General features: G+C 33.4%; 6 protein-coding genes across 9 annotated transcripts in view; 4 read left to right on the top strand and 2 right to left on the bottom strand.

Moving 5' to 3' along the window:
• LOC142609933 (two-component response regulator-like APRR7) overlaps positions 1-9392 on the top strand; it is an 11590-nt gene extending 2198 nt beyond the window's left edge. The window contains exons 3-9 of the mRNA XM_075781659.1: positions 383-544; positions 649-782; positions 1120-1281; positions 3499-3694; positions 3805-4222; positions 4357-5086; positions 8982-9392. Of these exons, the coding sequence (XP_075637774.1) occupies positions 383-544; positions 649-782; positions 1120-1281; positions 3499-3694; positions 3805-4222; positions 4357-5086; positions 8982-9020 (1841 nt within the window). The 3' untranslated portion in view covers positions 9021-9392. The remainder of the gene's footprint in view (positions 1-382; positions 545-648; positions 783-1119; positions 1282-3498; positions 3695-3804; positions 4223-4356; positions 5087-8981) is intronic.
• A 5946-nt stretch (positions 9393-15338) lies between these two features.
• On the bottom strand, positions 15339-15999 carry LOC142610487 (uncharacterized). Its single transcript, XM_075782300.1, has 2 exons — positions 15679-15999; positions 15339-15350 (listed from the first exon to the last, which is right to left on the bottom strand). Exons 1-2 carry the CDS (start codon positions 15997-15999, stop codon positions 15339-15341), a joined length of 333 nt encoding a protein of 110 aa, XP_075638415.1.
• Positions 16000-32431: 16432 nt separating this feature from the next.
• On the top strand, positions 32432-39796 carry LOC142610227 (WRKY transcription factor 44). 4 transcript variants are annotated; one of them, XM_075781985.1, is made up of 7 exons: positions 32432-32838; positions 32926-33011; positions 35416-35885; positions 35965-36096; positions 36307-37043; positions 37485-37643; positions 39227-39796. In XM_075781985.1, the coding sequence occupies exons 3-7, from the start codon at positions 35667-35669 to the stop codon at positions 39411-39413; spliced, it is 1434 nt and encodes a 477-aa protein (XP_075638100.1). In that variant the 5' UTR covers positions 32432-32838; positions 32926-33011; positions 35416-35666; the 3' UTR covers positions 39414-39796. The 4 variants fall into 4 exon arrangements, with proteins under 4 accessions (XP_075638100.1, XP_075638099.1, XP_075638098.1 ...); XM_075781984.1 differs by having other exon boundaries at positions 32515-32753; XM_075781983.1 differs by having other exon boundaries at positions 32518-32753; positions 32905-33011.
• Positions 39797-46334: 6538 nt separating this feature from the next.
• LOC142610577 (putative serine/threonine-protein kinase PBL7) lies at positions 46335-49821 on the top strand. Its single transcript, XM_075782419.1, has 5 exons — positions 46335-46884; positions 47630-47817; positions 48057-48246; positions 48356-48747; positions 49245-49821. Exons 1-5 carry the CDS (start codon positions 46761-46763, stop codon positions 49548-49550), a joined length of 1200 nt encoding a protein of 399 aa, XP_075638534.1. The 5' UTR covers positions 46335-46760; the 3' UTR covers positions 49551-49821.
• Positions 49822-51866: 2045 nt separating this feature from the next.
• Positions 51867-54580, top strand: LOC142610576 (SNW/SKI-interacting protein A). The gene is made up of 2 exons (XM_075782418.1): positions 51867-52006; positions 52572-54580. The coding sequence occupies exon 2, from the start codon at positions 52610-52612 to the stop codon at positions 54431-54433; it is 1824 nt and encodes a 607-aa protein (XP_075638533.1). The 5' UTR covers positions 51867-52006; positions 52572-52609; the 3' UTR covers positions 54434-54580.
• A 1451-nt stretch (positions 54581-56031) lies between these two features.
• Positions 56032-69615, bottom strand: LOC142610575 (uncharacterized). Its single transcript, XM_075782417.1, has 18 exons — positions 69379-69615; positions 68770-68839; positions 67321-67905; positions 67088-67234; positions 66859-66972; positions 64214-64272; positions 63652-63718; positions 63458-63509; positions 63257-63349; positions 63077-63160; positions 62566-62984; positions 60734-60795; positions 60186-60255; positions 58970-59050; positions 58775-58876; positions 57612-57736; positions 56837-56915; positions 56032-56458 (listed from the first exon to the last, which is right to left on the bottom strand). Exons 1-18 carry the CDS (start codon positions 69423-69425, stop codon positions 56351-56353), a joined length of 2364 nt encoding a protein of 787 aa, XP_075638532.1. The 5' UTR covers positions 69426-69615; the 3' UTR covers positions 56032-56350.
• Positions 69616-71716: the final 2101 nt, after the last annotated feature.

The following is a 71716-nucleotide window of genomic DNA, read 5'->3' as shown; positions in this document are numbered from 1 at the left end:
AGCTCTATTAAAAGCTTTACTGCTTGCCTTCTGCCAATTATACATTGTTATGAACAAGGAACTGGTTTCAAGTGATCATGATTATCAACCTCTCAAATTTTCATGTTTTGTGTTGTGGATAACCTGGACTCGGCTTAGGCTGATAGACGTAATATGGACAGCTTCAAGCCACATTCTTGAGCCTAACATCAAGCCACGCCTGCCCTGGCCTGCAATAATACTTGTGGCTAAAATATTTCTTTGAATATTCAAAATAATAATGCTATGTGTTCATTGCATCAAGATATTTGACATCGTTGGGAACTTCTCTGTGATGTCTTCTGAATACATGTATCACTTATCCTTTTTCTTTTTTTCCCAATTTTCATTTGGGTATTATCAGTTATAGAGGCAGCAGATGTATTACAAGCATGGAAGATACTAGAAGATTTAAGAAATCATATTGATCTTGTCTTAACTGAGGTAGTCATGCCTTACTTATCTGGCATTGGTCTTTTATGCAAGATTATGAGCCACAAAACACGCCCGAACTTACCTGTGATTAGTAAGTAGATTTAGTGGCTAATTTTATTAAAGTATAGTTGAATTCGTTATGACATCTATTCGATATATACTTTAACTGTGGTGGCTGATGAGATTTATGTGCAGTGATGTCATCCTATGCTTCAATGAGTTTAGTGTTTAAGTGCTTGTCCAAGGGTGCTGTTGACTTTCTAGTCAAGCCTATACGAAAGAATGAGCTTAAGAACCTTTGGCAGCATGTTTGGAGGAGATGTCAAAGTGTAAGTTGTTATAACTTTCCATTTCAGATACCAAACTTTCTGCCATGAACCAATTTAGGTGTGCTACCCTGTTTGTAGACATACAAGATAAATTCTTTTGCTTTACTAATCTGTCTCCATGTCCAATCACATGTAGGCAAGAACATTTTTCTTTTCATGGTTGATGTCATGTAGCACTAATTTCAGTTGGGATATTATATTTCTATGATATTCAGTGTCTTATTTCAATTTCTTAGAAAACAATCTCAGATTACAATCTAAATTTTCACTATATTGATCAATGAATAATATCTAAACTAATTCAATCTGAGATCTCATATTCATTGCTTCTTCCCAGTCTAGTGGCAGTGGGAGTGAGAGTGGCTCACAGATTCAAAGTACTGGAAAATCACGAAGTGTTGAAAAGTGCGAAAACAACTCTTGCTGCAATGATGAGGATGATAGTGAGAGTATTGGTTTAGATGTTGGAGCTGGAAGTGACATTGGGAGTGGCACTCAGGTATTGCTGATTCTTTATAATTAGGTTCCAAGATTTTGTGTGGTGCATAACCTGTTAATAAAATTTATTGCAAATGAAACTCCAGAAGATGATAATACTCCTTGCAAGCTGTAAATGGGCTTAAAAATAAAATTCATTAATTTGACTTTATGCATTAGGCGTGACTGGAGAATATTAGCAGGAATTTTAGTTAATTTTTCCTTAATTGCAGTTACTGCTGTTTTATATTTTCATGAATTTGTGAAAGGATTGGGTAGCTTACAAAATCACTTGTACTCCCCCACTTTCTAGTGACTTGATTTTGGGGAATCTTTTTAGCTATTAACAACTATGCTAATCTTTATTAACTCTTTATACATGCTTAGTACGAAAAACTGTGATTTGCAATAAGTTGAAGAGTAAGATTTCAGGGGTTATTTGTAAGCTGGATATTGAGAAAGCCTATGATCATGTGAATTGGGAGGCTTTTCTAGATTTGCTGAAGAGAATGGGATTCGGGGTGAAGTGGTGCAGGTGGTCTCTAGCTGATATTTTTGGAAGCTTGAGGGGACTGAGATGGTGGATCATCTACTACTTCGTTGTGGAAAGGCTTATTGGTTGTGGAGTTTGGTTTTTAGATCTTTTGGGATTTCATGGGTCTTGCCAAAATTGGTTACATATACTCTTTTTGGTTGGCGGAATTGGTTTGGAAAGCGCTCGTCTAGCATTTGGAATTTAGTTCCACTGTGCTTAATGTGGTGTATTTGGAGGGAACGAAATTGACGGACGTTTGACGACATGGAAAGCTCCAACGACCAGCTGCTTGCTTCTTTTAGCGGCTCCCTTTTTGGCTGATCTAGGGCTTGGAAACTCACCTCTAGTGATTATCTCCTTGTGTTCCGTAGTTCTCTCCTTTGTAATTAGTACTTTCTTTGTTTTTTTTTTAATCCTCTTTCTGTAATCTTTGATCTGCCTTATGCCTTTTTGCATGAGGTAGCTTTTTGTTTATAGATCTTTATTACTTATCAAAAAAAAAACTGTGATTCAAGCAAACCAACAAAGCATAAATTTGTTCCGGCATATAAATAATTTATCCCTACCTTGTAAATCTCCTAGTTATCTGCTTCTTTTGTTCTTCAGAGAGCCAAATCAAGTTTTGGTAAAAGTTGTCACATATTCCCAGTACTTAAAAATCCTTTTTTTTTGATAGATGAAGAAATCATCAGCAAAAACTTAAAAAAAAAAAAAAAACACTTAAAAATCCTAAAATCGAGTCCTCTGGTAATTATGTTTACCAAATAGGAGATAAGACTAAGGTTGCCTAACAGGCACCTCTCCTAGATATGCAGAAGCAGGAGCCTTGTTCATTGAGTACAACCTTTAATTATACTCTCTCTATCTTAGTTTAAATGTCTTAATATTGTTTTGGAAATATCCCAAAATACATGTTCACTTTTTAAATATAAAGTTCTTGCCTTTTCAATCTCCTATATTACCCTCACCATTTTCTCAAAAAGCAAAAAAAAATTATTATTTATTATAATTTATGCAACCTCTGACATAAAATTAAAAATAGTTTAGGAAGATTACTATATTTTTATCTTGTTATTAATAATCATGCTATTTCAAACTAAGATGTATAAATTGGGATAGAGGGAGTAAAATATAAACAACTTTACATATGATGTGACTGTGCTATTTCAAGCTTACTGTTCCACTTATAAATTTGCATGTTTAAGTTAACGTTGATGATGCAACTCCTTTCCTGATCTTGTGTTCCATTAACCGCCAGTCAAAAGTTATTATACATGGAAGTTATTACAATGATTCTTAGTTTTAATATTTTCCAAACAATCAATCTCTAATGGCCTTTTGGATAAGTTCATACTCTTGCTGATATCTTTGTCACTGGATTGTGTTCATCACAAATTAAATGAACTTCAACATAGCACCAATTATGAGCCAAAGCCAAAACTGAACTCTGAACCAACTGTGTGCCTATTAAAGAAGTCATATCCAGTCAACATCAAGAGGACTGTCCTATTTTTAACTGCTATATTCATATTGTTTTGGTACTGAAATCTAAATATTATGCATATGCATTTAATTACATCTACAGAAACATTTATACACCGAGCATGTCTATGTGACAGACTAAAGCTATGCAAAGATGCATCTAGGAAGACCTGGACTCCTAGATATGTACAAGAATAGTATCATTCTGTTATTATTTTGTAGAGCTCTTGGACAAAACGAGCTGTAGAAGTTGACAGTCCTCAACCAGATTCTCCATATGATCAAATGGTGGAGTGTCCTGATAGTACTTGTGCCCAAGATGTCCGCTCAAATGCTGAAACATCTGGTAACAAATTGGTTCCTGCGGCCAAAACAAGGAAGCTCCAAAAAAAGAAGGAAGAATGTGGTATACCTGAAGGTATTCTAGATCTCTAATCCTCTTAAGGCTTTGTTGAGAGGTGTTTAGTAAATATATCTTCCTCTTTTCTTCCTTGGTGAAACAAATTGTATCTCCTTTTCTTATTTCAGACAATGCTCCAACTGGTAACAGCTTGGAAATGGGTGTGCCTAGAAATCTAGGTATACAACTTGAGTTCCTGAGGAATGGTCTGCTTGAGATAAGCTCTAGTAAATTGACCGAGCAAATTAGTAAGGAACAGCTAAACCTCAATTGTGAGAGTCCATCCATCAAGCTAAAGAACGAACATGCTACTCTGACAGGTGATGTTGCCATTACTACTCAGTCTCAGATGAACAGCATGGAGTTTGAAGCTCCAAATAGAAATTCCAAGATCTCAGACATTAACAATAAAGCCAGTAATGATACAGAAGAACTTCCATCTCTTGAGCTCAGTTTAAAGAGACCTCGAGTAGTTAAAGACACAGGGACAGAAGTTCCAGATGACCGATATATTTTGAGGCAGTCAGACCATTCAGCCTTCTCAAGGTATGAGGGAAACAGGAGAAAGTTTCCCATTGTTATAATGGAATATGAATAAATTATTTTTCCCTAAATCCTGAAGGATATCTTTTAATAGTTTCCGCAATTGATGTGTTGATGTGTTTCCTATGTCTATGCAGGTACAGAGCCGTGTCAAATACTAACAAGGCTCATCCTGGAAACGTTGGAAGCAGCTCTCCACGTGGTATTTGCTTAGATGTAACCATGAAAGAATCGTTGCATGATATTCAATTCCATTCAAGTGGCAATCCTCCCAATCAGTTCTCAAATGTGGGTAGCAATAACATTGATATGGGCTCTGCTATTAATACTGCTTTTGACAAGTCACTAATAGAAAAGTCATCTATATTAAGCTCGGTCAAACATTTGCACCCATCTGATTTCCATTCCATGAAAGAGGGCCCGATATATGCTCCTACAGCAGTGCTGGCTCAATCAAAAGGCACACACAAGGAGCTCCAACATGAGCACCTTTATCACCATAAGAATCACCACCGTCATCTTGTGCACAACATGCAACAACAGTGGCCACCTGACCACAATGACTTGTCCTTGAAGAAAATGGCTGCAGCTGCTCCACAGTGTGGCTCATCCAATTTGTTGGGTGGGCCTGAAGGTAACACTGCCAACTACAATGTTGATGGAAGTTCCTTAAGCAATGGACAAAATGGAAGCAGCTTAGCAGTTGAAGCTGAAGGGACAGACTTAGAAAGTGATGGTGGAATTTCTGGGAACAGGGGAGGTCCTAGCGGGAGTGGAAACACAGTAGGCCACAACAAATTTGAACAGAGAGAAGCTGCCTTGACTAAGTTTCATTGGAAGAGAAAAGAGAGATGTTTCCGGAAAAAGGTAATTGATGTTCTTGCATTTTTCTGAAGCTAGGTGTTGTTGACATTTCTTTTCTCTTTGCTTGTACTGAGTTCTTCTCTCTTTTTTGATCTCCCCCTTAAAAGGATGTTTTTTTGATAACCCGCCTTAATGGATGTGTTCCAATTTTTCTTTTCTTTTTATTTTTTGCTGAATGTTGAACTGAATTCTTTCTTCTTATTTTTTTGTATAAAGCATATTGATTGGGATTGGGGCACTCATTGGGTGCATTCTTTGGAGTTTAACATTTCTTGCACTATTGTGGTTTCTTTTGAAGGGTAAAAGTGGATGATGACAGTTCACAGAAAACAAATATGACTACAGAAGTGAGATTGAGAACCTATCAATAGTGCACTAATGTGTCTCAGCATAAGACTGAGATGTGCACAACTAGTACAACTAGATTGTGCCAAGAAAACCACGTACCACTTATCAGTGCAGTGCATAATTTCCTGGCCTATTGACTTTCACACCCTAGCTTTACTAAATCTAGGCACCCAGGATGTCGACACATACCAGATAAGGAAAGCAAAATAGGAAATAGAAACAGGGGAGAAACAAGATGTTCATCCACACTTGAAGCATCTTATTTATGCACAGGATCATAAATAAAAAATGAGAAAAAACTTCAAATATATATATAATGGATTATAATTGTCACATCTACTTCATAACTAGAAAGAAAACTTCAAATATTGGGAGTTCTTTTTATTGTTATAAACTGAATTATGATTGTTGCATCCAATCCATAAGGATTTCTTTCTTTGTTTGATTTGCTTCATATTGCTGATTATATTGAGAGTAGAGAACCCGCACATAAAATAGTTGGCGCCTGGGGGTGAGTCCTAAGGATTCCACAATTGGGTTCCTATGGGAGTGCCCTGCCTGTAGATATGTGCATGCATGTTCACAAGTCTGATTTGGAATGTTGTAATATGGTACACTTGTTTTATTTACGTTTGTAACTTTTGAACTTTCATAATGATGGATATGGGATGGGGTGATGGTTGGGGGGAGGGGGGAAGCAAAATTGTATAAATTTATATATTTCACATTTTTATAGACACCAATTTGGATCTATTAATGTTGATTGACTTTGTTGGACATATATGATCATAATTAATGCTGGATGTTGAGACTTTTTAGGATTTGATTCTCTTTTATTTTTTCAATGTAATTGATGACAAATTATTTCCATTTCTAGTTAGGTTAGAAATTTTTTTCCTTACCTTCAGTGATGTAGTCTGAGAGTCTTATTTCAAGGCCCCAAATGCAATATTGTAATAAATTGATGATGGGTTAATGAAATTTAGGTTGGAAGTTTTCTTCCAATGCTTGGTGGTGATTCTTGGGCTCATATTTTTATTTCATGCTGGGTGGTGATTGTAAGCAACACTATGTAATGATTCCAAGTCAATCCTAGGCGGTGATTCCAAGGTCTTATCCTTTTATTTTGTTCTTCTTTTGTTTCCCAAACACAAGTCCCCCTCTTAGAGTTTGTCGTCCTGTATCAAATTTTTCATTGGAGCAAACCTTGATCTAATCTAAGAAAGCCACCATAACCACTACCCTTCTTAATGAACGACTCCCATCCTCACTAGCACAGCCTATCATGGCACCTCCAAAACCTCAAATCAGCCCTAAAGCCAGCTCAAAATCAAAATTCCCAACAATTCATAAAAAAGAGAGGGTAAAATACCCCCATCTTAGACAACCTAATCTCATTGCTACTAACAACACGATGGAAAGACCCATCCAAAACCCAACCCAAATACCCAAACCAAGACCCTATTGGACACAAACCCCCGGTCTAGATTCCCTCTAGTCGCGAACCAAAAAGCCAGGCTGAATCCTCTACCAACCTAAATTTATCCTACCATCAATAAAAGCCTCAATTGAACCCTGACTAAGGCCGAAACCCATCCAAACCACCACAATTGAGCCCACTACTCCTGAAACACCAAATCATTGAAAGCCTGGCTGTAAAATGCGTCTTTGCATCACCTCTGACCACCACAATTCCCATAGTCATCAAAACTCCCTTCTCAATTCCTCCTTGACTTCTTTACAGGTCCCACCTAAATCACGCATAGAGAATTGAGATAGGCCTTGTAGCCCTAAATGCTATTGCCTTTACACCACACCTCCCATGCCACCACCACAAGTTTGCCAGAGAACTTGCCTCACTGCCAAAGTCGACCTGTGCTGGCCTTTGATTTTGAAGTTGATGGAAACTTCATTGTTAAACTGAAATAACTTGGGCCAACCTCAATGGGATTGTTTAGTCAACCCAACTAATTTCAAAACCCCAATTTGCATCACATCATGTCTATATGCAAAAAGAAACCCCAAAACTGGATCCAAACTAACTTAGAACACTTAGACTTTACTTGACACAACCAAAAACAAAACAAAATGTGACCCAGCTATTGCTGCCAGGATTTACACTCAATGGGCTCAAGCTTCTCCATCCTTGGGAGACTTGGTGCGGAAACCAAATTGGACCTATTAATGCTAATTGATTTCGTTGGGCATGATTGATCTTAATTAATGCTGATTGATGTTGAGGCTTTTAGTATTTTATTCTCTTTTTATTTTCACATTTAATGTAATTGATTACAAGTTATTCTTATTTGGTTAGAAATTGATTTCCTTTCCTTCAATGGTGTAATTTGGGAGTTATATTTAAAGGCCCCAAAATGCAGTATTATGAGCAGTTGTGATGGGTTATTTTGGGTTGGAAGTTTTCTTCCAGTGCTTGGTTGTGATTCCTAGGTTCTATTTTTCTACTTTCATCACTTGACCGTGATTCCAAGAAAATAATGGGTGGTGATTCCTACGTCCTCCCCCTTTATTTTGTTCTTCTTTTGTTTCCCAAACACAAGTTCTCCTCTTAAAGTTTTTCGTTGTTCATCATGCTTCTTTGATGTCTTCTAAGAATTATTATGGGTCTTAATTGATATCATGACTTGGACTTCATTCAATTTACACAAGGACTTGAACTTAGCCGACTTTTATTTCTGTTTTCAACATCAAATTAAAACTTTCTATTTCTACCTGGTTTTGATGTTCAAGAAGACAAAGGACTCCTAGCAGTCTACTAATAGTATTATGTTATTTGTGAAAGAGAGCTCTTTGGGTGTCTTTGGGGTTTTGGTTTTGTTAGTCTTCTATAATCTCTGTATTTTATAGTGAAATTTTCTCCTCATTTTTGCCTATGGACGGAGATTTCAGGCAAAATCTTGTTAGTCCTTGGTGTTTTCTCTTGTATGTGCTTGTGTCTATTTTTCTTTATAATTTTCATGATTCGTATTATTTTTTTGTGAGATCTTTCTCAAACCCATAATAATTTTCATAATCAATCTTGTTTGGGGAGTGCTTTGGGTGGCCCTTCTGTGCAACAATTGGATCAATTATAGATTGTGCACCTCTTTCTTTTCTTAATCAGTTGTAACAGCAAAAGGAGTTTGCTCTTGTTTTCGAGCCTGTGTTTCAAACCAATACCATTTCCCTCTCAGAAAAGGTTTGGTGTCTCCAAAATCCATCTCTTTTGGATCAATTGAACAAGCAAGATCATCATAGCTTTATGCAGGTCCTCATTCAATACATACCATATACTCCAGATCTTGGTATGCACACATCACACACACATGTTGGACAGTATTTAGATGGACGGAATTATTTCTTCTGGGGCAGTCTTCTGTGTCATGTACAGCCATCTGGCTTTCCTTAACTGGGAAAGGCAGTCATTCCTGTCCATAGAATTATACATTTAGAGTTTTTTTTTCTTCTTATTTTTAGTTACTCTTGCAGCTCCTTCATATATGAATATTTGCAGAGGAATTTGTTTAACTTGATTCTGTGGTTGGTTTTTCAGGTTCAATACCAAAGCAGAAAGAGACATGCTGAACAGTGACCTCTCATTAAGAGAGAATTTGTGCAGAAACGGTGAATGAAAACACAAGCAAGACAACTAATGGTTAATTTAATGCTTTTCCTGTTTAGAAAAATAAAAATGGTTCTCCCATTATTGATTAACAATTAATTACAACTGTGACAAGCAGTCTGCACTCAAGGATGAGAGGTCATTTAGGTAAATCTTGACTTTTTTTTTTTTGGCTTATTGCTGTGGACATTAATTGCTACTTCTAGAAGAGTGCTCTTACTTGCCTTCTGCAGGGAAAAGAGTCTTCCTTTGTGTGGTTCTATTACGGTTTCAATTGGGTATTTGGAAAACTTTTTACCCTTCTACATTTCGTTTTTTTAAAGCTCTTCCTTGTTGACTGAATTATTGAGACTTCAGCCTGCCTCATTTCTTATGGAAAGTTAATTCCTTTGTCAAGTTCCACATCAAATACAGATATATCTCATACAAGGTTAGTGAACATAGGATCCAGTATATGCATTCAAGGAATGGAATGACACCAGCTCTTGAGCTATCGGCAGTGGCATGGTTGTCATTTCATTGGTTGCATGATATTATAAATGAGAGAGAAGAAACACTAGTTAACTTATTGGAATATTCATGTGTGAGTAAGTAGTGTAATTAATTAAGTAGTATAGTTTCTTTAGTTTAAACTTTTTTGGTTAAATAATGTCTTTGTTAAATCTTAAATGAGTCCCTCACAAAGTGAATTATTAATCTTCAAATGTTTTAAGAAGGGGGCTGCTTTGTAATTAAAAAAAGAAAAAACCTAGTTCTATTTCTTTTCAAACTTAAATGCTGTTCTTTCATTGGGCATTTTCCCTGACAGAAACGTGTTATAGTAGCATGGAATACCCACATCATGCTTGCTACCTACAGAGGGAAAACCACTTTGTTATGGACCCAATTGGTTTGTTGGTTGCTTTGAGGGAACGACATCTTCAAATTAATAAATGAACTACTGCGCGAGAGTTCCTCTAAAGTGAAAACTCATTCAACAATAATATTTTTCAGTAAGTTTTATTAATCAACATCAAGCATCCCCATACACGCACCCACATAGATGACTTTACATCAATATTCAAAAATAGAAATCTAATCTTTATCTACTATAAGTATTTAAAAATCTATGGGGAAATTGCACTTCACTACCTTATATTATATGCTCAATTATATTTTTCACCATAAACTATAATCACTGTTACACTTTGCACCTTTGATATCAAATTTGCTGTTAGTTTGGAGGAAAAGTATGGCACTATGTGAAAGGCCTAATTGCACATCTTCTTGATCTCTCATAAACAAATGAGAGATTACACTTCACTCCGTAAACTATATTTCTTGTTATACTTTGTACTGTAAATTTTGAATTCCATCCAAATTAATAGCAAATAACAAATCAAAGTGTAAAGTGTATCAAGGGTTATAATTTAGGATGCAAAGTGTAACAAGCAAGAATTATGGTTTATGGTACAAAATATGCATCTGAAAAGTTTAGGATGTAAAACATAATATTTGTATAGTTTAAGGTAATAAAGTGTAATTTTTTAAAAATTTATTCAAAGAATAATCTAACAATTTATTCTATCATTGTTCTAATAACTTATCCTTATTCTTATCTAATTTATTCGTGCTTACTACCTCCTAAGGGAAAACCACATTGTCATGGACCTAATTGGTTTGCTGGTTGCTTTGTGGCGGAATCAAAATCTCTTAATTGATAAATGTACTACTTCGATAAAAGTAACATTCAAATGGAAAAGCTTTACAACTCCATTAAAAAGACATTACGCATTTGATCATTGATGAAGCAGCCGGTGGGATCACCATATTCATGGTTTAAAAACTATTGACTGTAGTTGCCTCTACGTGTATGTGAGAGAGTGATTCTTATTTCTCGAGAAATCTGTGGACTTTTTAACTAGTACTATAAAGAACCTTATTTGAGGGAAATCAAGGCACCTACAACATGACATCTCTATCAACTAATACGGTGGGGCTATGGCTTGTTTTGGGCCATGCATACGGCTCAAGAATGGACCCATCTAAAGCTTCAAATTCGTACCCTTTATCCAGTCCTTGGGTGCCAATCCAGGTCAGCCAGAATAATATGTCCGATGATGGATTGGACATAATGCATTAATACTACAGAGCCCATTGTCTTCAATATTCGACCTCAATCACCATCTATTCTAGGTAGATGAATAGTTCAGCCTCGTGACTCCCACAACAAGCCGAACGCTCCAAAAAACTTGGTACAACATCAAAACAAATCTCTCGCTTTCATATTGAATGGATCTCCTCAAAACCAGAGCCAACCAAGCATTGTTGGCCGTTAATAACTCAAGCTTAGTAAAAAGTTTATTTGTATTCGTTTGTTTATAAAATAGTTAATCTCCAACTTGTTTAATATACAAGTCAAACTCAAAAAAGAAAAAAAAGAAAAAAAAAAAAAGAAAGGTTCTTGATCAGGTGAACAATATGACTCAATAAAAACAAGTCAAACTTAAGTAGGTTTATGAGTTTAGCAATATGCTCGATATGGGCTTCAAAAATAAACGCGTATCTTACTAAGTCTTTAATTAATTGAAAATTTGGAATGCAATTAGACTGGATAGATATGTTTAACATGAGCTCTTAATAATAATGTACTTGTATTGGATCTCGTACTCAAAAGCTTGTTACTAAATTTGAGTTTAAGCTTGATATTGAGGTCGAAATTGGCTTGACTAATGAATCAAGCCAAGCGAGCTCAAATTTTTAGACTTTTTGATGAGTTCAAACTCAAAAATAGTTTGTAGACTTGGTTTAAGTTCAAGCTAAGGCTAAGCATCTTATATTTGTTATCAATCCAAGCTTAAACATTCAATACTTGAAAAAGTTTGGCTCATTTATAGCTCTCACCAATTTTCAATCACGTTAAATGTAACTAGACTTATTCCCCATCTAAAACTCAAAACACACCATCCTAGAGCACATCCAATCAATCAACCTACGGGAGAAATTTATGGTATACTAGAAAGATCGATTTTGATGACAACAATTCTAATTATTCTTTGGAAACCTTATTATTTAACCAAATGTAAAGTAATCTAACAAGGATGCAACTAGGAAATCAAATGTTTGAATCATCTATATTCTCCCAAAAATAAATTAACAATCTAAAATTTTAGGAAAGTTAACTTTGATGATAATCCAAACTTCCATAAACCAAATGGCCCCATTTATAAACCTCTCGTAAATTATACTTCTTATTACACTTTATACCCTAAACTTTTTGAATTCATGTTTTGCATTCTAAACTATGATTTTTATTACACTTTGCAACTCAACATCAAATTTGTCATTAACTTGGATGGAAAAGTATGACATCATGTGAAAATACCTAATTGTCCATCTTCTCAATTCATTAAAAACAATGGAGAGATTATACTTTACCACCCTAAACGATACTTCTTATTACATATTGCACTCTAAACTTTGAATTTTCGTCCAAATTAATAGCAAACTTAACGTCAGGGTATAAAATATAACAATGTCATAGTTTAAAATACAACATATACATTCGAAAAGTTTAAAGTCTAAATAGTAAAATGGGGTATAGTTTTAGGGTGATAAATGTAATTTTTCCAAAATTTCTTCAAAGACTAACCCTACAATTTTTTCTATCCTTGTCTAATTATATAAAATAGAGATACGTAACACACTTCTCCCAATCTAAAGCATCAAGCTAAATGGTAAGATGTATATTGTCCCAACTTGTGGATCTAATCAAAGCTTGGTCTTTAGAGTTTAGAGTTTAGAGTAGGTAAATATGAGTTTTGTACAGTCAAGTGTTGTATTGATAGCGGGAACTCTTTGCTCTTCTATTCAAGTTTCATTAAAATGACATTATGCATTGATAATTTTGATCATTAAAATGAAGCAGCTGGTGGGATCACCATACATTCATGGTTTAAAAACTATCGACTGTTGTTGCCTCTAACTTGCATGTGAGAGTGATTTTTATTTCTTGAGAAATCTGTGACGATTTTTATTTGAGGGAAAAAAAGGCACCTACATGACATCTAGATCAACTAGTATGAAGGGGCAAGGATTTGGGAGTAATTCTTAGATATTTTTGGAACATGAAAAATGATGCTTTATTCTTTTACATTCATGGTAAGTTTCAATCATTAAATTTATGGTGAAGTTTATTGCAAATGTAAAAAAAAAACACTATTTTTTCATACTTCTAAAATATTTAAGAATTTTTGAGGACGAGACAAGCAAGGACTAGTTTTAGTTTAGGTCGCAGGATAGTATGTCCGATGATGGATTGCACGTAATACATTTGATACTAGTACAGTGCCCGATTCATTGTCTTCGATATTTGACCTCAATCACCATCTAGGTAGTTGAGTAGATCAGTCATGACCTCTTACAAATAAAACAAACCAGGCACTCATAAAAGAGAAATGATAATCCCACAAAAAGTTTTACAATTTTTTGCCACAATTTGTAGTAAAAGTTTGTTTGAGATCTGCTTATTTTGTTGAAATTGAAAACTTTTTGCTGAAAGTAATGTAGATAAAGGTAAAAGTTAACTGAAATAGTACAGTGAAATCCGTAAATAGTACTAAAAAGTGCAGTGAGACCCATGAATAGTATAAAAAATAAGCTGAATAGTATAAAAAATAAGCTGAATAGTAAAATAAGTTAGCAAAAATAATTTGTGCCAAACACTCACTAAGCGTGTGTTTGGATTGCGTTAGGATGAAAAAAATTTGCGTTTAGCTGAAAAAATGGTAGGTCCCACGGTACTGTTTATGCATTTTTTGGGTACTATTCATGGTCCTCACTGCACTTTTTGGTATTATTCATGAGCCCACTATACTATTTCAACTAATTTTTACATTATTCTACAGTACTTTCAGTAATAAGTTTTCAGTTTCAGCAAAATAAGCGGTATCCAAACATACCCTAGGTCCATGAGATCCATGTCTCCACCACTCATAACTCACTACATAATGAGTTATGGCAAAAGTTGTGAAACTATGTATAGTACTAGCATTTCTTATCTTAAAAACTTGGGTCAATATGAAAAAGAATCTCTCACATTTCGATTGAATGGATCTGCTTGAAACTAGAACCTACCAAGCACTGCTGGCTGACGATAAGCAACTCAAACTTAAATTAATAAAAAACTTCTTTATATTCATTTTTTTTTATAAAAGAGTCAATCTTAAGCCTTAGTTATAAGCTTGTTTAATAAACGAGTCAAGCCCAAGAAAAAAAATTGTTCATAAAAAATCTTGTGAACAATATGACTCAATAAAAAACAAGTCAAACTTAGGTTGATTTGTGTTTAGTAATAAGCTTGATATAGGCTTGAAAAATAAACTCATATCTTATTAAGCCTTAAATTAATTAGAAATTGGGAGCACAACTGGACTTGATAGATATGCTTAATATGGGCTCTTAATAATAATGTTCTTGTATTGGATCTCGTACTCAAAAGCTTAATATTAAACTTGTGTTTGAGCTTATTGAGCTCAAACTTGGCTTAACTAATGAATTAAGTCAAGCCAAGCCGAACTCAAGTTTTTGGAATTTTCGACAAGCTCAAACTCAAACTCAAACATAGTTAGACTTGGTTTAAGTTCAAGCTAAAGCCTAAAAATTTACAGTTAGACTTGGTTTAAGTTCAAGCTAAAGCCTAAAAATTTACATTTGTTATGGACTCGAGCTTAGACATTGAATACTCGAAAAAGCTTAACTCATTTACAGCCCTCACCAACTTTCAATCACATTAAATGTGCTTGGACTTATTCCCCCATCTACAACTCAAAACACGCCATCTTGGAGCATATCCAATCAATCAACCTAAGGAAGCAATTTCTGGTATACTAGAAAGACCAATTTTAAGGACAAAAATTTTAATTATTCTTTGGAAATCTTATAATTTAATCAATTTTAAAGTAATCTAAAAAAAATGCAACTAAAAAATCAAACGTTGGAATCATTTATATTCTCCCCCAAAAGAATAACAATCTAAAATTTTAGGAAAGTTAACTTTGATGATAATTCAAACTTCTACGAACCAAATGACCTAATCTATAACCCCCCGCCCCCCTCCCCCCTATTTATAAGTATTGTCAAAATCAATTTTATTAAAGTTCTTTTTAAAAAAAATTTATAAATAGTTATGCATTCAATATATTCTAATTTCCTTTCTCAAAAAAGAAATATATATATATATATATTCTAATTTCAAAGTTCTTATAATGTTTTTAATATTTTTATAAGGTGAAAGATGTGAAATCTAAATCATAATGGAACCTAATTATAGACACACTTGCAAACAATAATCAATTATTCTAGACCTTGGTGTTATTACTTTTTTGTCAAAAATGCAAAACTGACCCTCTAATTTTTAGTTTTTGTCATTTCAGTCTTCTCACTTTCAGTTTTGTTATTTCAATCCTCTAAGTTTCAATTTTTTTTCAATAAAGTATTATGTTAGGTTTCAGTTACTGCTACCATTAAGTTTTACCCTTTTTTAAAAATAATTTTTGTAATTAAACGAAAAAAAAAACTTGGAAAAAAAGAAAAAAGAAAAAGAAAACATGGAACTTTTTTTTTTCTCAGAAAAATCAGAGCAACAAACCTTAGATCTCGAGCTTTCAGTCGGTTTGGAAAGACAGCTTGACTCCTCAAAGCCATCGAGAGCGCCGCTGCTGGCAGAGGTGGCACCGCTCCATGACAGTAGCGTGGTAGGACTAGCTTGCGCAGGCTCAACCTTCTTCTTAATGGTGGAGTCACCGCGTTTGGGCGCCAACTTGGAACGATGCTGGCGGATAGTCCAACCGAGGTGGACAACAGCCTGAACAGGCTTTGACTGAGGAGGCTGAGCTTGGAAGAGCCTTAATAGAAAATCCACCACCGTGTCGTTGGTCATGGCCTCCTTGACCCACTCATCGTCGCTCATATTCTCACTGGAGCGTCGTTTCAGGGAGAGAAAAAGAAGAATGAAAATCTTGTTGGTGGTGTTGTATAGCATGTGTTTGTGTTAAATAATGGAGAGAGAGAGAGAGCAGAGAACAGGGAGGCTGAGGATGAAGACTGAAGGGGACCTTCCAATTCCATGTTTTTTTTTTTCAAGCTTCTTTTATTTTCTTTTAATTACAAATTTTTTTTATTTAAAAAAAAGGTCAAACTTAACGGTAGCAGTAACTGAAACCTAACAAAATACTACATTAACAAAAATTGAAATTTAGACGGCTGAAATGATAAAACTAAAAATTAGAGAACTAAAATAACAAAAGCTAAAAGTTAGAGGATCAATTTTACATTTTTACTTAACTTTTTTTTTAGACCTCAATAATGTGAAAAAAAAAAAAAAATCTGGCTCCTGTCCAGTGGCCAGTGGTACTGGCCACTGGCCGCTGGACAGAAACTGAACCCAAAATAGAAACACCATTTTTTTTTAACACTTCTAGAATATTTAAGAATTTTTGAGGACGAGACAAGCAAGGGCTAGTTTTGGTTTTGAGCCATGCATTAATTGGGCTCACGAGTGGACCCGTTTAAAGTTTAAAGTTTCAAGTTTGTACCCTTGTTCCAGTCCTTGAGTGCCTTTTTAGGCCGCAAGTCCGATGATGGATTGGACGTAATACATTTGATACTACTACAGTGCCCCATTCATTGTCTTCGATATCCGACCTCAATCACTATCTAGGTAGATGAGTAGATCAGCAATGACCTCTTACAAATAAAACAAACCAAGCACTCATAAAAGATAAATGATACTACCACGTAAAGTTTTATAATTTTTTGCTATAATTCGTAGCAAGGGTCTGTTTTGATCCGATTATTTTATTAAAATTAAAAAAATTTGCTAACAGTATAGTAAATAAAAGTAAAAATTAGTTAAAATAGTACAGTAAGACTTGTAAATAGTATCAAAAAGTATAATAAGACCTATAAATAGTATAAAAAATAAGCTAAATAGTAAAATAAGTTGACAAAAATAATTTATGCCAAACACACACTAAGCGTGCGTTTAGATTGCATTGGGATGAATTTTTTTTGCGTTTTGCTGAAAAAATAGTGAGTCCCACGGTACTATTCATGCATTTTTTATTACTATTCATGAGTCTCACTGCACTTTTTGTTACTATTCATGAGCCTATTGTACTATTTCAATTAACTTTTACCTTTATCTACAATACTTTCAGTAATAAGTTTTTAGTTTCGGCAAAATAATCAGTATTCAAACACACCTAAGTTATGGAGAAAAATTAGTAAGTCCATTAGATCCACATCTCCATCACTCACAACTCGCTACATGACGAGTCGTGATAAAAATTGTGAAACTATATAGAGCACTAACATATCTTATCTTAAAAACTTGGGTCAATATGAAAAAGAATCTCTCACAATCCGATTGAATGGATCTGCTTGAAACTAGAACCTACCTAGCACTGCTGGCTGACAGTAAACAACTCAAACTTAACAAAAAACTTTTTTACATTCATTGTTTATAAAAGAGTCCATCTTAAACCTTACTTCCAAACTTGTTTAATAAATGAGTCAAGCTCAAAAAAAAAAAAAGTTTAATAAATGAGTCAAGCTCAACAAAAAATTATATATGTGGTGTTTTATTTGTTCCCTAGAGAACACTAATTTATTAGATTTAAATCTTCTATACTTATAATTTTATTTAATAGAAACTTTGAAGACAGATGTCTTTTGTTATTTTGTTCTTTTTTAAAATTTCTTTCCCTACTTAAAAGGGTATTCATTAAAAATAAGTAAGCTAAACATTTTAGTTAAACTCATAAAATAAGATGATAAAAAATGAAGTATGAATAACAAAATCTTCATTGCAGATGGTTGCAAGTATTTAATTTGATGAAGATCTTCAAAAAAATTGTAGCATATATCATCATTCATTGCAAAAATTTGACATTGTGGAAAGATGATGATACTCATTATCATTCTTTGTAGCATTTTTTGGTGAGTAGATATTACATTTAGTAAATAGGTTCTAAGAAATTGTCATAGTAAATACTAAATAGATATTCAAATAGCTATTTTAAATTTTAGTACATGATTTCATACTTCTTCAACAAAAAAAAAAATTATATTAATTCTCTCACTAAAGGGGCAGCACGTGCCTTGCACGTGCAACCCACACTAGTGTTTATAAAAGAGTCAATTTTAAGCCTTAATTCTAAGCTTGTTTGATGAACGAGTCAAGCCCAAGAAAAAAAAAATTGTTCCGGAACAATATGACTCAATAAAAAACAAGTCAAACTTAGGTTGGTTTGTGTTTAGAAATAAACTCGATATAGGCTTGAAAAATAAACTCCTATCTTATTAAGCCTTAAATTAATTAGAAATTGGGAGCACAACTAGACTTGATAGATATGCTTAATATGGACTCTTAATAATAATGTTCTCGTATTGGGTCTCGTACTCAAAAGCTTAATATTAAACTTGAGTTTGAGTTTATTGAGCTCAAACTTGGCTTAACTAATGAATTAAGTCAAGCCAAGCCAAGCTCAAGTTTTTGGAATTTTTGACGAGCTCAAACTCAAAAATAGTTAGACTTGGTTTAAGTTTAAGCTAAAGCCTAAAAATTTACATTTGTTATGGACCCGAGCTTAAACATTGAATACTCGAAAAAGCTTAACTCGTTTACAACCCTCACCAACTTTCAATCACATTAAATGTGACTAGACTTATTCCCCCATCTACAACCCAAAACACGCCATCTTGGAGCACATCCAATCAATCAATCTAAGGAAGCAATTTCTGGTATACTAGAAAGACCAATTTTAAGGACAACAATTTTAATTATTCTTTGAAAACCTTATAATTTAATCAAATGTAAAGTAATTCAAAAAGAATGCAACTAAGAATCAAACGTTGGAATCATCTATATTTCCACAAAAAAAAAAAAAAATTAACAATCTAAAATTTTAGGAAAGTTAACTTTGATTGATGGTAATTACGTATGCATTCAATATATTCTAATTTCACACTTCTTATAATGTTTTCAATATTTTTATAAAGAGGAAGATGTGAAATCTAAATCATAATGGAACCTAATTATACGCACACTTGCAAACAATAATCAATTGACTAAATTCTATCAAAATTAAAAAATATATATATACTTAAGGGTTGTTGATGCGCCGAGCCGAATCGGACTAGCCCATTTTTTTTTGACCCATGGGCTCTGAGGGTGGAGTGGGGCCAGCCTGAAAGGCTGTTAAAATCTCCTTCCCCCACATATATTCGTGGACCCAATATCATATTCTCTCTCTCCATTCTAATTGATAATACACACAATTTCTCTATCCTTTCTTCTAGGAGACTTTCTTTTTATAATACTATTTTGTTTCTTAATGTGACTTCTAGAAATCTTGGTTATTAATAATTCTTTGAATTTACAAAAATGCTATCCTATTGGGGCAATGAAACTAGATGGGTGGCATATGGTAGGCCTTTTAAAACTTCCTCCAATGAATTCTAACAAAATCAACCTAAACATAAACCTAAACCTTTTTTTCTTTCATTGTTTAACTGGTAATTGAAGATATGCTACGTCCAAATCCAACCACCGACATTTACCATAATAAAAAATAAAGAAAAAGAAAAATTTTCCAAGCACTGAGGGATAAGAAAATGTATTTTTCATGGCCCCACTTTTCAAATAATTAAAGTTTGAATCGTTTAATTCCAACCCATTTGTAAAAAAGCACAATTATCCAGAATCTCTCGTGATCGGATTGAACGGATCTCAAAACTAGAGCCAACCAAGCAATGTCAACCATTCATAAACAACTCAAGTTTAATAAAAAAAAACATGCTTATATTCATTTATTTATAAAGAGTCAATCTTAATAAATGAGTCAAATTCAAGAAAAAATTTGTGTGTTCATGAACACGTAAACAATATGACTCAATGAAAAACAAGTCAAACTTAGGTGGGTTTATGAGCTTAGTAATAAGCTCAATATGGGCTAAAAAAAAACGTATATTTTACTAAGTCTTAAATTAATTGAAAATTATTGGGAGTGCAATTAGACTAGATAAATATCCTTAATATGAGCTTTTAATAATAATGTACTTGTATTGGGTCTTATATTCAAAAGCTTGACACTAAACTTGAGTTTGAGTATGACATTGAACTCGAAATTGGATTGACTAACGAATCAAGCCAAGCTAAGTTCAAATTTTTGGACTTTTTGACAAGCTCAAACTCAAAAATAGTTTGTAAACTTGGTTTAAGTTCAATCTAAGCCTAAACATTTTACACTTGTTATTGATTTTCAATCACATTAAATGTGACTGGACCTATTCCCCCATCTAAAACTCAAAACACGCCATCCTAGAGCACATCCAATCAATCAATCTAAGGGAGAAATTTCTGGTATACTAGAAAGACCAATTTTGAGGACAACAATTCTAATTATTCTTTGGAAACCTTTTAATTTAACCAAATGTAAAGTAGTCTAACAAGAATGCAACTAAGAAATCAATAATTGGAATCATCTATACTTTGTATTACACTGCACTCTAAACTTTGAATAATTAATATCAAACTTAATGATAGAGTGAGGAAATGAGAGAGATGTGGGAGACGGAGAGAGAACCAGAGAAATCAGAAAGGAGAGAGATGTGGGAGACAGAGAGACAGAGAGCTAGAGAGAGAATAAAGAAATTAATAACATATTATACAATCTTGCTACAGTGTGCTCTAAAAAATGAGAGTGCATTGTAGCAAGATTGCAAATTTAATAGCATATACACAGTTTGATAGAGTGGGTTTTTTGGGTTTCAGATGCTAAAAAATAGCATTTATATAGCATATACAAGTCTTGATAAGAATGCTCTAAAGGAGAAATGCCAGTGACATCAAAAGTTTCACATTTGTTATCATAACTGACTACGTGATGAGTTATAAGTGGTAAAAAAAAATTAGTCAGTCTATAGGGTCCACCTTTCCATCACTCATAACTTGGTATATGTTGAGTTGTAACAAAAATTGTGAAATTTTTTGTGGTATTAGTATTTCTCTTCATAAAAACTTGGATCAATAATAAAAAGAATATCTTGCGATTAGATTGAATAGATCTCCTCGAAACCAGAGCCTACTAAACACTGTGGGCTAACAATAAACAACTCAGGTTTGAAAGGAAGTATACCCTATTTCAGGTGTTTGCTTTCTCTCACTCACAACTAGTGAGTCCTACTAGAAGTAAGTGAGAGGAAACATACACCCAAAACATGGTATATTTTCTCCAGACTTTGCTTAATAAAAAGCTTATTTATATTCATTGGTTTATAAAATAATCAAACTTAAGCCTTAGTTCTAAGCTTGTTTAATAAACAAGTCAAACAAAAAAAAAAGTTCATGAACAGTCTTGTGAACAATATGACTCAATAAAAAAAAATGTCAAACTTAGGTTGGTTTATGAACTCAGTAATAAGCTTGATATAGGCTTGAAAAATTGGGAGCACAATTAGACTGGATAGATATGCTTAATATAGGCTCTTAATAATAATGTTATTGTATTGGATCTTGCACTTAAAATCTTGATACAAAACTTAAGTTTGAGCTTATTGAGCTCAAATTTGGTTTAACTAATGAATCAAGTTAAGTCAAATCAAACTCAAGTTTTTGGACTTTTTGATGAGCTTAAACTCAAACATAGTTAGATTTGATTTAAGTTCAAGTTTAAGCCTAAAATTTTTGCATTTATTATCAAGCCGAGTTTGACTCGTTTATTAAACAGATTCCAAACAAACCCTTAATACTCGAAAAAACTTGGCTCGTTTTCAGCCCTCACCAACTTTTAATCACATTAAATGTGATTGGAGTTATTCTCCTGTCTACACTCAAAACATGTTATCCTAGAGAACATCCAATCAATCAATCTAAGGGAGCAATTTTTGGCACACTAAAAAGACTGATTTTAAAAATAACAATTTCAATTATTCTTTGGAAACCTTATAATTTAATCAAATATAAAGTAATCCAACATGAATGCAACTAAGAAAATTAAGAAATCAAATGACGGTATCATCTATATTCCCAAAAAAAAAAAATAACAATCTAAAATTTTAGTAAAGTTAACTTTGATGGTAGTTTCTAAAAAAAAAAAAAAAATTGATGGTAATTCAAACTTACACGAACCAAATGACTCCATCTATATCCCCCCCCCCCCCCCCCCCCCCCCTTCTACTTATAAAGTATTATTAAAATTAATTTTATTAAAGTTCTCTTAATAGATATGCATTCAATATATTCTAACGGTAAATATGGATCGGACCGGTCCATATTTACTTGATCCATGAGCCTTGAGGGTGGGATAAGGCCAGCCTGGAAGGCTGCTAAACCTCCTCCTCCCACATAAATTCGTGTACCCAATATCATATTCTCTCTCTCTCTCTCTCTCTCTCTCTCTCCATTCAATATATTCATAATTGATAATACAAACACTATTTCTCTATCGGAAACTTTCTTTTTCATATATATATATATATATGCTATTTTGGTTTTGATGTGACTTCTAGAAATCTCAGTGGTCATTTATCAATAACTCTTTGAATTTAAAAGTTACGTGGTATCCTTGTGCATTCATCAAAAAAGGTGGTATCCTTGAGCTACTTACCAAAATGCTATCCTATTCCTGTGGTTGGGGCAATGAAACTAGGTGGGTGGCATATGATAGCCAGGCCTTTTACCTAGTAAACTTCCTACAATGAATTCTAACAATACTTACCAAAATGCTATCCTATTCATGTAGTTGGGGCAATGAAACTAGGTGGGAGGCATATGATAGGCCTTTTACCTCGTAAACTTCCTACAATGAATTCTAACAAAATCAACCTAAACCTTATTTCTTTCATTGTTTACCTAGTATTTGAAAATATGCTACGTCCAAATCCAACCACCGACATTGACCATAATAAAAAAAATAAAGAAAACGAAAAAATTTCCAAGCATTTAGAGATAAGAAAATGTATTTTTTTCATGGACCCACTTTTAAACGAATTAAAGTTTGAATCTTTTAATTCTAACCCATCTGCGAAAAACACAATTATCCAAAATCTTGTTCAACAAAATGTTTCGTACTGACAATTTTTTATTTGTAGGCTACAGTTATTTGTCGGACTTATCCAGTATGAGAGAGTAAATACGTGTAGTCCATTATAGATTTTTTTATTAAGATGTGGATTATAGTTAACTCAAATTGCTCAATTAGTTAAAATTTTTATTTTCAAATAAAGAACCTAAGTTTGAATTCTCTTTACACCAAAAATTAATTAAGTCAGATGGTAGTGAGCAATTATTATAGAACATACATTATAAGAAATTTTTTTATAATATTTATTTATTTTTTTTAAAAAAGAGAGAAGTATTAAGACAATTTTATCGCTGGGTGGCACCTAAGATCTAACTTTTTTCTTTCTTTCTTTCTTTATTTTTTATTTTATTTTATGTTATGTTTATTTTTATTTTTGGTCAGGTAAGGAGTGTGACATATAGTGATCTAACTCATACCTATTTCTTCGCACGGACTCGAGGGTTAGTTGGGGTTTGGCTCTCTAAAATCTTGATACTCGTTAAAAGTTGCAATAAAAATTTGCTTTAGTGGGACATTTAAAAACTAGATAGATATATAATTCACTAATAAGAAATTGCAAATAAATAATAATAGTAATAATAAAAAACAGCAAATTTGGACACTACTACTGGGCTAATCCAGGCAGTGATACTATTATGCTTATGAGTTATGACCACAAAAAAGAAGTATATCAACCAAAAAGACTATAGCTTTATGTAATTTTCCTTTCCAATGTATGTGTATATATATATATATATATATATATATATATATCTAATATCTCCATTTTTAATTTGCAATATATGAGCGAATTATTAAGAAAAGAAAATAGGTGGAAATGGTGACGTGCTATGCATATGTCAAAATCTTGTTTGCTGTGATTATATATATATATTTGTGTGTTAAATTAATTTGAGAATGAAAATAGAGAATGATGAATCTTACAAGCAATTATAGAGTCTAAAATTATTATTATTTAAAAAAAAAAGTGTCTAAACTATCATATATAGAGTTAGAAAAAAAAAACTCAGTTTCTAACCTTTTTTTTTCTTTTAAGAGTCCTTAGTTTCTAACTCTATGTACGATAGTTTAGACATTTTTTTTAATGATGATAGTTTTAGACACTTAGTGTCCGTTTGGCAAAGATTTTTTTTGCCAATTTATTTAATTATTTAGCTTATTTTTGTTACTATTTATGAGTCTTACTGCACTTTTTTGATACTTTTCATGGGTCTTATTGTATTATTTCAACAAATTTTTGCCTTTATCTACAATATTTTCAAATTTTTTTTTTCAATTTCAACAAAATAAGCAGATTCTAAACATACCCATAATTAAACACCATCTTTTTTTTTCTCCTCAAATTAACTTCACAAAAGAACTGTGATATACGTATTTTTCGCATTAAAAGAAGAAAAAAAAAGAAAAGAAAAAAGAAAAGTTTGTGAGATATTGCTCCCCTTGGAGTTGGCACGTGCGGGTGCATAGTGCACAGCCCAACGACCAGTCAGTCACAGAGTTAGAACAGCAGCTTGGATTTTGGTAGTTGGATGACACTGTCCCACGTGTCCCAACTAACATTCCACGGTCGAACCTCAACTAATCCTCAAGACTTTGCTACTTGACAAACCTATGTGGACAATTTTTTTTTTTTTCTTTTTTGGGTTCATTATTTTCATCATTTGTATTTTTGTACTTCAAGAACTATTAAAAACTGTACCTGTAAATGCCGTTGGGTCCTAAATTATTAGGACACTTTTTTAGATAGAGAGCTTATATTTAGGGTTGTGTTAATCAGTACCGCAAATGCCTTGTGCCCCGTTAACAATAACTTTTTTGAAATTTTTTTCACAATTTTATTTATTTATTTAGAGTTTTATCTCATTTTTTCAACTTTATAAGTGTCGCTTAGTGACTTAAAAAAAAAAAAAGGCTTTTTTGCACCTTAAAATTTTCCATTTATATATGTAGGGTTTGTTAGATTAAGACATTGATAACTCAACAATAAGTCAAATTTATTAATTTCTCCATGCTATTTTGGAAGACATTACTCCACTATTTATGCATATATATATATATATATATATATATATAAGAGAGAGAGAGAGAGAGAGAGAGAGAGAGAGAGAGATCCATATTCAATAACATAGAATACAAAATTGATAAATCTCCTTTCCCTTCTCATTTAGGTTACCTACCAATTTGTGTTAATTAAGTTCGTTAGCTATGATTAGCCTCCTCTCATACGCATTGCGCGCGTGCTTAGAAACTTTTTATTTTCTTACATAAATAAATTAACATAAAAGGAAGAGAGAGAGAGAGAGAGAGAGAGAGAGAGAGAGAGAGAGAGAGAGAGAGAGAGAGAGAGAGAGAGAGAGAGAGAGAGAGAGAGAGAGAGAATTGTTGAAAAATAAGAGGAACTACAAGCAATTATCCTCCTGATAGAGACTGTGTATGCTAATTTTAAGTAAAATTAGGTGTGGTCTATATAACTAGAATATAACACTTCATTCGGTAGTTAGTAAAGAAATGGAAATAGTGAACCATAAAAGAATGGAATATAATGAAATATATTTAAATAATGATAAGAAAGTGAAAAGAAATTAATGAAATCAAATAAATTTAAGTAATTTTATTTGGATATTTTAAAGTAAAAGGAATGGAAATAAATGAATGTGAATGAAATGTAAATAATCTTATTTGGAAATAACATTAGAAGAAATGAAACAAAATTATTTTATAACAACATTACTATTATACCTCATTTAAAAATTAAACAGTTAATTTTATAGGGGTATTTGGAAATTTTAGTGAAATTTTCATTAAATATAATTTTTTTTAATAGAGTTACAATTTATGGCGTCTACATATCTTATTCAACCATCAAAAACTTTACTAGTTAAAGTTAAAATAATTTCATTCCTTCAATTTCTCTCAATTTTGAGGGGAATAAAAATTTAATATTTTGAGGGAAAAATGAGTAATTAGTGTTCTTTTTTACTCATTCCATTTTCTCTCATTAAAATTCTCAATCAAGGGAATTGAAGGAATATTCTAAAATAATTTTTGTATTCCCTTATTTTCCATTTTTTTCCTTCCTCCCAAATTGAATGTAATTATTTGCATCCACTTTTCACTATTTCCAAACTAACCTTTTTGGTAAATATTTCTAAACTACTGATATTGTTTAGTTCAAACTGATTTTCTAAAATAAAAATACATGTAAAATTAAATACATGTTAGGGATGTTTTCAATTTTGAAGAGTCTAAAAAATGAACACTGAAAAATGTCTTATACCAAATTTTTGTATTGATAGATTATATACTGAACTGATCCCGTACTCATACCATCCCCTGCCAAATGTGAACAGACATAAATTATATTTAGAAGAAGGTTACAAACATATAATATTCCGGGCTTAGAATTATGTTTATTAAGAAAGAAAAAAAAAAACCACATGAAAGCTTTTTATTTTATTTTTTTATTTTATAGAAGAAAAACCATATGAAAGCTAGTGACAAAAAATTAACAGCTGGTTCCGGACCTTGGCCTAAGTTTATGTATAACAAGAAACTATATCTTTTTTTCTTTTTTTTTTCTTTTTCTTGAGAAGACTTTTCTTAAATAATAATAAATTTAATTAACGAGACATGTTAAACCACAAATTAGTCTTTATGTGAATTAAGAAATTCAACAAATGATTTTAACCAATTCAAAAAATATTTCAAACCAATAGGAAAATAAATAAATAAAACACAAAAATTATTTCAAATATACCCACTATAATAAAAGTAGTTAAAATATATCAACAAGTTTATGTATAAAAGAAGCTAAGGGAAGTAATTCAAGAAGGGGTATCTCCTCGACTAAGCGAAGTAAAGATCAAATGGTATTTCATGTTGTCCAGAATGATCTTTTAGGAAGTCTAGTGGATGAAGATATGTTTCATGGGGGCATAGAAAGCAGGAACAATTGGAAAATATCTAAGAGAAAGCTGCTACCACCACATTGAATGCTCTGTACCTAAGTCTCTGGCCGCATTAATGAGGAAGTGATATCTGAATAGTGATTTTCAGTCTTATAGCTATTACCTAAAGATTTCCGAAAAATGCTGATGGGACAAGTATCAACGTTAGCAGACTAGACCTACATGTGGAGAGCAAGAAGGAGGAGATATAAGGGGAAGAAGGTCCCGAAGAGGGGGGGATCGAAAAGAAGGAAGAGAAAACATTGTAGATTGAATATCTGTAATCAATTTTTAAGAAATAAGAAATATAAGAATCTACTCCTCGGCTTGAGTCCAAGGACAACTTTCATCATACAAACTAATCCATCCTTATTATTTTGTAATTTTGGGTCACTATTGTTGTTATAGAAGTTCATTAGAAACAAGATTTCTAACCCACTCTCTACGAATTTATTGTATTGGGTTCTTTGGGCCGAAACCCTTCCTTTTGTTGGGCTTAGGTACAAATTGCAACCTTACAGTGATCATAGTATCCAAAATTTCTTCTCGGGGAAAAACCCCAAATCTTCCTTCCTTGTATGTGTCTCACAAAGAAAAACTCTAATTGCTTTCTTTTTTCTCATACATACATTGCACTTTTCCAAGCCAAAAACTCGAATAAACGCCAAGAACTCTCATACTTGCACAATAAGAAAATTCTCTTTAATTTGTGCGCTTTTCAAAAATTCAAAATTTACAATTTTTTGTTTTTGCTTTAGTGGAATTTATTTATTTATTTATTTTTTAATACATTTTCTAGTGTTTGGCATATGTCTCATACACGAGTCAATTGAAAACATTATTTTTAGTTCAAGGAAATAAGCCCAATATAGCATAAAAACGTTTTTTGCTTTTCAAAGTGGAAAATGTTTTTTTTTAAATTTTAAAGAATGCCTAATACTCAATAAAGCACCACAAAAAACTCTCCCAAAAGTAACTTCTCTCTCTATTGCATCCTTTCTCTCACCATATACCGACTCTTGATCGTCATTGACCGGTGGTTGATTGACCATTAACTTTTTTAAAAAAAGAATTTGTTTCTTATACAAGTCACTATTCTACCTAATTTGTCACATAGATTACAAATTTAGGGTTTGTTTTCCTAATTAAGGTTCCTAAATGGTCCAAAAAAGAGATACTTTATTCTCATTTGGGGTGTTTTCATTTGTTTATATAATTAATTGAAATCACAGTAAATATTAATGATATTCCATGCAATTAATCCAAGCAACAAAAAAAAAATTTCTAACTTATTTTTAGGTTTGCAATCAAACAAGTGAAAACGAGTCATTTTCTATAGTTGTGTTTTTTGCCGAACCAAAGGAAGCGTTGCTATCTTTTGTCTTCTTGAACAATGATCTAATAACAAGACATACACGATACACCCTATCTATAATAAATTTAATTTCATGTAGAGTAGACACAATGAACTTCACATGATTGAATTAACTTTATATTCCACCCTATTCATGGAAAAGAAATACTATTTGAACCAAAATAATTGATCAAGATGTTTCATTTTGTTTTTGTTTTTTGTGAGCATGATCAAGATCAAGATGTTTGCTTGAAACAAAAATGAGATCTGTTTAACTTAACATTAGGGTTGGTAAAAAAGAACACGACCGTTAGTAAGTTATTATGTATCCGTTTGACTTAAGCTTATAAACTCAGTTTTTAACTAATTTTTTATGTACCGTTATTAACTTTTTTTTTTCTCATTTTTTTGAAACACAAGTATACTTTAATACATTTTCAATAAAAAGTTAGATAATTTATTCTTACGAACATTATATATAAGAAAAGAAAAGAAAAAGTGAGCCACACAATACAATTTTTCTTTCTAAAAGACACATGATTGTAAAGAGTTTGAATAGGATGACCAGACCAGAGTATGGTGGGAACAAAAGGAGACTTCAATCTTTCAAATTTCCAAAAGCTCATTGATGAGGCGGCTATGCATGCCTTGTCACTTGTTGCCCTTGTCAATGATAGGCTTATCAAATCATAAGTGCTTTGAAAGTGAGTTCTAAACTCTTCGAGGATGTAAGAAAATATAGGAAGTCATAATTTCTTATTAACCATCTAGAAGGGGAGAGAGAGAATATAACTGAGTAAACCAATTAAAATTCTTATGTTGAAGTATTCCTCATTTCCTCTTATGCTTTGTTAAAAGTCATGTTAAAATACTTGTGAGTTTCTTTCAACTAAATTATTCTAAACTCTAATTTTGCTCAAAGATTTAAGGTCAACTTAAAATTTTTAGGATGCCTTTTTGATTTTAATACTTAGAACTGGAATATAATGTTGTTTAAACCAGTTGCATGTGATACTAATTCCATTCACATTTGTTAGTACAAAATCTTACTAAAAAAAAAGTCATATGTATTAAATATTAAAAAATGTGAATGGAATTAGTATCACACGCAACAAAATAATAAACTCTGCTATACTAATTTTTTTAATTTTTATTTTTTGTAATAGAATCTAGACTAAATTTTTGGTCAATGTAACTAACAAACTGTCACAATTATGAGCATGCCACCATAATTGTATCTTGCTTCTATCTTTCATGAGTATTTGGTGAATTGGTCCCAAAAAGTGAGGGATAATTAACATTTATGTTATTCAGATATGGTTATTGTGGGTGCCAGAAGACCGAGGATGAAATTGAAGAGCTGCAGTATTGATGTGGGGATATCATGTGCCTGAAGAGGAAATTTGCCCAAGGAGAGGAGGGGATGAGACAAACTAACAAATTGTCACAATTTTGAGCATGCCACCATAACTGTATCTTGCTTCTATCTTTCATGAGTATTTGGTGAATTGGTCCCAAAAAGTGAGGGATAATTAACATTTACATTATTCAGATATGGTTATTGTGGGTCCTGAGGACTGAGAACGAAATTGAAGAGTTGCAGTATTGATGTGGATATATCATGTGCCTGAAGAGGAAATTTGCCCTAGGAGAGGAGGCGATGAGACAAATTGACAAATTGTCACAATTATGAGCATGCCACAATATTTGTTTCTTGCTTCTATATTTCATGAGTATTTGGTGAATTGGTCCCAAAAAGTGAGGGATAATTAACATTTACGTTATTTAGATATAGTTATTGTGGGTGCCTGAGGACCGATGATGAAATTGAAGAGTTGCAATATTGATGTGGGGATATCATGTGCCCGAAGAGGAAGTTTGCCCGAGGAGAGAAGGGGATGAGACAAAAGACTGTGAGGCGTTCCAGGGGGGAAGAGTGGTCTAAAAAGAGAAAATCAGTGAAAATAGGGGAAGTTTTCAGTCTGGAGTAGTCTGTTACCTTCGCATTAAATGGTGGGCAACAGCTTTATCAATTGCATTGATGAGGAAGTGACCTGAATAGTGTAAATCACCGCTAAGCAAACTCCTTTTACCACATTAGGAGAGATTTGTCATGAGGAGAGATTTGTTAGGTAAAGATGGGAGGTCAAGATGTGAAGGAGGGGGGGGGGGGAGTATATAAGAAAAATGGTGTTTTCAAAGAAAGGGGGGACACAAGTATCAAAAAAGAAGAAAAAGAAACAAGAAGAACATTGTGAGAAGAGAGTGAATAGTGCAACTTTCTGTACAACTTTGGCCTTCTTAGGCAGGTGTGAGTGGAGACATTTGCTTATCTATTCTATATCATCAGCACTTTTTTCCTTATTTTCATCCTCGAGCAGAGCGCCCCCCCCCCCCCTTGTTGTTTGTTTCCCTCTCTTATAAGTTTGATTGATTTGAGCCAATGTTGAACTGTACAACTCATTGTTCTAAGTGGGTTCTAGCTAGCTCAACTGCTAAAGTCTCTGATGGTTAAATAAGAGATCTGGGGTTCAATCCCCGCCTACACCAAAAATTAATTGGTGTCTTGGTCTGATGATAAATAGCTATCATTAAGAGCGGACGCCATAAGTTGAAATTCTCTCTAAAAAAAAATGGTGGATTTAGGCCGCTAGCTTATTTGGTCCTTACAGTTATATTTAAATCTACATTACATCATAAAGTAATATATATATATATATTTATTAACTAAATAAATTGAACATTATGAATATTTTTTTTATTGAACTTTAATATACTTTTTATTTGGGTAAAAATACTTTTTTTTTGTTCTAAAATTAAAAATATATAACTATTATTAAAAAAGACAACGTGAAAAAGTTGAATTTAAGTTTTAGATTATTGAGATTTAAGTGATAATCAAATGGTAATGATATCATTTGTAGTATTTTTCATTGTCAATTTATAAATAAAATAAAAAGTGTCACATTAGTAATTTTTGTATGACTAACATGTTTTACACTAAAGATGGGGTAAAAATTCTTATATTTCATGAAAATTAAAATGTTGATGAAAATTTTCTCATGAATTATGTGAATCGTATAACCACATTCACACGAAACTTCAGAAACTAACAATTCTTATCTCCAAATCCATAGAAAGGATCACACCTCACTTAATTACTCTCTAAATGCCATCTAACTGTCACATTTCCTTCCTTTGAAGTACGGTTGCTAACAAAAATTCCCGACAAATACTTTTATATCCATTGAAGTATGGTTATAACAAGATTTTCCGAAAAAACAATTATCTATTTGAAGTATGTTATTTATTTTTTATTTATTTTTATTTTTATGAATCTATTTGAAGAATAGTTGCTAACAAGAATTTATCAACAAGAATGTCTCGAAGCGAAGTGAAAAATAGATGACCCTTTTGCTCTACCAACTTCCAATATTTTAATCCAAGAATTATGAGTAAAAAAGTATTTCTCTCAACAAACATAGGACCCCATTACTAGAACCTCATAGGCTCTCACACATTGGATTTAGATTTTCTAAGTGACAAGACGTTTAGTTTAGTTTAAATCCACAAAAATTTTAACACCAAATGAAATTCTACAGCTTTAGCCACAACTGTTCACGTAGCAGACAGTATGATAGAGAAAAACCGGTAATTTCATATAAAAGTAACATGCAGTTGATTACAGTCTACTGCGTAAGATAGTCTTATATGTCACTAGATTTACTTGACCCACACACACCCACACCCACACCCACACATAGCTCTAGAGTGAATCCACGCGCCATGAAGGAAAGTGGGACAGGGTTTTTTTTAAAATTTATTTATAGTTTTTACAAAAAAGTTCTAAAACCCTACAGATTAGAGAGTCAAAAGTTTGGGAAGTAGAGACAGTTAGTTGGCCGTACAATCAGGCTTGGAGCTCTTAGCCTCAAACAACCAATCACATTCTTCGAGACAATTAGGAATTTACTATACAACAAGTTTTTGAAAAAACAATAATAAGTATATATTACATAAACAATAAAAATGGCAGAACTGAAAACAGTTGGATCTTAGTTGGATTTTTTTTTTTCAAAGTCTTCATCTTTCTTCTGCAACTTTTCTTTGTGTCAAACTTGTAAATGTCTTCATTCTTCACACAAGTATTAAAACCATATTTCTCTCTCTCTAAAGGGTACTGTTCAAAATCTTCAGGAACTGTCTGAAATAATATTGAGAGTTTGAGACTTTTTCTTTTTTTGGCACAAAAAAGACAACCCCAATATATCTAGTGGTATTTATTCTTTACCTACAAAAAAATAATAATATTATAGTGAGCTTTATGTTGTACTGGTTAACTTTTCTCTCACTCTCTTGAGGTCAAGTTCTTGTACATATGTCACGTTTTATTTTGTAATTTCTAAAATTTTTTCATTTTCTTACAGATTCTTCACTTTGTAATACAGGATGAGTTCAATGTTATAAAGTGAGTTAGTTCATGGGATTTCAAGAACCCAACCAACTTCTTAGTTGCTTAGTTATTGCCATTCTGGTTAGTACTAACTTCCTTTTCTATTTATGTTGAATTTTTCTAACCAATTTATTTTTGGATTTTGATTTATGATTTTTATGTACCTGCTTTAGTTATTGGAGGTTTCTCTGGTTTCTGAGTCCTTATTTTTTTCTCTCCGTTATTAGTAAAACTCTTGAAGTCCCCTATTATCCTGCATTTTTTGGAAAAATTTAATTGTTGCTGTGCTAGCAGAAGGCTTGAGTGAGTTGGGTCAAAATGTTTTCTATTTATTGTTTTGAAATATGCTGGTTTGCTTTGTATTCGTGCAATTTTACTTATTATTGTTGTAGAATTCTTATAAGTTTTTCTTGCATAAAAATTAGTTATTTATTTATTAAAATCTTTAAAAGATGAAAGAATCGAAGTTGGAAGTTGGCTACTTTCATATTGGTGTTTAAGAAAATCCCTGTAATGGAAATATTTTATGGTAGTTCTTGGCTCGACACAACTAGATTCTTGGTTTTGTGATTTTTGAAGAGGGAAAAATCCGGATTGTTGCAATGGTTTAGAGTCCTCCGGTGCTGGCTGAGTTCCACTAGAAAAAGCTCATAGGGTTGATAATCAATTGTGGGATAGATGACAGGGTTCGTGTTCATGAAAATGGAACAAGAATATATGAGAGCATCCACAACAGAGGAGCTGAGCTTTCTGATATTGATTAAAAAAGTGTTTAGTGGATTGCAGACTTGTGGTTGCAATGAAAACCAAGAAATTCACTGAGTTAGAGGCAGATAAGCACAATTACGCTTGCTCACAAATGAAATGCTGGATAACAAAATCCACTAAGGGATGTCTATCCGATAGTGTTCAGTATTTTGATAGAGAGTATGAGTAGATGGTGTAATGTTATGGTGCTTCCAAAGTTTGCAGGAGAATTATTCTGAGTTATGAAAGGAGACACATTCAATTATTCATCTAAGGCTGTATAATAGTTGAAGCTTGAGAGTGACTTGTCAGTTGTGCAAATGAGTATTTGGGGAAACTCAATTGGCTTCTTTCTGATTCAATTCAATCATTTTGTGTTTGTTCTTTTCTTCTTTTGAGAATGACATGGAATTTTCTTAATATCACACAATTGTTTGTTTGATAGCATATAACCTGGTTTGCAATAATATATAGGCGACTAGATTCAAAAGATGCTTCTCATCTTGTCGTGCAACTTTGATAAAATAGAGTTTGATCCTGGGGTTAGTTCTGGCATTTGATTAGGACCTCAGGCCTGAAAAGATTAATACCTTGTTGGGAAGGATTCCTTGCTTGCTTAATTATAAAGAACATGACTTACTTTGTATTGGGAAAGTACTGACTTCCTTTTGTAATAGTAAAGAAAACCTGAGAGCAGGATTTTTTCTGGGTCAAGTTCCTAGATCTATGTTTCCCTAGTGCCTAATGCAGCTTCAGCTCAGTTTATCTTAATTGACGATTAATGAAATTTGAGGCATATGTTTGGTGGTATGCTGTGTTCTACTAGTGCATACTATTTGAATTAAACAAGGGGTGATTTCCAGCATGCATTTTGGAAATGACTTCTGGAGATATTGATTTGTTGTTATTTATTAAGGATTATCACAAACTGTTCTTAAGTTTCTATTTAATTTATAGTTTCACTAGGAACGTAGTAACAATGATGGTTTCTTATTGCTGTATTCTGGGTCTACTAATTTACTTTTTATTTATACTCTTTAGCACTTTAAATTGAATAGGCATTTACCTATTGGGGTTCAGAAGATAAGGCCCTTTCATCACACAATGACCTGGTGAAAGTTGAGAAAAAAATAAGTTTGCTTCTTGTTTTTAAGACATGTTTAAAGTTGATCCTATTATCTTCTTCAATCTATTTTTTTTAAACATTCATCTTAAGATATTTATTTAGCATAAAGCCTCTTCTGGAGCTAGCTAGTTGATTAGAGTGGCTCAACACTTCCTCTCAAATGTCTTCAATCCTTCCCATCTTCCTATGATCCTATCCTATAATTACGTTAACTTCAATTATGGAAAGGTTGGAGTGAGGGGTGATGAACATAATTCTAGAGGTGAATTATAACAATCAGTTTCTAATATGCATGTCTAGGCTCTGTTGCATCAGCATGGGGTTGTAAATCAGGTTTGCAATCAATGTTTATCATAGATACCAAGTTATGTGTGCAGCTGCATGTGACATTATTGTGTTCTTTTATGTGATGAAAAATGCCTTTGCTGTTCTTCCTTCTCATCATTTACTCTTCTATTAGAGTAGAGTAGACCTAGCTGGAAATTGGCTGCAATTTCTGGCCAGCTCTTACTCTACTCTCATCTACTCCCCCTTCATCCAATCTGGTCATTAATTAAAAAAAAAAAAAACTAATTCACTAGTAGTTTATCTAATAATCCTAGTATTATGCAGGTTTGAGGAAGAAGAATTTTAACTTGGTCCAGCTGTAACCAACATTGACAAAAGTGACTTTGCAAGCATATTTTAGTTGTCCTTGTATTTGAAGATTGCTTGCCAACAACTCTATAGCTTTTGCTATCTCTAATAGAGGAATATCTAGTATTCCAGGCAAATGATAATTGGAGTTCAACACTTTCAGTTAGTTCATTTGGGCATATCGTGCTCCATGAAAACGTAATTAGAACAGCATTTATTTATTGAAGATGGATACCAAAGAAGCAGAGAGAATAGTCATAGCTAAACCAGTTGCTTCAAGGCCTACTTGTTCCACTTTCAGATCTTTCTCAGAACTTCTCGCAGGTGCCATTAATGCCTCACCCTCTAATGTATGTTCAGAAACTGCAGTTGCTGCCATTAGACCAAAGACAGTGAGGTTCAAGCCAGTGGTGAATCATAGTCCAGTTGGGTTGGTTTCTTCCCAGGTGACCTCTAGTTCTTCTAAATATCTTTCTTTATTTGATTCTTCTTGTCTAATGATCTTTTTGTGGCTGATAATTTCAGGCTGAGATCTCTGGAACAGCTGTTTGTAATTCATCTGATAAGGTTTTGAAACTTGATAGCAAATCAACTGTGGTATACAAACCTTTGGCAAAGCTTGCATCAAAGAGAACTGTGTCTCTTTTGGCAAATATGGTCAGTTGCTAAAATCTATGAGCATACCTCTTTCATTTCTGGTATATATGGTATCGTAATGGCAGTTCATGTTGTTTTGTTGTTATTTTACTTTTTGTTCTATCATCCTAACCTGTGCAATACATATACAGCAGACATAAAATTGAACTTGGATTATTGTGTACTTTCAAAGTTTGAAGTTAAAGATTTTTAAATTTTTTTTGGGACCAGGGAAACTTCAATACTAGTCTTCAACAACCTCAACCATCAGTTGATGCCTCTGTCCAACATCCAAACCAAGAAAAACACAAATTCAGACCCCTACTTAGCACAAATCTTCATCAGAACATTCCATCATATGTTGAAACAAATCGGACAGTAGGGCCCTCAAAGATAGCATCACAGAACCTGGAGGAGGATGCAAAAGCTTTGCCACCCACGGCTAATGGTGATCGACCTTCTTATGATGGATATAATTGGAGGAAATATGGTCAAAAGCAAGTCAAAGGAAGTGAGTACCCAAGAAGTTATTATAAGTGCACACACCCAAATTGTCCTGTGAAGAAGAAGGTTGAGAGATCGTTGGACGGTCAGATTGCAGAGATTGTATACAAGGGTGAGCACAGCCATTCAAAGCCTCAGCCTCCTAAGCGCAACTCATCAGGGACACAAGCACTTGCAATTGTATCTGATGGGACTGGTCAAGATGCCAACACCCCACCGTGGGCTAATCACAACAATGAAGGGAATGAAAGTTCTGAAGGTAGAGTAGAAAATCAGAATGAAGTAGGACTATCTGCACCTTTGACTTATCTGGGCAAAGCCATAGTGCCTCGTGATCCTGTTTCAACTGGAGCAATTAATGCTGGTGGTGGAACTCCTGATAATTCCTGCGGTCTTAGTGGAGAATGTGAAGAAGGGAGCAAAGCAATTGAGCCAGAGGATGATGAACCCAGAAGCAAAAGAAGGTATGATTAGGTGAATATTAATAGCAGCCTAAAATGAAACCAATAACAGGTATATGAAAATAGTGACCCTTTTTGAGCTGGCTGTGTACGAGTCAAGTATTGGTGTTAGAGCTTGAGATACATTGTTGACCCACTTTGTGACACCTTAAACTTTTGGGACTGATGGTTTTCTAATATATGCTAAAGAATTTTAATTTAGGGATATGTTCCAAAAATTTCAGCCTTTTGTTATAATCAATAGCTCACTACTTATCAAAGAAATAATATAAGTTTATCTTATGTCAAATTTAAGCTTGCCTTTTTTCTTTCTTCCTATGTATTTTCCCCTACTGTCCTTGCACAATCAGTGAGCTCTCTTATTTTCAGCGCGCATCATTAACATTTTCCTCTTTCAAGTTTAATGCAACAGTTTTTGCTGCTGAACTGTGCTCTCTGCTTCAGGAAAAGTGAGAATCAATCCAATGAAGCTGGCACATCAGGGGATGGTGTACAAGAGCCCCGCATTGTGGTGCAAAACGCCACGGATACCGAAATCACGACTGATGGCTTTCGCTGGAGGAAATATGGACAGAAAGTTGTCAAGGGAAATCCATATCCCAGGTTAAGATTCAATTACTTTTTGGATATGATATAATCTTTTCCTTTTCAGATCCAAGGTCTAATATGGCATTTTAAGATTCAGAAACTAGGAACAAAAATTTGTGGTCCTTTCAACAATGCTTTATCTTGTCCATGTAACTGTCATCATTAGGCACACCTCCCACCCTCTGTAAATGAAAATTTTGAGATATTATGATGTTCACTATTAAACATAGGTTCTGTGAAAAAGTGAGCTTTGAAATTAAGCTCCAACATCATGCCTGTGGCAAGTTTGTTCACAGACTAGAGTTTGTATTGCATCTATCATCTTGTCGCATAGGTGTTAGTATTGGACGATACACGATACACGATACATATCGGATATGTATCGTATTGAACCAATAATATATTGTATGCTCATGAATCATACAATATAGAGATGCATATCATAGGAATTGGATGTATTAGACGACATATAGTAGACATCAAACATGTAGATTAAGATTGGGTTTTTGCTAATATTTCAGTTTTTGACTTGAGTCCAACAAGTTTTTGGACTTGTTTTTGACACGAATATATTGGGCTACACTCTTGAGTCCAATAAAATAACGTGTCCATGATTTTCTCTCTCTCTCTTTACAAAAATTAGACAACACTTGAATTTGGCTGTTATATATATTTGATTTGTTTAGTTAGTTTCGTTAAATATTATTAGATAAGTGATGATTATATTAGTTATTTGTTAAATATGTTGTTGTTGAATGTGTTCTAAGTTTCTAATAAACTAGTAGTGGACCTACGGAATGCATGGAAATATATAATTATTTAATGTGATATAATTTATAATTCATTCTTTAAAACTTGTTGAATATAACATATCAAGATTAGCCCTTTTAAGAAGTAGATTCACTTAACCAAAAAATGATTAAAAAAAAGGGAGAGGCTTGTGTCCAATGTCTAGTTCCACTGGACACGCTAAGCTACGGACACGTGTCCAAAACTGAACACATGTCCGCATCTCAATCTGTCTAGTGGAACTAGCCACTGGACACAAGCCCAACCCCAAAAAAAATATTAAATAGTTAGCCAAAGCCATAAGTGGGAGAGATACGACTTAAGATGGGGATTTAAGAAACACAATACCAAAACACCAAAATGCATCAACCCGGTGTATAGTTTTTTATTTTAGTTTATTTTATATTTTTATGGGGTCCCAGTGTATAGCTTAAAAAAAAAAAAAAAAAAACTCAGCAACTCAAAGCAAAGCTGCAAGAAGGAATAAAAACCCACCAAATGAGAGAGAGAGAGAGTAATCACTTAAAGTAGGCAAGAATATGGACTGAATAAGAGATGGGAAGGGTTGGAAACAATTGGCTGATGTGGTAAATGAGAGAGTAGCAAAATTAATAGCTAATCATCTACTCCATATTATTATATATTGTTCTGTTTATGCATAGCTATAACTTTTTTTTATATTTTTTATAAAGTGTGCTTCTTACAATACACGATTAAAAAAAAAAAAAACCTCTTCTATAGGACAACCATGCTACTATATTTCTTTCAATAGAATAGCCCCTTCAAACATCATTTAATCTGTCTTGCAGAAGTTATTATAGATGTACTAGTCTCAAGTGCAATGTGCGCAAACATGTGGAAAGAGCATCAGAGGATCCAAAAGCTTTTATCACCACCTATGAGGGAAAACATAACCATGAGATGCCAGTCAAGAACACAAATCCAGTGGCCTCTGAAACAGATTCACTGCCTCCTAAAAGTAAAGACAAGCGATGATGAATTGACACCATGGATTGAAAACTTCATCAATCCATCTTTTGATCAGTCAGATAATGTCAGATAGAGTTCAAGGGCAACAGAAGCCAAACGGCTAAAGCAATCTGCAATGGTAGATCATTTTTCCTGTGAATCTCAAGTTCTTGATGAAGACAGCTTCTTCTTCTTCTTCTTCTTCTCTTTTTATTTTTTTTATTTTTTAGTCTTCTCCTTTTTGTGGGTAAGTAGAAGTATTAGTTGGTGACATAAGTTGACTCTAAGCCTCTTTTTCCTTTGGGATGAGTTACCATTTCACCTTTATCTGACTCAGTTAAGCTTCTTAGTAATTCTTTATCTTTTAATTGTTTCCACTCCATATAATAATAAGTAGACTTGTATATGCACTTCAGTTTCTTTTAATGTTCTTGAATTCTTGTTACAACCTCCATAATTTTTGATACTACAGAAACCATTTGTGCGTTTTTGCTGATACAGACCTTATGTGCTTATTACACGTGAACGTGTTTAACCTTGAATTTTCTGAGACATCTGCTAGTTTTCATTATTTGAATGTATATCAGCATATGGTAATTATTATAATCATCTAGTTTGTATAACAGCATTAGTAGCAGGGAAGCTAAATAGTTATATTAGCTTCACCAAAACACAAAAATGCATGTTACAATAGTGGAGTCAAACTAAATTTTTTTAGCTTCTTCGATTATGCATGTAGCAAGAAGCCAAAAATAATAATAATATTTTATTAAACTTCTCTCTTCTCTCATTAAAATAATTTTTTTTCTTTTTCTTTCTTTCTCTCTCTCCGGCATTCCTCATCTCCTCTCTGCTTCGCCGGCTAGCTCGCCAGCAGTGGTGCTCATAAAATCCCTATAAAACCCACTGAATTAGACACCCAACCACTAGAAAAATACCAGATCGGACCACCAGCAATGCGGATCCACCAAACCCAAATCACAAAATACAATAAAACACAAAACACAAACCCACAAAGATAGAGGTATTGTTTGGATTGTGTTTCAGCTTAGCGTTTGAGCGTTTGTGTTTTACACGCTATGGGTCCCACAACTACAGTGCCCACTAAAGGAAATGCGCAATTGAATTTCTAAACGCACCATTTTCATTAAACAGCACTGTGCGTGTAGTGTTCAGAATTTGATAATTCCAACAATCTAATTAAACTATTCACAATAAAATTGAATCAAATAAAAAAAATAGGTACCTTGAAACTGAATTTGGCGAATGCAAATCAAGCCCACCACTAGTCTTTTGTTGATTCTGTGATTGTGTTTGTGGCTGAGGCAGTGGCTGTGGCTAAGCTACTGGTTGTACTCTCCGATAGCCAACCGGCATGCCGTGATCCAATCTTTCGTTATTGGAAAAGACCCTATTCTGGTACTCTCTGGGCACCGCAGAACTCACTGGAACGGGCTGTACAACTGTTAAATTGACCGGCAACAAAGGCGGTGAAGAAATCACAACAAAGCCCTCGTCTTGCTTGTTGAGCTAGGGTGGGTGAGGAGTGAATAGAAGGAAAAAAAAAAAAAAACTGTAAAATGCAATCCTTAAATACTTTCAGTTGAGCTACAGTACTCGTATCAAAAAATTATCATCTGTGTGTTTCACTTATTTGCTAAAGTGTTTTCAGTTTTCAATTTTTAGCAAAATAAGCGGTATCCAAACGGACCCAGAGTAGAGAGAAAGATCAAAGCAACGTTGGTCCAAATTCAATACAACCACCACAAAACATAAACCCACATCACAAATCACAAATCACAACCTATAGGATCCTCGAGAGCTTCGACGATTTCGTCTTTTGCGCTCGCGAGGAAGGCTTTGGGATGGTGATGGGTGGGAAGGAGAGAGCGGCAATGAGATAGAGAGAAGTGAGAGTGGAGAGTGGAGAGGAGAGAAATGAGAAGTTTTTTTTTGAGAGTGGAGAGTGAGGCACAGCGCAGTGGCGGGCCGGTGGCTCCAGGAATTTTTTCTAGGGTGTTCTTCAAGAAGCATAAATTACAACATCTAATAAAAAGAAAATTTTATATATTGACAACAATAACAACAGTAAAAAAATACGCAAATACATAAAATTTTACAATTTCAGTTGTGGTTGTTGATAGTGTTGCTGAACAGGGATGGACGGCGATGACTGGGGGAGAGTAAGTGAGTCTCTTATTTCTTTTTAGCCTTTAGGTTTGATTTAGTTTTAGTTTAAATTGTTTAATGACTTGTGAATCCGCGAGGCACTAAGGATTTTAAAAAAAAATATTTGTTGAATTAAAAATGTAATCGTGTTGGTACGGTGTTGGAGTAGTGATAGTCTTAGTCTGAGATGAGATTGATCTTGTATTGGGCTTTTCCATTGGCATTTGGTTTGGGTCTTGTTAGTGGTTTTATTATAATTTTTTTTTTCCAGTTTTCGTTCAAGTTTTTATTTTTTGGGGTTTTTGTCATGGTTTTATAAACTAGTACGGTGAAAGAGCTGAAAAAGGAATTGGTTACTGGTTTTTTGGTCAGACCGAGATCCGACTGATGGTCGAAACGGTGACGTCATAAATAATATAATTAATAAAATTTTAAATTATATAAATAAAAATATAATAAGTTTATTACTAATAATATGATAGCAAAATGTAAAAACATAATATTTAGTGACACTTTTTGTGTAAATTTAATCAAATTTCCTTAAAATGGACAATAACATGTTTAATTATAATCATAAAAATAAAAAGTTTATTTTATATATATATATAATGAATTAATTGATGTTATATAAAAATTAAGTAACTTTTTAAATTTATTCACTTAATTAACTAAAACTACTATTTTTTTTCTAATCAAAATTATTGGAAAAAGAAAAAAGAAAAGTAGTTGTACGATGAAAAAAGGAAAAGCTAAATTTACATGACTTTGACCAATTAATTGTATAATATATATTATAATGCTTTTGAGGAAAAGTAGTCGTACAATGAAAGCGTGTAAGGTAAAGCAAAAACTAAAAGTAAAGCCGTAGTATAGGCTTAAAAGAATATAAAAAGCATATGGTTCTTTTTGCTCGAAAAACCCTAATATATTGTTAAGTTGCTCAAATTATGGACCAAAAAAAAAAAAATTTAGGGTGTTCCCAATTTTTTTTAAAGGTAGATAAATATAAAATTTTAAATTATTATGTATAAAAAAATTTTAAAGATGGAGCCGCCCCTGGCACGGCGTGAGATAGAGAGAGAATTTTTATTTTTTGAGAAAGAGAAATAAAAAAATTAATAAAATAATGTAGTAGATATATTATTTTATTGTGATATTTATATTATTTTATTGTGTTGAAAACTAAAATAGATCCACTGCTGCTGAATGTTTTGTAAAGTAAGTAGGTAAAATAGATAAAATAAATTTTTGTAGTGCTAAATAGCTAAATTTTTAGTTCCATTGCTATGGATGATGTACAGCTAGACTTATTCCATCTCTCTTTTTGCTTTCAAATGTGAGAAAACTAATTTTACTCTTTCTGTTCTGAAAAACAAGCCCAAATCTATGGTACACAATCAAAAGATTTAATCAGCATAGCTTATCTGACAATTTCCCTAGCTAAAGGGCTGTGCATACGTGCATTTTCTGCATACGTGCATTTTCTGCATGCATTCATTTGAATGCATGCGATCCTAGGTGAACCAACCTGTAGTGAACAGGTAGAGTATACTAGGGCGCTTGAGAGAACCATGTCATAGGAACTATCTTATAAAATGAAATAGATGCAATAAAGTTTCAAAGACTGTACCTATTGAAAAAAAAAATATCCAAGGATATTATACCTCTCTCCTGTTTTCTAATCACAACCTTATCTTGTATAACCTGGTACTTTCAAGATTCTATTAAATTCAGAATGGTTAGGTGATTTTCACGCAAAGAAGCACCATTAGTAATTATAACCATGTTTTTTGGGGTGAAAAAATAATAAAGAAAAGTGAGATTGCACACTGGAATGAGTCTATGAATTTGATTAAGCTGCGTGGTCTTTACTCCCTATGTATATACTGCATCCATTACATGTAATCACGAATAAATAAAGTTAGATACTCTCATCAGAACAAAAATTCAAACTCCAAACTTAAATTAGGGTCCGGGCTTTATATGAAGGAAATATATATATAAAAAAACAGAAGTAGAAAAAAGTAGTAGTACCGCCCACACGGTTTGACAAATGTGTTGTTTATAATGATTGCCATTTTGCTAAAAAAATGAAAATGGGGAACATGAACCCCATTTGTCATGAATCATGATATCAGGGATATAGAAATTTTTGAATGAAACAGGTGGAGGAACCATCTTGGCGGGTCCAATTAGAGCTAGCCGTTTTGACACCAAACTGTCACCTCTAAAATATCAATTATTGGAAACTATAATCTAATTAATGGAAATTATATTCTAATTGCTTGCAAAACACCTCTATAGTGTATTATAGTCTAACTCTCTTATATATTTATAATTTTGCTTCTTCTTCTTCCATCTACCTCTTGATTGTATAATAATGTATTCTATCCTTATACGCATAAGTCATAACTACTTTGTTTACCTCTATTATGATATTAACACCACTTAGCTGTAAGAGATTTTGTCACTGATTTGAGATTACAACTAATCTCATTATTTCAAATGCTCATTTCATAGAAAAGTGCATTATAATATATATATATATATATATATATATATATATATATATATATATATATATATTATAATTTGATTGTTAAAAAAGATGGATTTTTAAACCTTATATGCCTTAATTGAAAACTCCCAAAGTGTCAATTAAACGAAAAATATTTTGACAAAAAATACATAATCATTACAATTTACAAAGACCATTTTTTTTCTTTTTTCAGTTAGTGTGAAAAAAAAGGCATCCACCTATGAGCATGGTTGTCAAAATCCCGATCTGGATCTTACGATCCTACGATTTTACGATCTCACCTGCTCAAAACGATTCGGATCTTTCAAGGATCTTTGCGATCGTTCAGGATCGATAGGATCACACAATTCTGACGATCCCAAACGACCTTTATTTCTTGTAATGTTTTTAAACTTAATAGATTGCTCAGTTGGACTTAAATGAAAAATAAAATCTCAATAGACCAAATTTTTCAACTCTAATGTAGAGAGTGTGCCAGTTGGATCCGAATAAAAAATATTCCAATAGAGTGTCATGTTTTGAGATTTTTGACCTCTTAAAATGATGCTTATAAATGAATATAGTGATGTATGGTAATTATATTAATGAATGTATAATTTATGTGATTATTTAACATACAAATGTTTATTTTTTTTATTTTTTTCTCAAATAATATAGGATCTTCCGATTTATGATCCGATCCTACGATCCACGATCTCACCTACCTCCTACGATCCTACGTAGGATCCCGATTTTGACAACCTTGCCTATGAGTAATGCTAAAGATACAAATTATTTTACAAAAAAATTTATAACTTGCTGATGTGGTGATTGGTGAATGATTATTGGTAAATGAAAAAGTGATGTTAATGGTTGGCCTAAATAAAAACCAGTATAAAGTTGGCCACAATATCAATTTGTAAAAGTATTGTAAAATAATTTATGTGTGTAGTATTATTCTCCACCTAATATGTCATATCTCTTACTAAAAGATAAATGAGATAAATTACATTTTACATACTCTAAATTTGAGACCAAATAAGTAAAGTAAGGTACATTATATTTTAAATCTCATTAGTCATAATTTAAAGGAGATTTTAAATTAAACTCTATATTTTATAAAATGTATTAATTCAAACAAAAAATTTAGTATGTTTGAAATAACCATTAATGCAAAATATTTAAATGACATGCCGTTTTATGACATAAATTGAAGTAATGCTTATATATAATAGAGGTGTAAATCCGATAAAGCATAAAATAAGCGTGCGTGTAACATAGTGTGAATGGGGCATGAAATAGAAAACTCAAATGACTTTTTTTTTTTATAATTTATAATTTTATTTTATTTTATAGTGATTCTAATGTTTCCTTGTCACATAAAATTGATTTATGGTTGTGGGTTCCAGTTAGCTCAATTTATAAAATCTTTGATGGTTAAATAAGAGATCTAGAGTTCAATCTTTATCTACACCAAAAACTGATTGGTATCTGATAATAAAGAACCATTATTAGTAGTAAACCTCATAAGTTGAAACTCTCTAAAAAAATTGATTTGTAGTTTGAACTATAATATTTTTTAAATTTCAAATTAATTAAATTTTTTTTTTAAGAACTTGAAATTTATGGGGTGTTCAGTAGAGATATTTAAATAACAATTTTCGTTATTTAAACAACACAACACGTATTTTCACAACACTTTTTCAATCACACATATTTTCAAAAAGATGTTGTAAAAATGTTTTTTGCCTTAACAATAATAATCAGTAATAATTTGTCACTTAAGATTTGTTGTAAAAATATTGTGAAAAACTTAAACAACATTATCATTCGGGCCTTTAGTTTGAAATTATTACTAATTAAGCTATGCAATTTAAAAGAAAGTTATGTTATCATATCTCTGTCCCGAGATCCTCTCATTTGGCCAAATCAACGCGGCAATGAAGCTTTCAATTTCATTTCGTGGATAGAGCCTTTGAGTAGAAAACGAAAAGAACAATCTCCATCACAGGTGGTGGAACCCACCATTTTACACCGATAAGCCATCACAAACGGTCCTCATTATTTTTTTTGGTAAGTAAAATCGGTCCTCATTATTTCTCCTACTTATTAATAAAAAGTTTAATTTTTTTAAAAAAAAATAATAATCATATTGGTCAAACAATCAAGCATTGAAAAAATAAAAAAGGGAATTGTCATTTTTGGTGTCACACACACAACCTCGCACGTCTTATGTTGTACACTTGAATATCCTCGACAAGCTCAGAGCTTCAAAAATTCAAAAGTGGTCCAGTCACTGTTTCCACCAATCTCAGCCAATCTATCTATCTTAGTTTTGTTTTCTAGTGTGGAAACAAAATTAAAAAAACAAAATAACAAAGCAAAGAAAAAGTAAACGTTATAATTTGCAAAACCCCAAAATTTTTTTTTCTTAAATTTTAAAAAAACTAATATTTAAAAATATACAGACACACCCAGAAGAGAGAGAGAGAGAGAGAGGTGGCTTATAATTCAAAGTTCTAACCTTGTTCTCTGAATCTGAACACTGGTCTTTCTCTGTTGGTTGATTCTTGTTAATCTTTCTCTCTCTGATAGTACTCTATATAGGCAAATAAATAAATATATTTATACACACACACACACACATATATATATATATATACAGATTTTCTTGAGAAGTAAAAAACATGGGTTGGATTCCATGCGTTGGAGGATCACAGAGTAGTAGTAATAAAGAGAAGGCAAAGACTAAGAAGAAAATAGAGCTGCAGGAGAAGAAGTCATTTGATAGATCCATCAAACCCAGTTCAGGTATTTTAAGATATATGTGTCATGTGTGTTCTATTAAGCAGAAAATCAATGACGGGTTTGTTAATAGTGCTTTCAATCAATATGGTCTTATATTGGTTTGCTTTTTTTTATTTTTTTTATTTATAGTTTGATAAAGTTTCTTGCTTTCTCTTCTGGTTTGCGGAGATTTGATCAGGGATTAAATAATTCGGTTGTATTTTGCGTGCCCATTTGGAGTTTTGAAGTTTTCTCCAGGATTTGAAAAGGACCAAGAGAAAAATAATAAATAAAAAAATATTGGGGATTGGATTGCACTGTTTACTATTCATTTTGTTTATTATTTTTATTATCAGCAAAGAAAGTTTCTGTGCAAATTTTGAGTTGATTTTGGTTATAAGATTTGTTTTTGTTTCGTTTTTTTAAGATTTGTTTTTAAAAGAATACAAAAGTGATACAAACGGATGTGTGGTAAATCACAAAAATGTAATTTATTTTATTTATTATGTTGTTGAAATAGTATCAATCATATTTATTGCCACAATCAGTTTGTGTCTTTTGTAGTATAATTGATAGTGGCCTTTTCCTATGATACATAAGCATTTAGGAGGCATTTTAAAGTAAAAGGTTCCATAGTTGATAAACTTCATGCAATCATTCCGATCATTGTCTTCTGATTTCCTGAGAATCAAAGCCAAAATTTTCTTTTGGTTATTTTCATTTTTTTTTCTCATTGTTTTCTGTTTTTTTTCTATGTTTGTGTTTTCAGAGAAATTAAAGACAGCTTCCTCGAGTGTCAAGGAGGCCTCTAAAAGTGGAGGGTCGGATAATATATCGGCACAAACATTTACATTCCGTGAGCTGGCAGCTGCAACTAAAAATTTTAGAGCAGAATGTTTTTTGGGCGAGGGTGGTTTTGGTAAAGTATATAAAGGGTGTTTGGAAAGTACTGATCAGGTTAGTTGAGTTCATTAGACTTTAAATGTTCATAACAGAAGAAGATAAAGTAATTAGTCCATCATACTCTTAACTGTTTATAGGTGGCTTATTGATTGCTTAACCCACAAGATGAAAAGAAATCACGTTTATGCTTTTTGATTTTTAAGATTTTCAGAGTCGAATTCTTCATATAGCCTACAAGATATGGGATGATGATGAATTATGAAACTTGCTTCTTATTATTGTGTTTGGCATAGGCTGTAGCTATCAAGCAGCTTGATCGTAATGGGTTACAAGGGAACAGGGAATTCCTTGTTGAAGTCTTGATGTTAAGTCTGCTCCACCACCCTAATCTTGTTAATTTAATCGGCTATTGTGCTGATGGAGATCAAAGGCTTCTGGTTTATGAATATATGCCTCTAGGATCTTTGGAAGACCACTTGCTTGGTATATATCGTGTTGCAGCCGTGCTTTTATTTCTCCTCTTTTCCCTTTCTTTATCTATTTCCTTTTTAAATCTCTCACTTGGTCTCGGTGTCATATGCTTATTTTGCAGAGCTTTCAGCTGGTAAGAAACAACTTGATTGGAATACAAGAATGAAAATTGCTGCTGGGGCTGCAAAGGGATTGGAGTATTTACATAACAAAGCTAGTCCTCCGGTTATATATAGAGATCTGAAATGTGCTAACATTTTGCTTGGTGAAGGTTATCATCCCAAGCTATCTGATTTTGGCTTGGCCAAACTCGGGCCTGTAGGGGATAACACACATGTATCCACAAGGGTTATGGGCACCTATGGATATTGTGCTCCAGAGTATGCAATGACAGGTCAGCTGACTCTGAAATCAGATATTTATAGCTTTGGGGTTGTTCTTTTGGAGATCATTACAGGCAGGAAAGCAATTGACAATTCAAAAGCTGCAGGAGAGCAGAATCTGGTTGCATGGGTAAGAGACTGCCACCTTAATTTCATCTTTCATGTACTGATGTTGATAGGGGTTTCAGGCCTTTCTTGTCCTTGTTAAAGTATTTGTGAGCTAACAACTGGATCTGTTTCATAATGAAATCTCATTATGTTAAGTTAGTATATACTCCTACTTGACTAGCACTCTGGAATTAATCATGCCTTAATGGCATAGATTCTATCACATTTCGATCAGTACAAGAGGATTGCCTATTTTTAAGTGTTCCAAATATAGTCACATAAACCTTATGTGCTACAAGCCATAAAATGCATGAGCCTGGCTATATCAACAGATTAGTTACTGGCATATGCATAATTATTCGCCTCCTTGCAATGCCAAAATATATAAAGTTGAAATTATGCAACCTGAGGTTCTTCTCAACAAGTTAATAGCAACACTGACATGGTAAACAGTTTTTATCTGATTGTGAAAATTCTGATGTCAATAATTAATGAAATTTTACCTTGGTTTAATGCCAGGCAAGACCCTTGTTTAAAGATCGTGAGAAATTCTCAAAAATGGCTGATCCCTTGCTCCAAGGTCAGTATCCTTCGAGGGGCTTGTACCAAGCTCTTGCCATTGCTGCAATGTGTGTTCAGGACCAGCCTACTATGCGGCCAGTCATAGCTGATGTTGTTACAGCTTTGACATACCTTGCTGCACAAAAATATGACCCTGATACAGTCCAAGGCTCTCGCCATTCCCTCTTTTCTCCTCCTAGAACAAAGAGGGACAGTGATAAGAAGCAAAATGGTGGCGGTGGATCTCATAGAGATCGAAATTAAATGTTCACTTAAAGAGTGCTCTGTGGTAGAAGTGAATCTGACATGGTTCTTTGATACTTATTGGGCTGCTGTCATTCATGCTTCAGAACTATAGTGGTTTTATACAGATGACATTTTACATTGTGGTCAGTGATAAAAAGCTCAGACCTTAGTGTTGGTTGTTCATACATTTCATTCGTGCCTCGTTATCAAATTTTTGCAGTGTATAGATAACAGGTGCATTTCCATACTGGATTATACATTTATTAAAAGATTTTTGTACGTTTCTTTACTTGATGCGTATGTGAACCTAGGTTGCTTTACGCATAAAGGCTTGGCAGTGGGTTACTCCCTTGTTTTTATATATATCCACATTCTTTTACTTAATCCTGCTATTGTTATGCATTCTACAAATACAAATGAAAGCTCTGTGAATTCTGAAATAAAACGGTTCAACCATCATGCATCACACATCAATTGTGCCATATCTGTTCTCATATCCAACTCAATCTGATTCCCAAGTTGTAATTGAAGAGAAACTGCAAGTTTTATCCCCAATATAGAATGAAGAGAAGTTACACTTACATGAACGCATATCAAGACTCTGATGCTTGAATGAAAATAATTTCCTTGAAATTATTATTATTATTGTTATTATTATTATAAAAAAGTGCATCACAAATAGTTGTTAGAGCCACCTATGTGCTTATGTCTGGAAATTCTTGGGTTGGTGGCAGAGTGATGGTCTTGGACTCAAATTGTATTTTATATTAGCGTCAAATAGTTAAGGAGAAGAATTGCGATACAATAAGGTGAAGCCTTTAACTCGGTCAAGCAGAAAGTTTTGTCCTTGGGTTTTCTAAATGCTAAAAGTGGAAGGACTTCACTTGCAGCTTACAACTAAATCTTTTTAACAAGTTCTATTACAACAAATTATATGGAGGAAAATGCTAAAATTATTACTAATTTTTTTATAATAGGCTTATAAATTAGCTAGGTAATGAATGTAATGGTGCCACATGAACAGCATAATAAAATAATTTCTTAATTACATTTTTATTTTGTGTTTTAAAATATAACATCAATTTTTAAGTTTAATATAGTAAAATTTGTAATACTTATAACATTTATCATTGACATTGTTTAATACTATTTTATTACCTTATTAATATTTAAAGAAATATAGACTAATACATTTTTGTAAAAACTACACATAGGACTTTCTTAAACACCCAAAAGATTCTCTTAAGAGTGTTATAACTCAGTGGCATTGCTTACTATCCTTTATAGAAGAATTAGAATTTAAATCCCTAGTCCCATTGTTATTACTATCTAATTATCAAAAATGAAAAACTTAGAAGATTCTAACCGAAAACTCAAAATCTATATTAATACCTACTATTGTTTAGGGAATAGAAGCCTTTGCCCTTTGGTGCCATTTTTCTGTACTTTCCAAAATAACCTTATTATTTAATAAAAATGTTATTAATCTTTTTTTTTTAAAAGTCCTATAGTTATAACGGGAAAGGGAGTTTGGAATTTTAGAGATCTTTTTAATGACAAAAAGTTATTTAACAATAAGACTAATTAATGACACAAAAGAAAATCAATGACTAATTAAAAGGTTTAATTGCACAAATTTATCCTAAACTATGGACCAAGGATACTTTCTGTAAATATTCTCAATTCTATTCGGGTGGCTATTTCAACTTGCTAATTAAAACAAAAACGTTAAATTTAGGTACAATACCCCTAAAATCCTGTATATTTTCTAAGAACAACTAAATTCAAAATAATCAAGTATTTGAATTTAATTGAAAAAATCAATTTACTCGTAACTAAAATTTATCCCAAATAGAACATTTCGATACATGTAATTCTCAAGTTTGATGTTATGGAACTGACACTAATGCTTACACTTTACCTCCTAAATAAATTATAAAAACTTGATTATTACCCAATTTTAAAAAGGGGGGGGGGGGAAGCAATTTATAATTTTTAAAAACTCATGTGCAACGCACGTGACATGGAAACAAAAAAGACTATTACTCGTAACTAAAATAATCATTCATTTGAATTTAATTGAAAAATCCAATTTACTTGTAACTAAAATTTATCCCAAACAGAACATTTTGATACATGTAATTCTCAAGTTTGATGTTATGGAATTGACACCAATGCTCCTAAATTATAATAACTTGATTATCACCCAAATTTGGGAAAAAAAAAAGAAAAAAGAAAAAGAAAAAACAATTTACGCCCATGGGTTAATTTATAAACACTCATGTGCAACGCACGTGACATAGAAACCAAAAAGACAACCGCCCTACACACATTATTCCTATCTATCTTTTTATATATTTTCGATTCCGAAAACCATTGATTCCCCCAAAATTGAAATCCCTAAAACCAGACAAAGGGAAAGTCAGGAAAAAACTCTCTCTGCTCCGAAAATCCTCGGCCGATTACATCAATAGGTAACTCTTCTTTCTCTCGTCTCATCTCACAGCTTATGTAGTTATGTTATGTTTTTTTGATTCGAATAAGGTCTATGAATTTAACCCTGTTTCTGTTTCTTAAAAAAAAAAAAAAAAAAAAATTGTAGTATGGGTATGGATTTTTGGTGATTTTTGAGGGTTTGGGTGAGGGTATTCATTAGGATTTTGCAGGTATATATGGGTATTAGGGTTAGGGTTAGGGTTAAGGTTCTGTTTTTGAGGTCTATAATCGATGTTTTCATCAATTAAAGCTTGTTCTTTTTTCGATAAACTAATTTAAATTTGTGTTTCTGTATTGGTTCTGGATTTAGATTCTGTGTGATTTTGTTTTTGAGCTTGTGCTGTTTGATTATATGTGTGAATGTTGGCTTGATCTATCTGTTTATAAATTATATGATTTTATACAAAAATTACTTATCAAAAAAATTGCTTTTATACAAAAATTGAAAATTTAACCTGCTTGTCCCTAACTAGTTAGAAAAAAAAATGGTGATATTTGTATATATGCACTAATTGATTTGTCTTTGGGTTTTATTTTTTGCAGGTCTGTAGTGGGGTTTTTGGTGATTTTTAATTTTAATCATGGCTTCTTTGAAGGATGTTCTTCCACCAGCCAAAGCGACCACGACTTTGTATTATGATCATTCGAATGATCCGTGGTTCAAGCAGAGGTTTAACTTCTCCGAGACGGAGAAGTCTAGTGTTATTAAGCAGAATCCTGTTCCTCCTTACTTGAAGCGAGCGGGTTTTGTTCCCAGAAAGGTAGAGGATTTCGGGGATGGGGGTGCGTTTCCGGAGATCCATATCGCACAGTACCCACTTGACATGGGTAGGGACAGATCATCGAAGCCTGGATCGAAGATTCTTCCCGTTACTGTCGATGCCCATGGCAATGTTGCCTATGATGCAATTGTGAGGCAGAATGAGAATGCCCGCAAGATTGTTTACTCAGATCATAAAGATCTTATTCCAAAGGTTTTGAAAAATGATAGTGAAGAGAATGATGATGATGATGATGATGATGAGCTGCAGAAAGAAATTGAGGAGACAACCCAAGAGACAAAATCTGCCCTTGAAAAGATTGTGAATGTGAGGTTGAGTGCGGCACAACCAAAAAATGTGCCAAAACAGAATTCTGACTCAAAGTTTATAAAGTATAAACCGTCACAGCAATCGGTTGCTTTCAACTCTGGTGCTAAAGAGAGAATAATCAGGATGATGGAGATGCCCGTGGATCCGCTTGAGCCACCTAAGTTCAAGCATAAGCGTGTTCCAAAGGCGTCTGGGTCCCCACCTGTGCCGGTGATGCATTCTCCTCCTAGGCCCGTGACTGTGAAGGACCAACAAGATTGGAAAATCCCACCTTGCATTTCAAATTGGAAGAACCCAAAAGGTTATACAATTCCTCTTGATAAGCGTCTTGCAGCTGATGGTAGGGGCCTTCAAGATGTCCAGATCAATGATAATTTTGCAAAGCTTTCAGAAGCATTGTATGTTGCAGAGCAGAAGGCTCGAGAAGCTGTAGCAATGAGATCAAAGGTTCAAAAGGAGATGATGATGAAGGAGAAGGAACGGAAAGAACAGGAGCTGAGGGCACTAGCTCAAAGGGCACGTTCGGAGAGAACTGGTGTGGCACCCCCTGCTGCTGTTCCAATCTCCACTGAGAAGAATGACATGGATAACTCTGATATGAGAGTTGATTATGAGCATGCAAGGGAAAGAGAGAAGGATATGCCTAAGGAGTCAAGGGAGGAAAGGGAAGAACGCATGCGGCGTGAAAAAATTCGAGAGGAGCGACGTCGAGAAAGGGAGAGGGAGAGAAGGTTGGAAGCCAAGGATGCTGCTATGGGGAAAAAGAGCAAGATCACAAGAGATAGAGATCGTGATATTAGTGAGAAGGTTGCTCTTGGCATGGCTTCTGCTGGAGCAGGAAGAGGAGGAGAGGTTATGTATGACCAAAGACTCTTTAACCAGGAGAAAGGAATGGACTCAGGATTTGCAACTGATGACCAGTACAATGTGTATGACAAGGGCTTGTTTACTGCTCAGCCAACACTTTCGACTTTATACAGGCCAAAGAAAGATGTTGATGCGGAGATTTATGGTGGCGCTGATGAGCAATTGGAGAAGATCATGAAGACTGACCGCTTCAAGCCGGATAAGGGCTTCGGTGGGGCATCTGAAAAGACTGCTCCAAGAGATGGACCACTTGAGTTTGAGCAGGTGGCTGAAGAGTTAGATCCATTTGGACTGGATCAGTTCTTGACAGAGGTGAAGAAGGGTAAGAAAGCCCTCGATAAAGTTGGTAGTGGTGGGACTATGAAAGCAAGTGCTGGATCTTCAATGAGAGATGGCTATGACGGAGGTTCCAGTAGAACTCGTATTGGATTTGAAAGAGGGCGTTAAGTTTTTTTTTTTTTTCGTTGGGATGATATGTATTTCTGTTTATTAAGCTGGAAAGCTATCATTTTTTTTTTGTTGCTGATCTGCTTGATGTGCACGGTATAATTGCTTTTCCTTTGAGATTATCTGTTATCCTTTCCTTTTCTTAAATTTCAGTATTTTTGTTAGGGTCTGGTTAATTAAGTCATCTATTTTTGGAAACATTTTATGGAGATTAAAAAAGTTGCAAAATTTTTTCAATTCTCGATAAATTTTTTTTTTTAAAATGGTATATTATTGTGTGTCATTAGTAAAATCCTTTTGTTATATGATACATAAGCATCTAGGAAGCCTTTTTAAGTTGAAAGGTTTCAGTAGCTGATAAACTACCTGCATTCATTGCTTCTTTTCTGAGAATCAAATCCTCATTTCCTTTTGGTTCTTTCTATTTTTTTCTCTTCATGCATTCTGCTTTTCTTTCTGTCTGTGTTTTAGAGAAATTGAAGGCAGCTTTCCTCTAGTGTCAAGGAGACATAAATGTGTAAAGTCTGATCATATCCCAGTACACGTACATTTATAATAAAGATATTACTAAATATAAACGACCAGCAGTCTGGAAATGCTCATGCTTCAACCACATTAGATTCTATCACACTTTCACGAGTCCAAGATGTTTGCTATGTGGTTGAAATATGACGAGACATGAACCTTATATGTCACATTATCTCAACGAATAGGTTGCTAGCATATGATTGTGTACTCCCTCCTTGCGATGTCAGTTTGTAATTATATGCAGCTTGAGATTCTCAAGTACATAGCAAACAGAGACCTGGAAAATGATTTTTATCTCTAATGAAAATTGCAATGTCGATATTTAATGAATTTTCATCTTGAATTGGCAACAGTTGCCTGATCCTTGTTTAAAAACCGGGAGAAATTGTCACAAATGGCTGATGCAGTGCTCTAATGTCACTTTCCTCCGAGGGACTTGTACCAAGCCCTTCCCATTGCTGCAATGTGTGTTCAGAAGCAGCCAAAATATGTGGCCAGTCATTGCTGATGTTGTCACGACTTTAACTTTTTACTTCACAATAATTTGACCCTGATACACAGCAAGTCCAACGAGCCCGCCAGGCCCCCCTGTTCTCCTAGAACAAAGAGGATAGCGATAAGAATTGTGATTTAGATTCTCTAGATTTCTTAGGGTACTTTACCAGTAGATTTCTTTAAATCCTAACCGCTCTTTTATAATTTAAGGGTCTAAATTCTGTCATATCAGCATTTCATTAACAATACTCTTAATTGTTTTGTTTGTTAAATTATTTTATTATTTTAATAATATTATTAGTGGAATGCTCTAGGAAATCTACTGGTGGAATCTTCTAGAAAATCTAGAGGATTTGAATCATTTCCGAAATGCGTGCTAGAAGTAGATCAGTAAATGGATTACCCCCTCCGTGGCAGCTTGCAAATAATCTTTTTGAACAATTTCTAGTTCTTCAAACTAATTGAAGGATCCTTTCTGTAGACGTGAAAGAAAATACTTTGCTTGAGGTTCGTGCATTTATTTCTATTTTTTAGGTAAAGACATAGCAAGCAAAAGGAAGCCATCGATGCAAATATTTGACTAAAACAAAATCTCTTTCTAGGACGGTGATGATGTTTTATTATAAATAAATATTCTAATAAAAATAGATCTAATTATTTTCTGTACACTTAAAAGAGTGACCAGGTGAGGGAGGGGAAAAAAATGGAATTGATGTATCAATTTAAATTGACAATGGTACAGATAGATGGCCCTTCACACTCCAACTCCTATTGGATGATTACAAATTTACAATAGGAACGATAGTGACTACACGGGACAACAATTAAGAACATGGGCATTAGGAGCTCAATATAAGAAAGTCTTTGCATTGAGTCTACCTCTTCAATTCCCCACTAAGTTTCCTTCTGCTCGTTTTTTGTTTCTTTCTCTGAAGAGCTTGGGTCCATTCCCTCATTGGTGGAATGACTTAAATTGGACTCCTTAACATCAGTTGGTTTGCCCTGTTAAAGGAATGCATATAAGTTGACAAGATTTATAAACAATGCCAAGCACATATAGGTGTACCAGAATAGCTTAAAGCGAACTTAAGAAGAGAGCAATGCCAACTTGGAAGTATCAGAACAATTAAGCCATTAAGGACCATAAAACTTCACTTTTCGTAATCTACTTAATGCATAGATGGTCAAAAATAGAAAACTGAAAACTGACTCTTGAAACTGAATGACACAAAAAAATTGCTTTTCGAACTGTCTTATGACCCATTGATGACTGTTTTGGAGTATATCAGCAACAACGTTTCAGTCACCATTGTTCCATTGTAGACTGAATGACAGAAAAATGAAATAACAACTCTTGAAAGCAAAGTGCAAATGTTTTACCTTGTTTCTATCACGCCAACCAAGTCCAAATGACAATAGACCTGTCTTTCTTGTGGGAGTGTCTTGATTACGAGTGGACCTACAAAAGCAGTTACCTTTAAAATCATCTAGAAGTGTTGAGGCAATGGATTGATAAACACTTATAACTGCATTTGATACTTACTGACTATTGATCATATATTTTGAAAATTCTCTTAAGGTACATATAGCACATTTATCACAGAGCAGGTACGAAAGAATATATCAAGTTAACAACCTGTGACCTGATAATTCCCATGCTTCAAAAATCAGATTTGAAAGAAGAACTCCCACCTTGCCATTCATCTCTCTGTTGCTTATACTATCTCTTTTTTCCCCCTCTTTACTTACAACAAGTGGGGGAGGGGCATTTGAACCCCAATTCTCCTTGTAATGCCATTGAGCCACAAAACTCTTGGCAAAGGTGCTATCTGTGTCATTTAATCTAAGACAATGGCATTTACCTTTGTCCATCCACTAAAAGTTAGAAGATTGAAGGCCATAATAGGAAAGGATCATTATGTTAATGGAGCAAAGAGCTGAACACCTGCTGATTCACTTAGTCAGATTAAAGAATTGTTATTTACATCCAGGAGGACTGCATACCCAAAATTTTCAAAGGACCAACCAAGGATTTTCAGGATGTTAGTTGAGGAGTTTTGTTAATCATCAAAATCAACAATCAAAAGATCTTGACTACACATGGATTAAACTGAATATGAAACAGAAATTTGATGTCAAGAGAATTCTCATGTACCGTGGAGAAGCATGTGCTTTCGATTGGCCAGATTCGTATTGCAGGGTAGCCTCCAACATTGATTCTGCAACAACCACCCTCTTCTCCATCTCAGCGACTGAAGCCAAAGCCTTCTCATATCTTTCCTGCATATATATCATCGTGTTGAGATTTAAGTGTAATCATCACTCGTAATAAAAAACTAGAAAGTTAAATATAGTTGTTTTGTGAGATCTTTAATTTGATGTTGGTTAAGGATAAGAAGATGAATAACCAGAATGGTTAAAACTACTTTTTTCTAGAACCATTCATTTGCCATAAGTTTATTTTATTTAGAACACACTACATGACAGAAGTAGAAGTGCTAGAATTCATAAAACAACAAACTTCATTCTAGTTGTGAGAAAAAAGTAGAGACACATAGTGACAAATATAGTATGCCTCATGATTATTATACCCACAAATAAAAGGTAACAATAAGAGGTTACAAAGCCCCTCAAATGATAAGAGTTAATACCTGAGTTGTATTCTTATCACTTTATTTGATAGCAGAGGGGCTATTTATAAGATGGTAGGTAAGATAACACAATGATTTGGAGCAAAATATTGAGAGCCAAAGAAACAACCATGTAATGAGCCCGATCAAGATCAAGCATCATCATTGAACAAGTTGATTAAAATTTATAGTACTCAAAAGGATTATAGCAGAAGCTCCATAAATTGGCTGAATTGAGGAAACATTGAGAAGGATTTTGTATCTAGCAACAATCACCATCATGTTAAGTCAGACAAAGGCCAAATCTCATTAGAGTTCATATATTGATATGGGTTTACACGAGAGATTGAAAAAGAACAATATGGGTTTATATTACCATGAGAGGATTGGAAAAAAAAAACCATTATTGAGATCATAACCTTAGTGAACAGAATGCCTCTCAATGTAATTGAGAAAAGATAGAAGAATGCTTCAAAGGAATGATGGATAGGTGGTTTACATGGTTTTTCAAATGTAAAAATTAAAACTGGCATGTTAAACTGCCACCTAAACTCAGTTGATTCATAGAGCAGACAAGCCTACCTCAGACATGTGAATTAAAACTTTTAGACTACTTTTGTCTTTGCACAACTCCATAGACTCTACTATGATCTGTAATAACCAGGACACATCAAAGATCAGAAAGAACCTGAAGCACATGAACCGCATATCTCTGGGCAGCTGCATCTTGCTCCGCACTTATTCGAGCATCTTCAGTAACCCTTTGCTCTTGCTCTAGCCGCATGAGGACCTATAGCATCTAAAAGTAATTAAAAAGTTCTATGGGACTCACACACAAAGTATACATCATTCTTTGGAGAAAAAACATCTGGAATAACTAGACCTGCAGCATTGCAGTTTCTTGTTCTCTCTTGTCAGCAAGGGCTTGCTTTAGCTCTGCTAACTCTTGCTCCAATAGCTCAACCTGCAGGATAATATAAAAATATTTAAACCTTGTAAGCAAGATGGTTGACGACCAGCACAAAATTTAGTCACTCTATTACAAGCAAATGGCTGACAAAGAGTTTATGGAAGAGGGAACTTATTGTACTTGGAGACTGATCTGGTTCCCATGTAATGATCTTATACTAATACAAAGCCACTAGAATACATGTGGCCAACACAAACTAATTTGTCAAGGATGTGTAGCCAACCACAAGAAATTGGGACAAAGGCTTTGTTCTTGTTGTTTTACTTATATAAAGCCACTGTTCTTTCATCTCCATCAGTACAGTAGTACACAATAAACTAGTGAAGCAAAAGTCAAATATTATTAAGATCACAAACAAGACATCTCAAGCATTTTCTGCTTCATGGATCTAAAACACTAATTCGTAGCAAGTTATGAGTATGGATGGCCCGCCCCAAACAGGTGAAGGGGTGGGGACAGGGCAACATCTTTGCCCTGACCACCAGGTGTGGTGGGGATGAATTTTTGACTTTGGTGTGAATGAGTGGTTGCTTTGTATTATTGAGTATTATTGCTTGGAAAAGATTTGGTTTTAGTTATTCAATATCAATCTTCATATTATTGTATATTTTAAATTATGTGTGGACCGCCAAGGGGCAGGGAAACTCCCTTGCAGGCAACCATGATCCAGCCTCACCTTGTACCATTGCCATCGCTAAATTTCTCAAAAAGAAGAAAATGAGTAGATCTTAAACTCATAAACCTACCCTCAACACTCCATATTTATGAGAGCTAAAAATCACATATAATACTTGCAGGATTTTAGAGAAACAGAAAGTATCCACTCTCCTGGAAAGTATTGACTATAAATAAATAGAGCATTGACACATAAAATGCTTTAGAGAGGCTATTTATCACATTAACTGCAGCAAATTTATAAAATTTATTTAAAGAATCCAACAGAGTTTAAGGGAAAAAATCCAAATCTGTGTGTGTGTGAGAGAGAGAGAGAGAGAGAGAGAGAGAGAGAGAGAGAGAGAGGAAACCCAATTCATGTCCATTTTAAAGCTATAACAGCACATATATTTTTCAATGTGGTATAATAAGCAGACAAAAATACTTATAATCTTATAAATAAACTTTAATATACCCTTGCACTCAATTCCCTTCGATTATCTTGTTTGACCATCTCCATAAGTGCTGTTTCCAGCTCTTCAGCCCTGGAAAAGAATAGGAGTCACAAAAGTATATTACATGATTGTTGTCGTAAGTCATATTTAACATATTTATATATCATTATAAGAATCATCAATGTTTTGAAATTGCCATCTATAGAGTTTTATAGATACTGATTGATCTTAGTATCAGAAGTTGTCACTGAGCAACTCTTTAGATAAAAATAGTTAGAAAATTGGGCATAGAGTTGACTTTGTGAAGTTTCGCAATTATAAGGGCAGAAAAAGGAAAAATATTATGCAAAGAAAGCAAAAGCTTTAAGAAGGCTAAATACAAAAAGTTCTCTGAGTAAGGAAGGTACATGGATGCAGAGTGGATAAGATAAGTAGACCAAATAAGGGCAGAACTAACACTGAACTTGGCTGGCCTCCTACCCTATGTACTAAATTAGTCATTTATTTATTTATCTTTAACACATCTTTCATTTTTACTAGAAAGATGCAGAAACTACATAGTTCTAACCTGAGGACAGCTGCTCTTTTCTCCTCCAGCAACCTGCACAATTCGACCTTCAGCCAAACCACCTGCACATAAGCTGTTAATGATTGAACTTTAAAAGGAGTTGTGCAGGGATTGGTTGTATTTGTCAAATGGTTACAAGTGAAATGCATTTGCAATAAAATCAGATAGTATGACTGGAAATTGTGCAGTTTGCAAGATAACATGCACAGAAATGTTCTGGCTAAAAAGTGCAGAGTAATCATAAGAATAAAAATTCATTCAGTCTATTAAAGTTGTGGAATTAAGCAACAAAAAGATTGGGAACTGATATCAAAGCAGACCAAGGAGTCATATATTAAATGCTTGAATTGACAATGGATAATCTACAAATCTTCAATAATTTGGTACAATTTTCTAGGAAGATAAACTTCAGAACTAACATTACAAATCCTTCAATAAACAATAACATAAAATATACCACATTTATTGAATATCTAAAAAATGTATTATGCCAACTATTTTGGTCAACAAAGGATGCACATTTGTAAATACTGTAACTGTGGAGTAAAGTTTTAATCCAATGAAATTTATGAATGAGACAAGGATGTAATAAAGTTTAAAATGTACTTATGCTCAGATACTGTTGTAGTTTATTAGTTATTTTGCCTAAAGCCTTGTAGCTCAATTGGCATCTCCTAGTATTTCCAACATAGACATCGACGGTTCAAATTCTCCATTGTTGTAACTATTAACATATTAAAAAAGAAAAAAAAAAAAACTACTTATCCAAAAGAATTTATAGAATGAGAAAAGGATGTAATAAAGTTAAATGATTAGAAGATGACTGATTATAATAAAATTATGTAAAATACCTTTTCCATTGGTAAGTTACTCATGTAGTTAGCAGTCTCGAACGCACAATCTCAAACTTCACCCCATAATTGTGAGAGGAGGAAGTGCCCATTTGAGCTAGAGCTCATTGGAAATTATGTAAAAGAACTTTGAAAGTCAAAGAATTACATTTAAATTTTTATGAGTGTTGCAAGTGTAGTTTTGCATTGTTGAGATGACTTGACTCACATATATCCACAAAAATTCCAAATATTATATATAATTACTAAAGACAAGCATAAAACGTACAAGCATCATCAAAATTTGGAGGTGAAAAATGGGGAATAAAAATTATAACAAGGACAGTGGCACAGTGAATTATCATTTTAAAAAAACAATTCACATCAAGAGTCAATTCTGAGTTCTTTTTCCCCTTTTCTCTTCATTCTGGGGTTTAGCGATGATACTTCCCCCCAGCAGATAAACAATGAACTTACTCAAGGCAAGGCCAAAGCAAAACTAGTTAATTTAGGTTTGTATTTGAAAAATCTTCAGCAGTGGTCTTAAACACTCTAATAAGATATATTTTAAATGAGGAAAATTTAGGACCAAACAGAATTGGATTGCCTCAAGTGAATAATTTTGCTAAGTGCCTAACCAAAAAAAAATAAAAAGCTTCTACCAACAACTTAAATGATCTTCCGTATAATTTGATTGAGAGCGAGAGAGAGAAGGCTAAACATAATTCCTTTTGCTATGTTAGGAAAGACTATAGCTGAAGCCATTGTCACTCTTTGGAATCTCACTCCAGAAGTCTAACTTCATGTAATTGATCCAACAAGGCCAGTCACCAATAACCAGAATGATGTCAAAATGGACAAGGTGGAAGAAGACTAAAATAACATTTGTTTTCTGATGGACCTCACAAGATTAATAAATCAACAACATAGTGTCTAGTACATGCATGGTATTCAAAAATCAAACAAGCACTATGTATAGAAGAGAAAATGAGAGAAAGCTACCTGTTCTTGAAGATCTGGTAGAGAATCTAATTCTGAATCAACACTTAGGCCATTAAGCAATTCATCCAAATTAGTGGTCCCGTTTAAAGAAGATTTATCTTCATCTGCAAGATTATCACCTCCTTCAGTGGATTTCTTTTCTTCTATTAGTGATACAGGATCATGCTTAAAACTATACAATTTAGATGCAAGCCCTTTAGAATCCTTCCAAACTCGACCCCTTTTTGATCTTTCTTCCACTACTACTAGTACAGCTGGCCGATGTTTTGTTCTCAGTTCTTGCAATCTAGCCTCAGTTACAGCCAAAAAACCCATACAAGCAGTCAAAACAAGCTGACTACTATCAAATGTAGAGCCAGCAAGGGATTGCAACAAAGTAATTGCATCCCCAGCATCTTTAGTTGTAACCAAAGCAGGACCTACAGACAGAAAATTACATACAAAAAAATTACATTACAAAAAAATTGCATCCTCACATGCAACTTCACACAAATCACACACATCCTAGTACCATATAACTCCATTAAAGCAAGTGCTGTTCGAAACAGCATAACCCGATTTCCTTCGAATAGAAGAACATCCCAAACTCGAAAAACTGTAGGGAAAGTAGTAACCCATAAAAAGATAAGCATGTATGATCAACAAAAAGTTGAAAAATCAATCTTGTTTACACACACCACAAAAACCTCACCACTTTCCCAGGGAAGCATATTCACAAAAATGGATAAGAACCAGGGTCCAGATATCCATGCTACCTGCACTCCCAAGTAATCCAGATGATTAACTGCACCAGAAGCATAAGTGGAATAAAAAACTACCCACACTGCTTCATTTAATGAAAAGAATCACAAAAGAGAATGACAAAAATAGCATATGTTTAAAATTGACAAACCCAATTTAGGAAATCTTTCACGCATCAGTTCCTCAAACACAAGTTGGTCCACCTGATAAAGCAGAAGAGATCATTTAAACATAATTGAAAACTACTTTTTGAATACTAGATCTATCATTGTCCAAATGAATATAGAAAATTATAAATCAGGATGCAATTAAAAAAAATGCAAAAAACTATGGTGAAATTTTCACCTGAGATTCAATCATTTCCTCTGTATAGTAGCCACCAAAATAATCATCAATAATGCCTACCAAAGTCCTGAAAGGTTCCATGAAAACTAATAAAGATTTGGGTTTATGTTAACATAATGGCCCAAGAGGCCCAATATATTGTAAGCCCATGTAGGCCTAACCCTAGCTCTTATATATACCCTACTAGAGTTCATTGTAATCAACAATTGAGAATACATTAAAATATGTAGCCCCTAAGGATGTATCCCGTGGACATAGGCAGTTAGGCTAAACCACTTAACCCTTGTGTTTTCTCTTTCCTACTTCCACTTCTCTAAATTATTTTATTCTCGTCTTCAACAAAAACAAAATCAGTTCTATAGTTAACCCAAGTATTCTCATGTCTGCCTGTTAGTGAAAAGAATGATTTTACAGTGCAGTCATGTTTAACAAGGATGCAACTTTTTAAAGTCAATTACAAAAACAAAAAATTATATGAGCCCAAAACAGAAAGGTTGTGCCTCAATTGCAAATAATGCCCCATTCAGAAATCCTATTACAGCATGATCTCAATCAAACTTACCAAAAGGCATTCTCTTCTGGCATCAAAAGAAGCAGTAAACCAGCAAAGAAATTCATTGCCTGCACGTAATTTGATACTAATGTGAAAGAACAACAACAACAATAATCATGATTAACCACAAGGATAAGATCATTAAGGGTCCGTCTGTTTGGGTGGAAAATAGGGAGAATGGAAAATAGAGGAAAGAAAATAGGGTGGAAAATATTGTTTTTCACTGTTCGTTTGGGGAAGGAAAATAGGAAGGAGAGAAAACTGGAGAGAAAGTTTTCTCTCCAGGCTCACATTTTTTTTCCTTCCAAATCGGAAGGAAAATCTGGAGAGAAAAGTGTTATGATAGCACTTTCACAAAAATACGCTCTCCCCACCTATTCTTTTTCAACGTTCTCTTCTCTCTCTCTCTTTTTTTTTTTTTTTTTTTTTTTTTAACGTTACCTGAACATTCTCTTCTCTATTTTTTTTTTCAACGTGACCTTATCTTCAACGTTTTTTTTTTTTTCAACGTTACCTGAACGTTCTCCTCTCTTTTTTTTTTTTTTTTTTTCAACGTGACCTAATCTAATTTTTACATTATAATAATAAAAATAAAAATAAAAATTTATATATATGATGGGACAAATTTTATATTATGTAATGAGTACAAATAAATCTATTTCTTACATATTATGTAATAAGGGTATAATAGTCAATTTACATTTTCCATCCTTCCATTTTTCTCTCCAACCGAACAAAAGAGTTTTCCACTCTCCTACTTTTCCACCCCTCCAACCGAACACATAAGAGGGAAAACTAAATATTTTTCATCCGCCCACAATTTTTCATCCTTCTACTTTTCCACTCCTCCAACCGAACAGACCCTAACACTTATCAACAGACAAAAGAGCATTATAGTAAAATTTATTTAAATGAACTTAAAACAAGAGTTCTTACAAGAATGTCACAAGGGAATTTCAAAATGTCATGTCAGGAAATGAATGCCTTAGCAGTTTTTCCTTTATTTTTATTTTTATTTATTTATTTTTTTTGTGTGGATGTTTGAGGGAACCTTTTGAAAATACACAACAATTTTTTTTGACAATTCTTAACATACAAATGTGTGGCATGTGTGTGTGTGAACAGATATAAGTACACACACACACAAGAATATATGTTTAGGTCAGGTTAGATTTATAGCTGGTGTAACTCTTTGTTACTACTTAATATTACACCACTTAATAACTTTTAATTAATTTAATAATTTGAAATCCTATTGTTGAATTACATGTTTTATTTGTTCTTAATTCAGATGCCAAATTTCATATCAATCAAATGTTCTTTACTTGACTCATAAGCTCATGTTCTACGTATAAATAAAATACAAAAAAAATGAAATTTAAACATTTTAGAGATGAGATAAGTATAGATTTTATAGAGGATATAAGGTGACAAGGTAAACCAACATTAGAATTGTTAAAATACACATCAAATGCAAAATTGTTAAGTGATGTAACATTAATAGAAGTTACACCGGTATAACTTTAACCTAACTCCTATATTTGTGTGTGTGTGTATGCACATGATATGCGTGTGTGCATATTGACACACAAAACTATAGTAAGGGCTAACAATATAAGAAAAGGAGATGAACTCCAGTAGCAATCAATAATCCACAGCCTACAAAGTTAAGTTTGGATTAAAGGAACTCTTAAGATGTCCAAAAAACTACAACTTTGCCTATCTTCAACCAAACTATAATCTTCCACCAACCCCACCCCCCCCACCCCCCCCTCCCAAAAAAAAAAAAAAAAACCAAAAAAGAAAGACACATATATATCCACAACATAGGATTTTTAATACCTCAAGACCAACTCAACGTAGCAAGAAAACTCTACCATGTCCTGGAGTTTTTTCCTTTTTATTTTTTAATAAAGGATATATAACCTACCAGTTAAAAGCTAATAAAGATATCTTTCATCAACATGGATTCACTAATCTTTATATCAATTCAAGATAGTAAGGGTCAGCCTAAATCAAGTAATTACTAGTCTTATAACCTTACATATATATATATAGGTAATTACTAGTTTTATAGCCATTATGTAACTTGTGGTACCCAAGGTTCTAAGTTTTCCTTCAGAAGCAAATTTGAAACATATTTAGTGGAGCAACCCCGAAAGATAAAAGGTAAGGAAAATATATATATATATATATATATATATATATTTAAAGAATACATAGAACGAGAGGAGACTTTACAAAGATGATGCAGCATTAACAAAACACATTAAATTAACAAGATCAGAGTATATTATATCCTTAAGGCTTAAATGTCATTACCAGATACCAGATTGTTTCCAAAATGACCAATTCTTATACATATTTTAGCAAAATCATGATGACTTTGTACAATACTAATATAAAGTAGATGAAACCAAGCAAATGAGAGATTTGAGAGAAAGAGAGTTAAGAAGAATGTTTCTAAAAGAAAACTACGAGCCAAGAAGGGGCTTTTGCAACATTATCTAAAAATCTTACCCATGACAGAGCATGGGATTTGGGCTTCATTCTGCCTCATGGAAAAGGCGTTTATGTAAACTGGTGCATGTTTGAAAGCAAGAATTTTCATAGAAGCAAACTCACAAAGTAGGAACTATTTATGATTCTTTTACCTGACAGTACCCAACAGAGGGGTTATGTCGAGCATATGCTAAAAGCAGACGCCTCAAGGAATTCCTACCATTGTCATCCAAAGCAGGATGACCTGGGAACGTTCGTGGTATGTCCTGCAAAGAGAAAATAAAAAAAGTTAGTCTAGGGAGAAACCCAAAGTGCAACACAAAGCAAAAGAAGTAGCACCTACAAATTGAAATAAAGTCCAAGGCGCATGCATCTAATGACCTTCTCAATCTGCCTTTTCCATTTCTTGGGTACACCAGCTGAGTCCTCATGCTCCTTGTGTTCTCCATCATTAGCTTCTTGTGCCAGCAAATTCTGGTAATATCTCTCCACCCTCCGTGTCTTTACACCTACAAAGGCTTGCCAAACCTGTAATGGCAATATTGTAGGAAACACTGCACTTCTTCATGAACATTATTATGGAGAATAAATGAACTCATCAATGTTAACTATACCTCTCCCCTGAGATCTTTGGGAACTCCCCCCCGGACTAGGAACTCCACTTCTTCTTTCAAAGGAAATAAATTTTTGGAAGAGACCTTATCAACTTCTGTAGTTACTGTCCCGGCAGCATTCGCATTGTCATCCGATGTGGCATTAACATAAATGTCTCCGTCAAATTCTTCTTCAGAAGCCCCTCCTGGAGATTTTGCCTCTTCTATAGATGGAAGATGATCCCCACTTATAGTTTTCTGCTCATCTATCATATCATTGCTCGTCCGAATTTGAGAACTCATCATAATCTCAATGGCACTGAGGGATGGTCTTATCTGAGCCCATGTTTGGACCTCATGGGTCTTTGTTTCTTTAGAATGATGCACCTCCTTTTCAAGATCTCTTTCCTTTGAACCATCAGAGATTGACTTCCTACCACTTGATTCATCACTTTCCTCACTCTCTAAAACAGTCTCTACTTTGCACTCAGTAGCTTCAACCTGTAATGTCTCTTTATATTCCTCGTCAGAAGAGCACGGTTGATCAGATATTGCAAGTCGCTCAAGGAATTCCTTCCACTTATCTGATCTTTCCCCTTCCTCCTCCTGAAACCATAAATATCTCTCTAAGCTGGACTTACTGACCTGTTACTATCACTTTATATCTATTTTTTGATGAGAAATTTTTAACTATCAAAATAAAAACTCTTAAAAAAATATCTGCTTTAATGCAGCATATATGGTAAAGGATAAATTTCACATTGAAAATGGAAATGATTTATCAGATCTCATATTATATATATATATATATATATATATATATATATATGAATGAGTGTACTTTATATATGTGTGTGTGTGGTTAAAACACCCCGTGTGCTTTATTAATTTCAAAAATCTTAGAAAATAGACTGTAAGTCCAATAGGCTAGTATGCGAGTTGCTCAAACAATCACAAACAGGTCCTCTCAGTGGAAGAACAGATAATGTCTATTTATAACTAGAACAAAAGTCATCATATTTGTAGATGTTCCTACAAAGAAAAATGAATCCTCTATGAGTTAGCATCAAGTTACACACAGTGTTAATGTTACACCACTTAATAACTTTTAATTTGATTAATATTTTGAAACTTCCTCTGTCAGATTACACGTTCTCTCTTAAGTCTTAACAAACAGACCAAATGTGTTTTTTTTAATTAGAAATCATTTACTATCCTATCCATAAACTCATGTTTTGTGTAGAATTATCCAGTACAAAAAAACATGAAATTTAAATACTATGGAATCGAAATCTATACTGTCAAAACCTTCAATGTCAAAACATGTAATATTGTTTCAGATAGTAACAATGAATTACTTCTCCGCAAATTGCACTTTGCACGTGCATCTACGAGTACCAGTTTCATAGAAGAGTGAAGCCTAGCCTAAACTAGTTAGTATTATCAAAGATAAACCTCGATAGCGGATACCTTGTAGATCTTAGCATACTCTTTATATCTTTGTGTGTGTTGCGGTCTCAAAGCAAATCCATAAGCATCCCTGTTGACAACAAATTTCATAATTTTATAAACCCAAATGCCGAAAATCAACAATCCCAAGTTCCCAACCTCAAGCTATAAACATTAAACAAATTAACAAAAACCAAGAATTCAACACAACAAAAAAAATCATAAGGTGTACCAATTTGTGTTGTTGTTTTTTCCAAACTCACCTAGAACCAACCTCCAAATTACGCTTACTCACCAAGGACAACAACATAATTCAAAAAGAACTGCAATTCTACAGCCCATAGCTGTGATTTGATTTTACACCAAACTCAGAAAACTCCAAACCTCATCTCACTCACATTTCACACACTTCATTCATTCATTCATTCATCAAAAAAAAAAAAAAAATTTCCTTCCTAATTTTCTCTAAAATTTCCAAGAACTCGTCAAATTTAGTTTTCGAATAATGGGAGGAAATTTAGGGTTTGAGGACACGTTTGAGAAACCAGAAAAAAGAAAAAGAAAAAAGAAGAGAACTATGCGCACATATTATTATTATTATTGCGTAGATAAGAGTGAGAAAATTTGTACCTCCTGGGATCGAGAGTGTGGAGGAGATTGAAGCTCAGCTCCGCCATTTTTGGGAGAGAGAGAGATTAGGGTTTTGGAATGATCTAATGGCGAGTCCTTGAATTTCTGCACATTTGAACGTTTCTTTCTTTCTTTTTTTCTCTGTTTTGTGTTTGCGTGAACTGACTAAAAAAGCTTGCGTGAGCCGTTTCAGTTTTATGGATTTTTCAAAGCTCTCTTGTTATTACGTTTCCGTTTGCTTGTTTGTTTTGTTTGTTTTTTTTAGTCGTTACAGGTGGAGGTTGATGGTCACGTGCTTGTTTAGCGGGCTGGGCTTTGCTAGAGAGACAACACTTGAGTGTGTTTGGAATTTTAAGAACGCGTGGTGGAAATTTGAATGTTTAGATACCGCTTATTTTGCTAAAATTAAAAATTTATTGCTAAAAGTACTGTAAAATTTAGTTAAAATAGTATAGTGAGGTCCATGAATAGTATCCAAAAGTGTAATGGGACCTATAAATAGTAGCAAAAATAAGCTGAATAGTAAAATAATTTTAAGTTTTCAACCCTATCCAAACGCACGCTTAGAGGGTTTTTGGGTGACTACCAAACAGTTGTCGTTTTAACCTTTTGAAATTTTTTTTTGCACTGTTAGAAATTTACTGTCGTTTTTTCTAACTTGTTTGCCAATAAGTTTGGTCGCAAAAAGTGGTCACAAGTTTTGTCTTTAAATAAATGTTTGTGTGGTACGTTATAATGAATGCACAAGAAAAATGGTATAAATGATTAGTTCATGTGAGATTACTTGGAGAAAAAAAGTTGATACTTTAACAATTCAATAATAATAATAATAATAATAAGAGCGAAATAAGAGATCTGAGGTTCAATATAATACCCCACATACTTTTATTTGAGATTATTATCAAGTTTTCTTTAAAATATAATTGATAAGTCATAAATATTCTTTTATTAATAAGTGCAGCCCCCTACCCACTAAGTCCATATCTCTAATACAAACTATAAGGTATAGGAAGAGATAATCATGGTTTTCATAGAAAGGGTTTTATCAAAGAGGCTAAGAGGTGTTTTTCTTTTAAGTTTAGCGCAAATACAATTGAAGAGGCAACCAATTATTCCATGTATGATTTTTGTTAAAATTTTATTATGGAAAACTTTAGTGATGTGTAGATTGTTGAATTGGTAATTTCTTAGATTACGATTTACACTGTTTCAATAATTTTGGAATCCTAGGTTGCCATTATTCGGACCCTAGAAAAAAGCCAAAATTATTAAATCTATGAATAAGGCTTGCATCATTTTCGTAGGGCCATAATAACTTTTGGGCTGCTAATCTATACCGTAATGTTAATTTTGATTTGCTGGAGAATTTGCACCCGACCGCACGCATGTGTCACTAGTTAGCTCTCATTTTGTCAAAGTCCTATTTTCTCTTGTTGATAACTTTGATAGTCTATGCCTAGGTGTTGACTATTCCCAAACACAATGAACCATTAGGGTTCAACACGTCTACAATTCTTTAAAAGGATAATGACAAATTTGAGATTTTATACCAAAATTTTTATATTAAATCCGTAGGGTCAATGAATGTTAAATTCATGAATAGAATCATATGAGTTTTGGCCCACCGTTTGCATTGGGGTTATATATTAAATCCTAAAGTGTTGCTACTGCATTCCTCATGGTTAAATGAGTTTCGAATAATGAAAGGATGTATTATTGATTAGAATACCATTGGTTAGAGAAACGTTAATTTAGTCTTGAAAGTGTAATTAGCTCAGCAAAGTATAATCCTAGTGAGTCCATTTGTATAGTTTTATAACTTTATATTTTGTAGAAGATATTAAGTATATTTCCATGATTGATTATAGGTCCTATTTAAGAGTATTTTGAGACTATTTAGAGAGTATTTCAGTTGAACTTTCAAAGTGATTTAAGTGCTATAAGCAATTATGCATAATATGCACAAATTTTGTTCTTTAGGTTCTTAGAAGTAAAAAATTTTCAAAAGTTATGTTTTTAAGCTTACGTTTTCTAAAGTTTATCAAAAGCATTTTTTTGTATCATTGAAAGAGAAACTTCAACTTTTAAATAATGGTATAAAGAGAAACTTTGGGTTTTAAATAAAGTTCTGAACATCTAAATCTCATTTAAAAGATGATTTCTAAATTAAACTATTTTCAGAAAATAATTGAGTTTCAAAGTAAGTTTTCTATAAAGGTTCTTGTTCTTTAAGCTTGTTTAAAACCAAGTGATTTCAAAGTCATATTCTTATTTTTCAAATGGTATTTAAAACGTTTCTTTTAGCAAATTAGGTTTTCAAACTTACTCAAGAATTGTA

This window comes from Castanea sativa, chromosome 9 (assembly GCF_040712315.1).
Source record: "Castanea sativa cultivar Marrone di Chiusa Pesio chromosome 9, ASM4071231v1".
NCBI lineage: Eukaryota > Viridiplantae > Streptophyta > Magnoliopsida > Fagales > Fagaceae > Castanea > Castanea sativa.
Note: the sequence above shows the minus strand (reverse complement) of the source record. Positions and strands in the feature narration are given on the sequence as shown.

Excerpts from the sequence above, each read along its gene's own strand:
- LOC142610487 (XM_075782300.1), bottom strand. The coding sequence starts at position 15,999 with ATGAGCGACGATGAGTGGGTCAAGGAGGCCATGACCAACGACACGGTG.
- LOC142610227 (XM_075781985.1), top strand. The coding sequence starts at position 35,667 with ATGGATACCAAAGAAGCAGAGAGAATAGTCATAGCTAAACCAGTTGCT. Across the intron at positions 35,886-35,964 it reads TTGGGTTGGTTTCTTCCCAG|GCTGAGATCTCTGGAACAGC; the intron begins GTGACCTCTAGT and ends TGATAATTTCAG. Across the intron at positions 37,644-39,226 it reads AAGGGAAATCCATATCCCAG|AAGTTATTATAGATGTACTA; the intron begins GTTAAGATTCAA and ends TCTGTCTTGCAG.
- LOC142610577 (XM_075782419.1), top strand. The coding sequence starts at position 46,761 with ATGGGTTGGATTCCATGCGTTGGAGGATCACAGAGTAGTAGTAATAAA. Across the intron at positions 47,818-48,056 it reads GTTTGGAAAGTACTGATCAG|GCTGTAGCTATCAAGCAGCT; the intron begins GTTAGTTGAGTT and ends TGTTTGGCATAG. Across the intron at positions 48,247-48,355 it reads TTTGGAAGACCACTTGCTTG|AGCTTTCAGCTGGTAAGAAA; the intron begins GTATATATCGTG and ends CTTATTTTGCAG.
- LOC142610576 (XM_075782418.1), top strand. The coding sequence starts at position 52,610 with ATGGCTTCTTTGAAGGATGTTCTTCCACCAGCCAAAGCGACCACGACT.
- LOC142610575 (XM_075782417.1), bottom strand. The coding sequence starts at position 69,425 with ATGGCGGAGCTGAGCTTCAATCTCCTCCACACTCTCGATCCCAGGAG. Across the intron at positions 67,235-67,320 it reads CCAAAGATCTCAGGGGAGAG|GTTTGGCAAGCCTTTGTAGG; the intron begins GTATAGTTAACA and ends TTGCCATTACAG. Across the intron at positions 66,973-67,087 it reads GGAAAAGGCAGATTGAGAAG|GACATACCACGAACGTTCCC; the intron begins GTCATTAGATGC and ends TTCTCTTTGCAG.